This window comes from Corticium candelabrum, chromosome 9 (assembly GCF_963422355.1).
Source record: "Corticium candelabrum chromosome 9, ooCorCand1.1, whole genome shotgun sequence".
Taxonomy (NCBI): domain Eukaryota; kingdom Metazoa; phylum Porifera; class Homoscleromorpha; order Homosclerophorida; family Plakinidae; genus Corticium; species Corticium candelabrum.
Genome location: NC_085093.1, coordinates 5,355,149 through 5,425,252, shown reverse-complemented (window position 1 = coordinate 5,425,252; position 70,104 = coordinate 5,355,149). Strand labels below are relative to the sequence as shown.

Genomic DNA, 70,104 nt, shown 5'->3' with positions numbered 1-70,104 from the left:
GCCAAACGCTTCTTTGAGAGGTATTTTGAAGAGCCGCTGCTGGAGACAATTCTTCCAACAGTAAAGGAGCAGCCATAACATCTGTAAGCTAGAGAAAAGACATAAAATGCTTTTCAAACCATACTTGTCAACAGCACTTTACCACTTCAGTGTCGGGAACTCCTTTCAGTTGATAACGAAGGTTAGCAGCCATTCCGGGGCAATGACGAAAAATATTATTCAAGCACGACAGACGAGTCTTGACGTGCGCATATGCAGCATGAACTGACGGTATCGTCAGATTGCTTAAACAGATACTTGTCTCGTCAACGTCTAGCTCGTCAGACCTTATTTCATTCAATCCACTAATAATTGTTGATTCAACAAGCTGAAACGACAAAATGTCTATCGCTGATTACAACAACAAACTGGAGAGTCAAACACCTTCATTTCTTCTATCGAGGAGACGTTGTAAACCATGTGAATAAGGTCGTACAGATACCGGCGACCAAGCTCGTCAGCGCAATGAGTACTGACTTCACAAATTTTGCGTACTACTGCACCTAGATCGCTGCTATCAAAGAGACGCTGCACAGTTGTAACAATCTTCTCGCCTCGGTCAGCTGCAATATCCTTAGCCTTTTTCATCATGCCATCTAATTCTAGCTTGACGACGTACGAGAAAGGAAATTGAGTAGAGAAAAGATGATCGTTCAATCCCGATGACAGCACACGAACGCGTTGGCTTACAGCCTTTTCAACCGGAGACAAAAAGTCGTAGTCATGTCCACTAATCAGTGAACTGTTAAATATACCAAGCCAAAGATCGGTCAACCAACTCCTACTTCCTGCTGCCACTTCTTCCAGTAACTTCAGGTTGTGGTTACGATCGACAAAAGCAATTATTTTGGAAAGTACGGGCGTCACCGTATCGACAATGCGCAACCACAATGTGCGGCGAAAGGTTCCTCCCTTCTGGAGACCGCTGTGACTAAGGGCTTCGTTCCGCACCCACGCAGTCGCTGAGGTCGAGTCCTGGTGACTCTCCTGTTCTTCAAGAAGTCGAATAACTTGATGTTTCAGTTGTCTAAAAAATGGTTCACACGTTGGTACATCTAAACGACTGTCACCAGGCAATAACTGCATAAGAATGTGAATTCGCTTTGAAGTGTTGTCAATGGACTCGTCCATGTCGTCTAAAAGACTGACAGCTCCGTGTATACAAGACCTCAATACTGCCACGGCATTCAAAACGGGCGACGGTTCGGTCACGGTTTCATTCGGTTCAATGAGACTCACGTCTTCAGACACATCGGATCTCAAGTCAACGTCAAAATTGGATACCTGAAATTCTGCCGCGGTTCCTAATAAAGAGCTTATTTTCTTGTTTGCTAATGAGGTAATAGAGGGAGTGAAGACTTGATTTGCTGGACGTAATTCATCAATATGAACTTCGTCCCAAACGCCGCCTTGAAATCCCCTGAAGAAACCTCCCGTGACTCGCGGCAACTGAATGACTAAAACCAAATGTCGAAGGTAACTTAATTGACGTTCTGGCGGTTGTTCTAGCGCGAGTACAAGGGACGATTCACGCTCTTCCTGCACTAAGTATCGAGCACAAGCCACCAGTTCATTGTTCATATCACCAGCTTCACACTGCACCAATAGAACTCTGTTTTGTGGTGATTCATGGTTATAGAATTCTTTCAATCTTTTCACAAATTGCTGTTCGTTGTCAAACTGTTGTAATGCTATTGAGTCAACAAGAATCCCTAAAGCTTTGCGGAACTCTGTCAGTCCAACTGAGAGAAGACGAGAATGAGTTGTAACTTGCAGCAAGAGACTCTCTTCTGTATCGCTCTCCACCACCTTAGCTTTAAGGTAATCTAAAAGACTGGAATGGCGCTGTTGAGAAAAGTATAATTCCCACAGATGACTCGCTTCGCCAGAAAGTTGAGATACGTGCAAACGAGCGACAGCATCAGGATTTGCGCAGTTGAGAAGAGAATGTACAGCGAGATCAAAAACATACTCGGTTTCTTCTCTCGCGTTGCGAAACAAGCTCGATCTTTCCCACATCAATTTCCTCCTAAAAGCCTGTAGAACAACAGTGGCGGATGCATCGTCGTTGAAACCGACAAAAGCATCAGCTACTGAAAACTGTGTTTGCCCAGTGTCGATGGAACGCCAAACGTGTTGTTGTGCATCTACAGACGCAAATAATTTGGCCCATTCATTCACGCGATCGACGATGACTTGTTGTTCAGGCGACAACACAGATTCCATGGCGAGGAAGTGCTTCTCCATCCGGTTGATCAAAGGAATTGGAAACTTATCGTACACCTCAGTCTGTTCTGCTACCAATATTAATCTGAAATCTTTGTGAACTTGACATTTAACTCTGTGATTCCCAAGACCAAGATCAACAAACCTCTGACCACCGTGATACACGTAATATTGATTCAACGCATCATATAAACTCTCATACAACTTGTTCAAGTTGAGAAGAACAACCATCCGACCTGTCGCCATACACACTTTGATGCGATTGATCGTACGGCATACGTGCGTATATTCTTGATCTTTTGGAAAACTGCTACCGAAAATAATAACAGGGTCATCGTCGTTCAGAATCCGCTGACGAATGATGTTGAGAGCTGCATAATTTTTAGTCAACAGCAACAGATACCGACTTTCACAAAGATTGGTCACACTCTCTTTCTGAAGATTGGCCTGAATGAGACCGACGGCACTGTTATCCAATTGCTCTTCATTCTGAGACCTTCCATCGTCCGCAGCAACTGAGCAACAACGACGAAATACGGTGATTATTTCATTGTCACTTTGGCCGCCGAAATTCCTTCTCACTGCATGTTCTAGTTGATTCCAGGTGGGACACTGTTTGCTCGTCTGACACAGTGAAAACAACATTTTCACGAGACTATAGAAATCGCGAAGTCCAAAGAACTCGCGCTTTTGTGTTCTATAAATTTCTTTGTAAGCATTAGCTAGACCATCAAATAAGGAAGATAACAACGTTTGAACATAACGGTCAGAGTTGCATATACCTTGTGCACTCACAATCAGCTCATTGTCGTCAGGCACCTCTCTATTTACAAGTATACCTCTATTCATTTTGGCCGGATCTAATGCCCAGTTCGATAATCCAACGAAAGAAACTCGATTGGTTCGACAGGTTGCTTCTTCGACGTCATCCGCACCTGCGGTACCGTCATCCAAGAGTGGATGCAGTGCCTTGAGAGGAAGACGCGGTGAGTCCTCTGCCAATCCGACTTCGTCCAGAACAACGCACGACACAAACTTCTCAATGTCGCGTTCTTTCTGCGCTCGTTGACATTGCTGGAACACTCCAATTATACCGTCAGCAGTTGAAAGAGGACTACATTGATAAGACACCATATGACATTGTTTGAGAGCTTGAAACAGAGTAGAACTCGACAACTGTCCTTTCATAGAATTCTTGACAACATCCTTGGCAAGGGACTTTGAGCTTCCTGGTTTTCCAACCAGAAACAAAGGAATACGAAGATCGATGCAAACAATCATCATAAAGACATTCTCACTGAGAGCATGGTTCCTTGCTATTTGAGGAGGAAGTTCTAATTCGTCGAGAAATACTTGCTGACAGTTTGTGATTTCTCTCTCGATCTGTTCGGCTCCACCTTGGACATTGCACGGAGCTCTAAAACGTGAAGCAATATACTCAAGGAAAGGCCGTCGTTCTCGAAGTCTGGCTTGGTAACAAACTCCTAGGGCTAAGATAAATGAGAGTGTTAGATAATCAAGTTGTGGTAGCTGTCTGTTTGCTGGTAACTGCGCTTGATAATGGTCGTGTTTGTCTGACATGCGACGCTCCAGTTGATCACGCAATTTGTAGAACCAAACCATTACCATCATGGCTCTTTCTACGTCTCTAAGACTAACGAAACTGCACTCGTCATCTTGTTTTCTCATGTAACTTTGTGCAGCTGCCAGCACTTCCGTAATGACTTCTACTAAATTGTGCACATTTGGAATAGATTGTCTGATGGTCACATGACGACTGACAATCTGTTTGACGTAGAGCCTTTCTATTGCTGGATTCAGCTGTCCAAAGTCCCATACAAGTGCTTTCATGCTTTCTGGTAGGTCATGCACACGGTAGACTAAACGACGCAAAGGAATGTGTCCAAGCATGTCTTCCGTTTCGTCTGCACTCACGTGGTAACCGAGACCAGCAGACTCTAGACGCTCGATCATTTCTTTCGTGTGCTTTCTGTAAGGATTACAAGCAGCAATGACCTGAAGAGATGATCCCAGTCCTTCCACTTTCCTTCCATTCACACGTTTATCACACATCAACTCCTTAATCAGTCCCAGTGCATCTGTAGTATTGGCCTCGTCAAAGAATAGCACAGTTTGAATTCTAGATCCTGGATAATCTCTTCTATTGTCACGAGCAAGACTTTCGGCTTCTTTCACTTTCACAATTATGTCTCTTCTGGTTACCCCTCCGTGAACTTTCATTAATATCATGTTTCTTGCTTCTGTCAAATTGGACTGAAGAGAACACATGTAACGAATCAATCTCGTTTTGCCACAACCGGTCTCTCCCAGTATAATGACGGGAATGCCACAACGGAAGCGCATTTGTATAGCTAATATCTTCTTCACATTATCCATTGTCAGTTCATAAGTCTCATCCGGGTCATGCACATTTTCTACTCCCATGACAGCACACAGCGCCTCCAGTTTACGATCTTTTGACCAATTATCATAGTTTTCTTGCAGACGAAATTTTTGCGTGTAAAGAGCTGTACATAACTCCCTTGACATGATGGAGTCCAAAACTTGACCATTTCGCGGATCCATCAGTCGACCGTCTCGAGTAATCTGCACTTCTACAAACGTAACCGAGTGTCTGTCTTCGTTGAAAAACATGTAAGGATGAGAAGAATGCTCCCAACGTCGACGTAAAACCATCATTTGTGCCTCGTTTGAAGTGTATGCTTGAAGATCATCAAAAGACTGTGTTGCAAAATCTCTCGACATAAGAATCATAAATTTAATGACAAATTGCTTGAAACCAGGTAAATCGTCGCCACAAGCCTCGGGATTACAAAAGTCATTTTTCTCACAATCCCGAAGTTGACTGCTGAGAAAGTTAATAAAATATTTGAGTTGACTCCATGTTGGATTATCGAGTCCGCAATTAGACAATAATGTCTGCAAGCACGTTAAATGAGTTCCCTCTATGTTAGAGGGACGAAAAATAAAAGGATCAAGATTTTCATTTCTATTGTGTCGTTCGAGATATTGAAATGCTCTCTGAACATTAGAATTTCGAAATTCACCGTCGTTCATATCCGGGTCACCTACCTTTGGAGTTGCTCCAGTGGCTAAGAAACGCTTTGCTTCCTCGGGTGAGTTGCAACTAACAGATGGTAACCAATCACAGAAAGAAACCTTCGTCTGCAGCTTGGAACTTCTAACTCGACCATCGGTAGCTACGCGTCGCTTTTGCTCAATCATTGCAACAGTCGACGTTATCTCTACAACATACAAATCGTCTTCACTCCGTCTCCAAACGTGTCCTTCGGAGTCACAAATTTCTCCCAGTATCAGCAAGCTAAAAAGGAAAGTGTCCAATCCTTTGACTACAGAAGGCGAAACATCGACGTGAATGAGTCGCGCCAAAGGTGCGTCAGAGGAAGGAGACATCGGCAGCAAAATTTCCATTATTGCGTTTGTGTTCACTTCCTTATCATGCAACGGAATCACGACGTGAAGACGCTGGTTTGACGTGTTACCAAAACCAGTTCTCGCAAAGCGGTTTTGAGGAAGATCGCTCAACTTGTGTGCGATGTGATCTATGAAAAATGATTTACCATCACCCGCTCGACTTGACCTTACTACTCTTACAGAACTGTTTTGGTGATCTAAAGACGCTGCAGGAAAGAGTTGTCCGCCTAAGCCGAGATGGCTAGAAGGCATTCTATTGAACTTATTAGTAAGATAAGACTGAATTTCTGATAACGACGGGAGAGGAACATTGGCTCTCCTGTAAGAGTCAAGAGCATCGACCATGTATGATTTATCTTCATTTTCAGCTGAACAAATGACCACATACTTATAGGCAGCATGATTCAAAGTGTTGTGAAAATTCTGAGTCAGCCGATTAAACTCCTCCCAAGACTTCCTGCTGACTTCGTAACTCAGACTATCTGCCCTTGCGAGGCAAAATAGACGTCGATGATTGGGATCTAGCAACGCTTTCCTCCAAAACAAACATATTTCTTCTACACTAGTGGTAGGAGAGCATATAAGAACTTCCTGAGCTGAAGGAAGAACCAAACGAAAGTCGCGCATATATAAGCTCAAGATTCCTCGTAACAAATCAATCTGAGGAATAATGACAAGGTTAGGTTCTCCACTGCGAAATTGATCTGCAGGAAACGATCGCTCTGGCCAATCAGGAGAAGAAGAGGCCAAATACTCCAAGACTTTCCCAAGCATTTCCAAAGGCAAGTAAACAGATTTGTCCGTTTGCTGTCTATCATGTGAACCTAGTTGCTTTTGCGGCAAAGAAGAATAAGCATTTGCAGCAAAATTTCTGTCAAACATTTGAGGTGACATCTGCCCACTTAGATAGTCAACGCAAAAGGTAACCGCCCTATTTAAATCCCGACTGGTTGCATTGAGTGCAGCAGTGGCAGAATCCCGCGAAAACCCCATCTCTGTGATATGCCGGATGTCAGACTCACTGAGTGACTGGTCAGCAATGTCACCCAGGCCTCTAGAGTGTTGGCCCAGAAAATTCTGAGCTTTCTTTATGGCATTTTGTACTTCATAAATAGAGCACTTTGGAGTGACGGCACCGAGAAGTGCCAACATTTCTCCACGACGCATGTCGCAATCGCCACTAACATTCAATTCACCCAAATACTGGCGCAGAAGCAATAATTGAGGAGTAGTAAAATAATTAAGGCAATAATAACGAGAACGAAATGATTCCACTTCCTGCTGCCAGATATCGAGGTCTCTTGATAAATCGTCTAAGTCATGCTTCAAACCATCAAGTAAAGATTTCAATTCACCTTCCTGTACTTTGCTGGCCACTCCTTGTGTGTCCACAGCAGGCGAAATTTTTTTGCAACGATATTTGCGATTCCACGATAGGTAGCGGTCGTGACCAGCCTTTCGCATCTTGATAAAGATGTTGGCTATTGATATGACATGCTCTAAAACCTAACCAACACAACACTCATGCATATATCTAGAAAGAGACGAACGATGTGTACCGTCTTACATCAACAAAAGCATCCACATCGTCAGTTCGTGTCTTGTTATTACGTCCTGATATCAGCATCAGTTTGCTTTGCAAATCCAGCAGATCATTGAGACGAAACTCTTTTCCGGCGCCTGCTGTCTCGGTCCCCTCTGCTACAATCTGCAGCTTAACGCAATCTTCTGCTGTCAGACTGGAGTGAAATTGGTGACCTCTTGTGTCGATACAACCAACATGATACAAACCACGCGAATTGATCATGTCCAGCTGAGAGAAGGAAGACACTTCCACTGAGCTCAAAGAATCTCGTGTTATTTTAAACTCTTCTAAACACCTCTCACTGGATTTCTAAACATAAGAACATAAAAAATACACGAGTAACGCAAAACTAAACCTGCCGTTTTACCCATTTCTTTATTAAATCCTTGTCACGACTAAATGACGTCAGTACTCTAGTGCAACATACTTCAAAATCTCTAAATGTCATGTTCTCTTTCACATCAAAAAGAAACGGTGCGAATCCAGCACAAGCAGCATGTAAATGTGTCACTTTCACAGTTTCATAATCTCCTTCTTCAGCCGACTTGGTGCCTGCTAGTTCAACAAATGTCTCGAGCTCTTTCCATTCTACATCAACACAGCCCAAATAAGCATTGTATACACTCCTACTACAAGTCACAATGAAATGGCTTACTCTTGATATCCCGCCTCAGCCATAAAATTAAATTCGGAGCCTCGGTAAACGATTTTAAACAGGCAATTTTTTGATGGGTCAACGAAGCTAGAAATTCGCCGGCAGATATTAAGTCATCTGTAAGCATTCGTATCGGCTGCTTGCGAAAATCAGGCGAGTCCTGCAAATGAACAGAAACGCAGATGCATCTGTAAACGTTGTTACCTATTAGAAGAAAAAAGCTAACCTGCATGCAAATATAATCAATTTCTGGAAATCCTCGCAACATTTGTAACGCAGCCATCACTTGCTTCAAACTGTGAGCTGCTTCAATAGTATCTTTCAGTTTACTGTATTGTTCTATTTGTTTCCTACGTTGTTGCTTCCATTTGGCGTTTTCTTGCCGTCCGCAGAAATCACCCATACAACTGAGTTCTTGATCAAGATTAACCATTTCAGTTTCTGGGCTACGAAACAAGACTGAAACTCGCTCTAGTGGTAGACTTCCACTCACCACTTCCTCACAAATGCTTTGCCATAGATCGGCAATCGGTTTGCATACCATCTCTACAACCTCTGCTAGTGTAAGAGGTGGCTGGCTGTCGGTACGTAATCGAGCAACTTCACTTCTCTTTTCATTCCACAGCATTTCGAAGATACAGCTGTTGCGTCCTTTCCATATAAGATCAACGTATTGACGATAACTTGAAAGTACCGAGGAACAAGACATAACTGCAGACGGACTGGTGTCTTGCTGAGCAAGATTACGCATTTCAATGTCGGAAACATCCGTCCTAATAATATGAGTCAGTTGACTCAAGTCTTCAGAGGAGCTAACGAGCCTACAATGGCTTACAAAATTCTCAAGTAACTGCCTCTCTTTCTCGTACGAAACTAATTGTTTGATACGATCCGATAGATGCGTTTGTGCATCTGAGAAAATCTTGTGACTGCTTTGCTGAGCGTCCCGTAACTTGCAAAGATCATAAAAGCGAGCCGAATGCTCCTTTAAAAACTCAAGCTGGGACACTCTTACCCAACCGTCTTTCAAAGCAGTTACTAAGTCCACCAACAGTGATTCAGCCTTTGAGACGAGCTCACCGCTTTCACCCAGAAATGTTCTCAAGTTGCAATTTTCTCCTAAATCGTACAAATTTGTAATGCATTCATGAAAGGCCAAAAACACCTAGTAACATACCCGTGAGTCGAAGAAATGTGGTCCACAGTGACCAAGACAACAGATGCCGAATCCACTCTTTCCTGCCTGGTGGAGAAGAAGGATTTGATGCAGGGCAGCTTTTTAGCAAGATTAACTTCAACAAATTGGTGGAGTGGTCGCGGTGGTTTGACATAAACGTTTGCATTAGTTTACCGACTGCTTTCTCTTGACCTCCTTTATTCTATATTATAGCAATAACTGTCGAGTCAATCAGTCCCTAACACAATGGTAAACATCACCTTAAGCAATTGCTCTACTATGTTTTCTGATATTTCTTGAAACGCTTGATGAATGACAGTATGTAATCCAGAATCGAAAAACTGACAAGACGCTTCAACTAATATCGCTTCGTCGATCTATACATACAACGAAACTGTTTACTTTAAAGTGGCTAGGGCATGCTTGGAGGCCAAACCTGTTGAAATCGACGACTTATTTTCTGTTGTAGTAAACTGCACCATGTCTGCTGCAAAACATCAGATAGCGCGTCACACTGAAGAAGAGCATCCCACAGCTATCGTACAAAGACCAGGTACATACGAACAGAATCCTACTACAACTCATTGAGAAGAGGACCTTTAGTTCTTTTCCCAAAGAGCTCACAGCTCTTGGGCGATAATGATTTCGCTCCATCCAAGTAGAAACCACTTTACAAGTTTCGTCGAGCTGTTCCTCAGCAAACCAAAGTTCCGGCATGTCTTGATGACGAGTTCCTTTAAGTTTATCGCCATCAGCTTGTGAAATTTCTGCAGAAAGAGAGCATAGATCCAGGTGACGTACAAAACAGAATACTAAGTCTTTGCAGAGATTCATAAGATCAAAACGATTCACATCTCTCCATGTCGTTTCTATCACGCGAATGAGCTGAACAGAAGCTATGATTCCAGACTTGTTTTGCCTCTTGCAGTAAGACAAATCCGTGTTTCTATAAAAGACAATCAATTATGGTATAATGTACTTTGAGCCGTACCTACGTTGCCGGAAGTTCTGTTTCCAAAGCCTTGGCCAGAAGTGATTTAAGAAAAGTATTCAAACGATCAGCCTATTCAAAACCAGTAAACCAATATTAGGTAAAAGCGGAGGCGTCTTTATCTTATGCAGAACCGTATACATACATACCGTCATTCTATCCATGTAGACTCTGTTGGGCATTTCCTTTAACTTGGTTTCCAAAGCTTTGACAAACACAGAAGGATGAGCAGCATCGGAAAGGATAGCTTCAGGCAATTCATTCCACTTTAGACTATACAAGAACGCACAACCTGTGAGCTTGTCAGCAGCAAAAAGAGGCTTCAACTCTTTTACAAGTGTCAATGGTGACCTAAGTCAGTAGAAACAAACAGTACATTTCGCGAAAGATAAGAATCCAACCACAAATATACAGAACCTCAGAGGTGTTTCTCTGAGAAATGTGTTTACTTCCTTCTTGAGTCGTTCTAAGCCCCAGCATCGCAATGACGTTTCATCTGTCCCTTCAGGGTTATGAAACGGCTTTACGTCACCGTTTAAAAAGTGAAAAAGAGGCAAGGCCAATAGCCACTCGGAGAGCTTTGACCAAGATCTTGTACATGCCATTGCAATGACATACCCCACACTGTCGGCAGCTCGTCTATCAAAATCGATCAATCACTACCGCTGCCACAATCTCACAATAAATATAAATCTACTTTTTGTCCCCAATTACTTTCACCAACTCTTCATAGTCAGGACAGCATTGGGACTCTGCATCCGGATGTATCAACAGCGCTCTTAGCAAACCGGTATGCTCCTCTTTCTCCAAGTTTATGTGGTACTTGCTTACGAGAATGGAAATTGCTACAGCCGACGTAAGATTACCCATCACTTTTGCCGTTGAAGAATTCTTCATAAATAATTGCAGTTGAGGACTAATATGCTTCTTAATTGCCTGTCATGTACAATAAATAATAAAGTAAAGACCTTAATACACTATTGGCCTTAACAAACAGATGGTGACTTACTGCAGAAATTGTTTGGCCAGAAAGATCACGTGGACAGAAAGTGAACAAATTCTGCTCCGGTTGATTGTCCTCCCACATAGGAACATTTACTACTGACACCACTACTTGAAGAAACTCCGCTATGACTTCTTTAGCAGTCCCGTACTGATCCATTTCAGTAGATTGACCACAAAACCCTGACCACTTTGGCAGCATGGCCTCTAGCGCTAACAATCTATTGCGTTTGAAGTCAATAGTTCCTAATCCGAACCACCCTGGCGATGTCCTCATGACGTCATCGTACTTCCGATACATTCCTATACACAGCACAAGCATACAAATCAACCCCCACACAGTTGACATTCACGTTAATATCAGCTAGTATACGCCGCGTACAGACATATTAGTTTACAGTATTATAGTCCAATTGACCTGATGTTTGTCCTTTCAATTCGCTAGGAATTATTAGAACCCTGTTTATGACACCGCGATGCTGTCCATGTGCGACAAATTCGTATTCCGGCTTATCAGATGACTTTTTCTTCTTGTCATGTCGTGGAACAACGACGTACTTATAAGGTATAGGCTTTTTCGTGCTAGCAGCTGGTATGGTGCAACATCCTCTCATCCTTATGTGTTTGGTTTGTCCAACACACCTATAAATAAGCCGTTTTATACATAGTTGAATAAATATACACAGGTAATGCTTTCAATATGAATCAAACATGAAGTGCACTAACTCAACAGCCTGCATGTCTACACAATTCCATTGCCAATTTCCCAATTCAGGAGTTCCAAAGCGAATGTGAACTGATTTGTCGTGCTTGTTTGGATCAAACTTCCATTCGTCATGAATGACAACATGAAACTCCACTTTAACTCCAGGACAATCATGAAAACGTCCTGGAGGCGGAGTGCCAGATTTCTGTTCTTCTGTCCTCGGGACACCGCTTATCGGAGAACTTCAACAGAGAAACAATAAAACACCAATTTATAACCAAAATCCTGCAAAACTGCTACCAAGTAAATAATATACCTTTTGCTTCCAGATTCATGGCTAGCCTTGCTAGAAACCCCACTTGCAGTCTAATAATAACAAAACAGAAAATTCTATAAACGCTTGCACAAAATACTGCTATAGTTCTCAGCTACTCCGTTACATCCGTAACAACTTTACAAACAGTGCTAAACAGCGTTCGTTTACTAAGTATTATGCTTCACCGGGCATGCGCAACGAGAGCATGCAGCAGTCTGCGTGCACACGCGCGCCTGCGCATGTGTATGCGTGCGTGTTGTGTGTATGCGCGTGTGCGTGCGTGTTGCGTGTGTGTGTGTGTGTGTGTGTGTGTGTGTGTGTGTGTGTGTGTGTGTCTGTGTGTGTGTGTGTGTGTGTGTGCGCGCGCGCGCGCGCGCGCGCGTGTGGGTGTGCTTGCATGTGTATCACTTAACGACGGTATGTCAAAAGGTATTTGTATGCACCGAGTTACATAATCCTTAGTGAAACATTCATGTATATCCGGACTATGTCTTGTTTATACAGAAAACTATAAACGTCACTCTGCTTCAAAATTCTTGGGGACACAGTAGGTGTAAGACTGCAAGGTACGCATAAACATCAGTGACAGTGAAAAATCAAAACCCAACCTGTAGCGTGCGTTTACGTACAGCAATGTAGGAAAACAACCTCAAATACCCAAAACATTGAACAAAACTGAAGCACGTCATCCGGAAATAGCTCCCCCATCCTCAGGAACGTACGCTACGTGAAATCTCCGGTCCAACGCTGACAATCTACATAGAGCTTGGCCAGAACATCCAGGGCACCGCCCGTGACGCAGCTCTGGGACTGGACACCAAGGCCTAGACGTACCCGTCTTGCTGAGGATGTTGTTTTGGCAAGCCAGAAGGCTTATCCGTCCCCTCCCCCCTCAATGACCAGATACTCATTTATATTCTAGAGTCAAGAAGCAATTATGTGTGCGTTTCTTCCGCAAGAAAGTTAAGCCATAGCTCGCCATGATTACTGTGACGTGAACCAGACCAGAAGCATACAGACTTTATGCTCCTGCGTGAACTTATAACACTGATGTTGTCCCGGATGTCCTCACTCACAAAAGCCAACTCCCTGACACACAAGCACGCACGCACACACACAGACACACACAGACACATACACACACACACACACACACACACACACACACACACACACACACACACACACACACACACACACACATACACACACACTGACTTTAGCAGCATGGTCTTTGCTAATTGCGGTAGAATTACTACCACTCCGTGCTGATGACTGAGACACTCCGGTCTTATCACCTTGCTCATTAGAATCTTTGCCTAGGTAGTAGATACGTACACGATTGATTTAAGTCAGATGCACTAGTACTAGTAATGCTTATAACAACAATATTCTCACCAAGCCCACATGATGCAGATAGTGTGTCTCGGGCACCAGAGTGCTGAACCCTAGGTGATTGAGTTGGAGAGTGATCGTTTGCTTTGCCGTTTTGTGACACTGACAACAAAGTTTGAACTTTTGATTTCTTGTTCTGAGTGTTTGACTCAACTTCTGAATGCTCCTTTGCTGTATCAACGTGTGAAGACGGTGGTGTGCCCAGGGGTCGTTTTGATCCTTTCTTTAGAATCGATGGAGGAAACATGCCCTCCTTGTTATTAAGAAGGCCCTTCCATCGACTTTCGTTTGATTGATCCAAAAGTATTACAATTTCACCTTTTTTGATAGTCAGGTCACCATCACTAAAAGGGAAACATGAAACATGACACCAAATGAGCACACACCACCTTACCTTTCTCCATCATAATCATAGAGTGCTTGATAAGCTAGCATGCTAGGACCAAGATCATTAGTATCTGAATCTTCGTGAAATTCTAACAAACATTGCAAAACACAAATAATCTAGCCTTTCTACAAACAAGACAACAACTTACCATCCTTCAACTTTGCACTTTCTTGTAAAAACCTATTAATATTCCCTCGCCTTCTAATGCCTGCTTTCCATAGCTGTTGTCCATTGACAGCTGCAGCTGAAGAAAGGTCTGTGACTCCAACTTTAACAAGACCGCTATGGAAGTCATAAAAGCCAATGTGCTTCAGCCAACCAACCAAATCTCCATTGCTCCAGTGACAAACAGCACTGTCTATTGAACCTAAAGACACAACGTTTTCAGCTTCCCCAGTTGTAGTTTCAATAAAAGATAATTGTTGTGTATTACTAGCAGGTGGTTTATGTTGATCAGAACTTGCTTCCAACGATGATGGGTCTACTGTTTGAGATGGCTGGAGTTTGTGCTTACAGATTGTCAAGTCAGACCTGGCTGCCTCATCATCTGCACTAGCAGTGGCTGCCAATGGCTGTGAATCACTCCCTGAAGGTTTCTGTTTGCCATCAAACACCCACGATGGAAACCAACCTTCCTTCTGATTGACAGTACCTTTCCATCTATGCTTGTCTGACATGTCAGTTACTAAAACTTTGTCACCTCTCTCAATTGTCAATTCGGAATCACTACACAATAGATATTGACAGTCACGACATCACAAAAGCAAAATTTGTTTATAATATGTTCAATTATCTTTACTTTCTTTGACAATAGCGACGATCAGCTGTATACAGTTGACCCCTTGAATGTGATGCACCTGTGGAACCATACCAAGTGTCATGGCATAGACTAATGTCTAGAACTAATACAAAGCAATATGCTTACCTGATTTCAACATATCACTTACAGCCAGTAGTCTGCTTATTGTATTCTTATTGATTCCTGCTCTTTCTAGTTCTTCTGTGCTCACATGTGCAACGGCTTGCACATCTTGTATCCCTGCATCACAAAGCAATTTGCAGACATCAGACAGCTGAACATCTTCCAGCCACTGCTGCAAACTGGTCTGCTCCCTGTATAAACAACAAATTAAAAAAGATAAAACACTTCCTTATTCATCCTACCCTGTTACTGCAAGAAGACCAGCAAGGTCAACAAGATTTCCAGTTTTGTCGCTTGAAGCAGAGCTAACCTCTGGGGGTACATCAGCCTTTGCCTCTGCAAGCTTAAGCAACGTTGATCCCTCTGTAGCACGTGATGCAGTTGTCATTTGACCTTCATCGACGTTTACCTGTGCAGGATCCATTGATACCTCTGTAGCATGCGAGTCAGTTGTTGGTTGGTCTAGATTGTCCTTTCCCTCCGCAAGGTCGAGCACCTTCAGTTCATCTGTAGCATGTGATGAAGTGGTGGCTTGAGTTTTCACTTGACCTTGATCGACGTTTACCTGTACAAGCTCCATCCCTACCTCTGTAGCATATGAGTCAGCTGTTGGTTGATCTAGATTGTCCTTTCCCTCTGCAAGCTCAAGCACCTTCAGTTTATCTATAGCATGTGATGAAGTGGTGGATTGATCTCGATCGTCCTTTCCCTCTGCAACGTCACGCAATGTTGGTACCTCTGCAGCACCTGATGTAGTTGTTGTTGTTGGTTGATTGACAATAACTGGTTCCTTTGCAGTTGCCTTATCTGAAAGCGGCTGTGGACTGCTGGCTGAAGAATTTAGGATTTCATTAAAAATCCTACACGGAAAGAAACCTTCCTTTTCGTGTGCAACTCCTTTCCATCTGTCCTTGTCACTTTTATCCAACACCACTAAGTCCCCCTTCTTAATTGTTAGTTCACTGTCACTAAAGCGCCATTTACAAGACAGTCACTGTCACATTCAAACAGTTAGGTAGGTAAGTTTGACATACTCCGTCTCTTGGTAATCACAGTTGGCAGTAAAAGACGCCGTGGGCACATGCTGACTGCCATCAGTTTTTCCATTTACTTTTTCCACATCCATTGATAGTTTACCTTCAACACGTAAATAAATTACGTCAATAATGGCACATTTCTGTCACATATCGTCAATCTTACCAAATTTCAAGGAGCTGCAAGCTGTCAAAAGTCTCTCAACGATGTCACTCTGCTCGATGTTTGCCCTCTTCAGGTCCTCCTTCGTCAGGCGAGCAGCAACCTCGAGCGTATTGATTCCAGCGTCAGACAGCGGCTTGTAGCACTCTGACAACCCGCTTTCCTCTAGCCAAGTTTCCATGAGGTGCTTCAACCGGAAAATAACCCCGTATACAACGTGATCATTTAGGAAAGTTGGTAACTAGACTTTTCTATTGACTGGATACATGTTTCTTCCTTTAAACTAACAGAAAAACGTAGCTGTAAAATGTATATGTTACAGAGTAAACCCTACCTAACCTGCAGAAAGAATCACGTGAGGTGACCACGCCTCCAATTTTCCTGCTTCTCGCAATGCATAACTTACTAATAATCACTAATTATTTAGAGGCTATACTATTAGCTAAACTGATGAACACGAGCTTCGACGCGTATTTTAGGTCTTTCGCATTATAAGCTTGGGCTAAAAACATACGGGCAATACACGGGGTCTTAAGCAATGGCTGCGGCAAGTTATCCTAGGCCCCACACTGTTTCGGTCAGATGACTTGTCTACGACACAGGCAATGACTGGCTTGGTTCAGGCACCTTCGCAGAAGTCTATAGATGTCTCTTGAGAGATTCTGTTCAACTAGTTGCCGTAAAGATTCTCTCGACGCCTAGGAGACTGAAACCTAGGTAAATACACAAGAAGAGCTATAATAGCATTGTTTTACTGCGGTTGATGCAAATCTGCTTTAGTGATGAGAAGAGTTTTCTGTCAGAAGTTACCATCCTTCATCGACTGACTGATTGTAATGAAACATGTAGGAAATGGGGATTTGGAGAGCATGTTGCTGTCAGAAGAACGTGAGCATCCTGAAGTCAGAAAGTGGAGCTGTCGACTGAAGATGAGTTTGGAAATTGCAAAGGGAATGGACTTTTTGCACAGTCTCAACCCTTCAATTATACACAGAGACTTGAAAACAGCCAATGTTTCAGTTGATTGCAATTACTTCTGCAAGGTGAGCATCCATGGGTATCAATCATGGAATTATTGTCAGTACCAGGAACATAACACACAATGGAGTGATGTTGTAATGTTCTCAGAGGTCTTTGTTTATGTCTTTATCTGTCTGTCTGTCTGTTTGTGTCTCTTTGTAAGTATGATATGTGTTGACAGCTTCACATGTTACTATACATATGAAATTTCAGCTGCTAATATCTCAGATGAGTTCAAAACTGGCAGTTAGAGTCGAAGCTTGACAATGACATAATAGTATTTTACAATTGACATGTTCTATTTATCAAATTGATTAATAAATAAATAAATCCATTCATCAATTCATGTTTTGCCATTTAAAGTTTGCAATCAAAGCAATTGTATTAAAAAATATCACAAATTCTAAACTGATACCCACGATTGAACACAGAAAAGCACACTTTTCAGTATGCAAGCAGGTTGTGCAATTCCATTGTAGATGACTTCTACTTCATAGATGTCTTTGCTGACAGATTATAGACTTTGGATTGTCAACAATGAGAGGAATTTCAAGACGATCAGCAGTTCAATCGAGCAGTATCTCAACTGTGATGGGAACCGTTGCATTCACTGCCCCAGAAGTCTTTCTAGACAAAGTAGAGAAGAAACAAGAAACGAAGATTGATGTTTATTCGTAAGTTCTTCGTGTTCTACTCTGAAGTATAGTCATTGAATGCACTGTTCTACTCAGGTTTTCTATCATTCTGAGGCAACTGAAAGAAATGAAGCCTGTTTATGGTTGCTCTAGTTTGTACTACTTGTAAGTTTGAATGAGAGTGTCACTATGCTACTTTTATGTAGCTACAATGAGCAGTGCAGTGATTCATGCAAATGTCCTGGCTAACCAGAGACCTAAACTGAGTGACAACAACTGCAGTAAAGGCTTTCGACAATTAATTACTCGTTGCTGGAGTGATCAGCCAGACAGCAGGCTAGATTTTGGAGGTAAAACAATTACTAGACATATACTAGGTAAGCCGTGGGTTTATCTTGTTACAATTGTTTGATTTTCTAGAAATAATTACAATGTTTGAAGGGATCATAGGACAAACATCCATCTCGTGCAATCAGAGCAGCCGTGGTGGCATAGACAATTTAGCTACAGAAGTAGATACTGGCAATGCGATTGCTAGCATGTCTATTCAACAAGTCTCTGATACAAATGTATCATCATCAGCTTCAATGTTGCTTGACTCTTTTGATGAATCAAATTTGGGATCAACTGCTTCAAGTTCTGTTTCAACGCTTTCCGATGTGGTGCCACATTCAGGTTCTTCCAGGGCAGCATTATCAAATACCGTATTTGGATCGAGTCCCAGTCGTACCAGTACAACTCTGCCATTTACATCATCTGTGTCATCTGTGACTCAAAGTGAATTTGATATTCCAACAACTGCATCAGTCAACTTTTTACCCTCTTTACTTTCTCTTTCTTTACACGAAAGAAGTGGTCCCATTATGCCTCGTATGTTCTCTTATTATCATAACAGGACAGTTGAATTGCAACTGACTTCTATTGTTTAACTATAGGTGTGTCATATGGTATGGGTGGGTTTTTGGACCCTCTCCCAGTGAAAAATATTGTAGCAGTTGAAGAGTCTGCAGACAGAATAGGTGATACCCTTTTACATGGTCATCATGATTTAGATAATAGGTTATCTTTTGTTGAAACAGCACAACAGAAACCTGGACGGATTGCTGAGGAGGAGGTTAGTAGTTGTATCATATCTAAACTGTTGACATTGTTGCCATTTCTTTGCAGGCTCATCTTTTACCGAAAAGGTGGACACAGTTGCCCCAACTACCAAAGAGGCATGGCTTTCTTAATTGTATCGGCACAGTCAAAGGCAAGGTGGTAGTTAGTGGCTTTTATAACTTATACCTTTGTGATATCCTGTCAAGCGACAAAGCAACTGTTCCCAAATCAGGAGCTCGAATTCAAACAGTTTTTACAGCCAACGATTGCCTGTTTGCCACTTATTATCTCCAACGCAATAGTGGTACTGGCTGGAGCTTGAAAATTGTGCATATGATATTGATAATAACGTGTGGGGTGATTTCTGTTCCTTGGAAATTGGGTCACAACTGGAATGCTTCAGTGCTGTTTCGGATGGTGACAAAAATATATATCATTGGAGGTGAATATCAGTCTGGCACATTGGGCAATGTGTTGATCTATGATATGCGAAGAGGTCAGCAGTCTGTTAGTGCAAAGCTCAAGCAGGCAAGAAAATTGTGTAGAGGTCTTATTATCGATAACATGCTTTGTGTTGTCGGAGGATAGGCCGGCCAGTACATTAACTCTGTATAAGCCATGTCCCTTCCTGACCTTCATTTGCTTAGTCTGCCTGCAACATCACTGTATGGCTGCTCTTGTGCTGTGGCATCAGGAAAGCTCGTGGTTGGTGGAGGAAGAATGATGCCTCAATATAATGGACTGATAGGAAATAATGTATCGTGGTTGGACAGCTGGCCTGGTGTTTGGCAGCAGTTGCCATCGATGAGCGATCCTCATTTTCTGCATGGGATGTGCACTTTTGCAGATGAAATCATTCTAGCAGCCAGAGGGATGCGTGATGGCACACTGTCGGATCTGAACACTGTCAAGGCATTGAATATGGAACAGTAGTTTGTAAGCAACGCATAAGTTTGCTGTGTAAGAGGAAAGAAGACTCAGGAGGTCCCAGAGTTTGGCAATGAGTGTGTTTGCTATAACTGTATTACTACTCGCTTTTCAGCATATTGGTGCAATCAAGCAAACCTGTTATGCTGCAATATAATTGATATCAATTTTGGTAGACTGGATATTTTAGGTGTGGAATGTTATGCATTGTTTATTAATTTGTTGTGATGTTCATGTATTAAATTTGGTTCACTTGTACCGTATTGAGTGAAATGGAATCAGTTTAGCCAGAAGGCATTTGATCCAATACATGCCAAGATTTAGCCTCGTCCCCAGACCCATGTAAGCCTGGCAGTGTCCGGTTCCCATATGACAATTTCAGCCTCCCGTCAGTGACAGCCACAGCTGAAGGAAGATCTGTTACGCCAAGTTTACCAAGAGTACTATAAAAGTCGTAAAAGCCAATATGCTTCAGCCAACCAACCAAATCTCCACTTTCCCAGTGACAAACAGCACTGTCTATTGAACCTGAAGACACAACAGTTTCAGCTTCCCCGGTTGCAGTTTCAATAGAAGATGATTGTTGTGTATTAGCAGATGGTTCATGTTGATAATAACTTGCTTGCGAAAATGATGGGTCTGCTGTTTGAGAAGGATGGAGTTCGTGCTTAGAAATTGTCAAGTCAGACCTGGCTACCTCATCATCTGCACTAGCGGCGACTGCCAATTGTTGAGAATCACGTACTGAAGGTTTCTGTTTGCTATCAAACATCCAAGATGGCAACCACCCTTCATTCTGATCGACAGTACCTTTCCACTTATGGTTGTCTGACATGTCAGATACTAAAACTTTGTCACCTCTATCAATTGTTAATTTGGAATCACTAGACAATAGATAATATTGACAGTCGAACAGAACAGAAACCAAATGTGCAAGAAATGTTCAAGTGTCTTTACTCTTTTTGACAATAGCCACGTTCAGCTGGATATAATGGACCCCTTGAATGTGATACAAGTGTAGAACCTTAACAAATTTCATGACATAGACTAATGTCTACAAATAATACATAGCAATAACCTTACCCGATTTCAACATGTTGCTTGCAGTCAGTAGTCTGCTTATGTTATCCTTCTTCATCCCTGTTCTTTCTAGTTCGTCCCTGCTCACATGTGAAAGAGCTTCCATATCTTGTATCCCTGCATCACAAAGCAATTTGTAGAGATCAGACAGCTGAACCTCTTCCAGCCATTGCTGCAAACTGGTCTGCTCCCTGTATAAACAATAAATTAAAAAAGGTAAAACACTTATATTCCTTATTCATCCTACCCTGTTACTGCAACAAGATCAGCAAGGTCATGGAGATTTCCATGTTTGTCGCTTCACGCAGAGCTAACTTCTGTGGCTATATCGTCCTTTGCCTCTGCAAGCTTAAGCAACGTTGATCCCTCTGTAGCACGTGATGCAGTTGTCACTTGACCTTGATAGACGTTTCCCAGTGCAAGCTCAAGCACCACTGGTACCTGTTGCATTTGAGGCAGTTATTGCTTGATCTCGATTGTCCTTTCCCTCTGCAAGCTCAAGCACATTCAATTCCTCTGTAGCGTGTGATGAAGTGGTGGCTTGATCTCGATCGTCCTTTCCCTCTGCAACTTCACTCAATGTTGGTACCTCTGCAGCACCTGATGCAGTTGTTGTTGGTTGATTGACAATAACTGGTTCACATGTTTCCTTTCCAGTTGCCTCATCTGAAAGCGGCTGTGAACTACTGGTTGAAGAATTTAGGATTTCATTTCAAATGCTACACGGAGAGAAGCCTTCCTTTTCATGTGCAACTCCTTTCCATCTGTCCTTGTCACTTTTATCCAACAACACCACTAGCTCTCACTTCTTAATTGTTAGTTCACTGTCACTAAAAAGCCATTTACAAGACATTCACTGTCACATTCAGACAGTTAGGTAGGTGAGTTTGACATACTCCATCGCTTGGTAATCACAGTTGGCAGTAAAAGACGCCGTGGGTACTTGCTGACCGCCATCAGTTTTTTCATCTACTTTTTCCACATCCATTGATAGTTTACCTTCAACAAGTGAATATATTACGTCAATAATGCCACATTTCGGTCACATATCGTCAATCTTACCAAAATTCAACGAGCTGCAAGCTGTCAAAAGCCTCTCAACGATGTCACTCTGCTCGATGTTTGCCCTCTTCAGGTCCTCCTTCGTCTGGCGAGCAGCAATCTCGAGGGTATTGATTCCAGCGTCAGATAGCGGCTTGCACCGCTCTGACAATCCGCTTTGCTCTAGCCAACTTTCCATGAGGTGCTTCAACCGGAAAATAACCCCGTTTAACACGTGATCATTTCTGCTGCAGCTGCTTCCCACAGCAGCTGCTCCCGTTGCCAAGCTAACCTGCGGTCGAGGTAGCGCATACGCACAGCACAATCGGTCTATGAGAGGTTCTGCCGGTCAAAATCCTGTCTGCCGTAACTAGCTACCATTTTGCCTCGTGCAACGGCTTCCCGGACTGCATGTACCGTCACGTGTGCCTGCGGTGTCGACGCTCTCACAATCTGCCACAGTGCCCGAAACCATCTTCAAGCTCATCCGCTCCCAAAAGCCGGCGGAGATCTGGCTTTGACCAGGATGCAACCTCAATGGGGAGTGCCGCTCGGCAACATTAGGTCAGCCACGCCCCCAGCGCGGTAGCGGACTTTGTTTATGGTGGTAGCGTACTATCGCATGTGCGTTCTGTCATGTGGTGGCTTTTTTGGTCCGATCATTGCTACTGTTCTGTAGAAAATAGAAATGTGTCACATGTTTACGGCATCACTTAGTCCTAAAGTCCGAGTTGTGTCTAGCTGTTCTCTTGACACTACGGTAGTTACAATGTCGTATAAATCACTCTACGCTCACATGTATGCCACACTCGTCAGCGCAGGACTGCAACATGCGTGGCAGTCAGTACCCCTACTTGCCTGACTTCTTGGCCATCGACAGCTGTCGTCTTTCTCGGCGTGTACCGCGGCCAGACTCGGCGTCCTCCGTCTCACCACTAGAGGTGGTAGCATGGCGTCGGGAGCTCGCGTCTCACGCGGACCAGTCCTTTGCTAACTAGATACTGGATGGTCTAACAGACGGTTTCAGGATCGGCTTCGCCTACGGCTATGCCAAGTGCAAATCAGCAAAACGAAACATGCAATCGGCTACTGCAAACTTGTCGGTCGTCGACAGCTACCTCAGAGCTGAGATTGCAGCATCGCGTGTGTTCGGTCCAGTGGATCCTGGCGTGTCAACAGTTCAGGTAATCCCGATCGGTTTGGTACCTAAGAACCGCCAACCCGGTCGCTGGCGCCTTATCGTTGATCTCTCCTCACCTCGTCTGGCCAGCGTTAACGAAGGCATCGCTACGGGCGTATGCTATCTGTCCTATGTTCGTGTCGATAAGGCAGCGCGGCGTCTTTTGCAGTTGGGTCCTGGAGCGCTGATGGCTAAGCTCGACATAGAGAGTGCCTACGGTCAAATTCCGGTACACCCAGATGACCGCCACTTGTTGGGCGTGCGCTGGAAGGGCGTGGTCTACCTTGATCGTGCTTTCCCCTTCGGTCTTCTCTCGGCGCCCAAGATATTCTCGGTCGTGGCAGACGCTCTTCTCTGGATCATGTATCGCAGAGGAATCACTTCCGGTATTTACTACTTGGACGATTTCCTTTTTTTCGAAGCGGCGAACTCCAGCGAGTGCGCCGAGAAATTGGTTACAGCGCTTCGCACATGCAGCTGCCTCGGAGTTTCAGTAGCCGCAAAAAACTAGAGGGGCCGTCATCGTGCCTTGAGTTCCTGGGGCTGCAGCTAAATTCGGATGCAGGTACGATATGCCTGCCGCAAGCAAAGCTACAACGGACCTGTCCAATGGTTAGCGATTGGTCACAAAATATGCCTATGCCACAGTACCAGAACAGTCATACAACGATGTTGCAGGCAAATCTATACTGGAGGTCAGAAAAATAAATGGTTTCTATAGAGTTACTGGTCAGGCCACCTCCCTATCCTCTGACGACGTAGAGATGTTATCGATAATGACAGTGCCACGTATAGTATTATTTTCTTGCAATTGCCTGTATTTTTTAGCTTCGCACTACCAGACAGTCGACCACTTCGAATATCGTACTCAACACATTGATGGCCTATAATGCACTTGATACAGATTCACCTCTAACAATACATAATTTGTCACCTTATGAAACAGTCCTGAAAAATTGAAGACTCCAGTCTTGACTAAACTTTCAACTATGTTGGTTGAGTTGCAGTCGTCTCAGACATACACCGGTAGCTATACTTGCTTTGCATTGCCCGTATGTACAGTAACTAGCGTACCCAGGCCTTAGTGCGCGGCCAAAGGCTCGCGTAGCCAGACTTTTTTCCGCGCATACCTCAGAAAGAATCCCGTAAGTGGCACCTATAATTATTATAAGCCGCCATCATACTTCCGGTTCACGAAGATATCTGTACGTACTCTCGCACTTTGCCCTCGAAGCCATGTAGAGATACCGTCGTATCCATGCTCCAGACTTCATGTCGAGTGCACAAATCACAGGCCATGATTCAAAAGCTGCTGCTGATTTCAGACCATATTGATTCATTATTTTTTGCTCGCCGTCCCAGGCTGCTTTCAAGCTATAGTCGTAATCGTTTTGCAAACTATCTTTTTTGCAATCATCTAGACTAGATTATACTGACCACAAGCTATGGTGCAAGAACAGCCATACAACGACTTTGCAGACAGGCTTTAATTAATATCAAATCACGGCTAGAAAAGAAATTGCTTTTACACAGATACTGACCACGGCCCACCCTATCCTCTAGATCTGACAATACATCGGTACATGAAAATGCCACAGTATTTCGTTGCAATTGCCATGCAGCTTCAGCTTCGTAATATCAGATAGAAGACCCCATCGAATATCATATTCAACACATTGCCTAATGCACTGGACTATTCACTTCAAACAATACATACTTTGTCACCATCCGAAAGAGTACGCAAGCTTCAGTCGTGACCCTAGACTTGAGAGAATTAGGGCTAGTGTTGTTATTTAATCAATAAATTAAACTACGGTTCTGATATATAAAACGCAAATTCTATGGGCTGTTGTAAACAATCTCCTGGAGTCAGGCCAAGTTTTGGCAAGAGCACCAAGTGCGACGCCCACTGCTGTGTGAGAAACCAAGGTCCAGGAACGCAGTGGCTGATAGGCTGCTTCTGTCGCAGTCGGGGCCTTTCTCAGCCTCAGTAAATGATCAAGTAGTCATTTACCCTTGAGTTGAAAGAGACAGTTGCGTGTGAGTTGCTTTCCCAAAGACATTATGCCACAATTCACATTCACTATAGGACATCAAGTTGCAACGCTGATGGGTCCCGGATGTCACACTCATACAGAATGACTTTCCAACCAACTGACTAACTATACACAAATACATGAAAATGCACTACTTTAGCCCTAATTCAAACTGACCAAGACAAAACTTAATTGAAAACAACAATCACCCAGCAACAGTAACAATGTTAAACAGTTAATAAATGCAATACCAAAAATTCATTATCTCCCGACTAACGTGTTTTGAACAATGGCAAGCAATTCAAACGCAATGTGAGTAAAGCATATGACATTTTAACCGTTATCTTGTACTTAATAATTCCCTCTCGAGCTTGACTGGAATATTCCAGCAATGTATGATGTGTTGAAGTTGAACTTTAGTTGAGATGTGATCCAATCCTGAAGACGGGACCCATGCAGATCCGTCATTGCAAAACACAATCTATACGGCCTTCTTATTACATCAAGGTAACGCTCATAAAGCAGTTGTGACTAACTCATATTCCTCCATTGCTGGAGTCTCATCCCACTGCTGCAGCTCGAGCATTATAATTTCAACCAGCTCTGACAAAAAAGCCTCAATGTTTAGCTTTCTTAAAGCTTTGATTAATTCCTGACACATCGCATCGTTCATCTTCTGACGGAACTTCGATGAAACGTGATCAAATGGCTCCTGAAAACAGACCAACCGTTACGTCCGTAAATGTCAATTCACAAACTTGTAACAAAATCATTGTAAAAGAACATGGTGATAATTGCATAAACTTTGCAGTGTGAGTCTGTGTGTGTGTGTGTGTGTGTGCGTGTGTGTGTGTGTGTGTGTGTGTGTGTGTGTGTGCGTGTGTGCGTGTGTGTGTGTGTGTGTGTGTGCGTGTGTGTGTGTGTGTGTGCGTGTGTGTGTGTGTGTGTGTGTGTGCGCGCGCGCGCGCGCGTGTGTGTGTGTGTGTGTGTGTGTGTGTGTGTGTGTGTGTGTGTGTGTGCGAGCGCGCATGTGTGTGTGCATTTCGTAGCATTCTGACCTGTCTCGCCAAAGACAGCCGATTCCCTTTCTCCATCGTCAAGAAACGCTATAAAGACGTCACGTGCTTCAAACGGCAGAATTGCTGTGCCCTGCCGCTTACTAGGCTTGATTCGGCTGGCATCTTTAACGTGTCGTGAACAAACGTATTGAAAAGTTCTTCAGGTGACCAACTGAGCGACACTAAGAAATTAATGACGATATTGAGCACAGCCAGAACGTTGTGTATGTCCGTAAGATCATGAAGCACCAAACTAATCTGACGTTGGACAGAAACAGGAACTTCCTCCTAAACAACATTTATTATCTAAACGATTACTGATAACTGTGACAATAAATTCTTAAGTAATTACTGACCTGATTAATTCTCTGATTTAAGCGCACAAACAGTGCCGTGTTGTAAACTTCCTTGCGGTATGCAACACGATAATCCTGACGCATGCGTATACAATATACTGTTATCAAACATCAATCGAAAGATCAACCTTCATATCTATGTGTGGCCTTCCGACGACGAAGCGATCGACGATTTGCTTCTCTAGAGCGGGTAGGTTGTAGGAAATCTTAGTTCCTTTGACCAACAGCGAGAGAATAGTCGCAGTGAGCAAGAACGAGAGGCATTAGATCGCGTTCGACGTCATATGCAACGAGATGAGCTGATGTCACATCATCCGTCGACACTCGATTAGGTTCCCTAATTTTCGCAAAGAAAGTGGTAAACATAAAGCACAAAGATGACGAGAAGTTCGGTACCCTGTCTGTCTTGATATTCTACGGTACTTTGCAACAAATTCATTGTGAGTGCAGTTTACAAGATAATCAACCAAACTTGTAGCACACGTTCTCTCTTCCACTGTTCTTGGTAAGAGAAAGGCGATGGGTGTGTGTTTGTAGACGTGGACAAGCTCGTGCTCCTTTTTCTTTGGTCTAAGCCGGCCTGTTCAAGATCTCATGTGACGCAATCGAACATTTAATAGTATACATCCAAACTGACCATGAGTTAAAACAAATTGCCTGACAAGTAGCAACGCCTTATTGAAGTTTTCTATCAGATTCTCAAGTGTCCGTCTTTCTTCATCTGTGTACAGCGTGAATACAAGTACAGTACGGTGACATAACAGCAAAAACCAACTTACAGTTTTCAACAGAGTCAAGGAAGCTTCCCACCCTAATAGTCAGTGCTTCGTGCTGTGACATTTACCTGTCATACTTGTCCAGCATCATCTTTTGCAGTTTGATAATATCAGGAAGATATTGCAACGCTCCCAACTTTGGCTCCTGCGTAGCAAAAACTAATGTGCAATACGTCTTGACTATTGAACTAGACTATACACTAAATACCTGTCGGAGAAACTCTTTCAAAAGTTGACAATCGCTTTCTCCAGTTGAGCTTGTTTGCTGTTGTAAAGTGTGAGAAAGATGATCGATGTTCACTGTTACACGGTGTCGCCACAAACGAGAGGCCGATTTCGAACCAGCAGGATCTTCTAGTTCGTAAACAAGCCTAAGCAACTTGCTATTCCCTGCCGACCAAATAATAGTATTTTTTCTGAAGTCATGGTACAGGCATTAGTTTACCGTATTTATGATCGTTCATAATTAGTTGGATCCAGTACATCATGTGCTCTGCATCTCCTTTGATCGAACGCAGCAATATATCACTACACCATGTGACATGCTCTTTCAACAGTATGCTTGCCTGGAATGTCGGTAATATGTAGCTTCTATTAATACATTCTTCCCACGAATCACGCTCCTGTGCTGTCAACAAGCGACCATCTCCTGTAATACCAAACGCACAAAGCTATAAGACTGCCATCATCATCCGTCACTGCATGTACCCGTTACCGTCAGCAGCTTGTGGATTTTCAGCAATTCGACTCAGCAACTTATGGCAAACAGTGACGCCGTCTTCAACAGTTTGTCCAATTGATTTGGCAAACAGTGACGCCGTCTTCAACAGTTTGTCCAATTGATTTAGCAAACAGGCGAGTATCGAGTTCAAAATGAGACCAAAAGAACTCAGGAAGATCGCGCTGATTGACCGCTGCCTTAACAACATCATTAATGCCAACTAGGAGAGTCTAATCATTAGTTTTTTCATAAGCCTACTTCGTCGAAATCATGTTTATATTTCTACATATTTATCAAGAACATATTTACATACTTGAGCTTGACTGCAAGAAGCCCAGACCAGTACACCGTGAAAAAGGATGCGCACCAACGCACAAGCTGGTTTTGTCGCTTGATGCAGAACTAACCTCTTTGGTTATTGATTCCCTTGCCTTTGCAAGTTTAAGCAATGTTGATCCCTCCGTAGCACGTGATGCAGTTGTCACTTGACCTTGATCGACGTTTCCCAGTGCACAATCAAGCACCATTGGTACCTCTGTAGCATGTGATGCAGTTGTTGCATGATCTGGATTATCCTTTCCCTCTGCAAGGTCAAGCACCTTCAGTTCATCAGTAGCACGTGATGAAGTGGTGGCTTGCGTTTTCACTTGACCTTGATCGACGTTTATCTGTGCAAGCTCTATCGATACCTCTGTAGCATGTGAGTCAGTTGTTGGTTGATCTAGATTGTCCTTTCCCTCTGCAAAGTAAAGCACCGTCAGTTCATCTATAGCATGTGATGAAGTCGTGGTTTGATCTCGATCGTCTTTTCCCTCTGCAACTTCACGCAATGTTGGTACCCATGCAACACCTGATGCAGTTGTTGTTGTTGGTTGATTGACAATAACTTGTTCCTTTGCAGTTGCCTCATCTGAAAGCAGCTGTGGACTGATGACTGAAGAATTTAGGATTTCATTAAAAATCCTACACGGAAAGAAGCATTCCTTTTCAAGTACAACTCCTTTTCATATGTCCTTGTCACTTTTATCCAACAACACCACTAGGTCCCCCTTCTTAATTGTTAGTTCACTGTCACTAAAATGCCATTTACAAGACATTCACTGTCACATTCAAACAGTTAGGTAGGCAAGTTTGACATACTCCTTTGCTTGGTAATCACAGTTGGCAGTAAAAGACGTCGTGGGCACGTGCTGACTGCCATCAGTTTTTCCATCTACTTTTTCCACATCCATTGATAGTTTACCTTCAACACGTGAATATATTACGTCTTTAATGCCACATTTCTGTCACATATCGTCAATCTTACGAAATTTCAGCGAGATGCAAGTTTTCAAAAGCCTCTCAACGATGTCACTCTGCTCGATTTTTGCCATCTTCAGGTCCTCCTTCGTCAGGCAAGCAGCAATCTCGAGGATATTGATTCCAGCGTCAGATAGCGGCTTGTAGCACTCTGACAACCCGCTTTGCTCTAGCCAACTTTCCATGAGCTGCTTCAAACCGGAAGATAACCCAGTATAACACGTGATCATTGGAAATAGACTTTTCTATTGACTGGATACACGTTTCTCAATTTTAAGTTAACAAAAAACGTATCTGTAAAATGTACATGTTACAGAGTAAACCCTATCTAGATAATTGAGCCTGATTTTCCAGACGTTACAGAGAAAGAATCACGTGATTTGACAACGTCTCCAATTTCCTGCTTATTGCAATGCATAGTTTACTAGCAATCACTACTTATTTAGAGGATACGTTATTAGCTAAAATTGTTGCACACACGTATCCTTGAGTATTTAGATCTTTTCGCATACTGAGCTCTGGCTGACAAAGTTTCAAACATACGGGCAATCCACAGGGTCTTGAGCAATGGCTGCAGCAAGTGATCCTAGGCCGACGCTGTTTAAGTCAGATGACTTTGTCTACGACATGGAGAATGACTGGCTTGGTTCAGGTACCTTCGGAGAAGTCTATAGGTGTTGCTTGAGAGATTCTGGTCAACGAGTTGCCCTAAAGGTTCTCTCGACGCCTAGGAGGCTGAAACCTAAGTAAATACACAAAAAGAGCTATGATAGCATTGTTTGACCGCGGATAACGGAAATCTGCTTTATTGATGAGAAGAGTTTTCTGTCAGAAGTTACCATCCTTCATCGACTGACTGAATGTCCTCACGTTGTTCGATTACTGGGGTTTGGCACTGATCATGGCCATTATGATTGTAATGGAATATGTAGAAAATGGGGATTTGGAGAGCATATTGCTGTCAGAAGAACGTGAGCATCCTGAAATCAGAAAGTGGAGCTGTCGACTGAAGATGAGTTTGGAAATTGCAAAGGGAATGGACTTTTTGCACAGTCTCAACCCTTCAATTATACACAGAGATTTGAAAACAGCCAATGTTTTAGTTGATTGCACTTACCACTGCAAGGCGAGCATCCATGGGTATCAATCATGGAATTATAATCAGTACCAGGAACATACCACACAATGGGATAATGTTCTCAGAGGTCTTCGTTTATGTGTCTATCTGTCTATCTGTCTTTCTGTTTGTTTGTTTGTTTGTGTCATTTTGTCTCTAGACATCTTCACATGTTACTATATATGAAATTTCAGAATACGAAGATCCACGAGGCTGCCAAAATCTCAGACGAGTTCAAAATTGGCAGTTAGGCGAAGCTTTACACTGACATAATAATATTTTTACAATTGACATGTTTCATTTATCAAATTGATTAATTAATAAATAAATCCATTCATCAATTCACGTTTTGCCATTTGAAGTTTAAAATCAAAGCAATTGCATTAAAAGATTATTACAAATTTTAAACTGATACCCACGATTCAACCCAGAGAAGCACACTTTTTAGTTGGCATGATGGTTGTGCAATTCCATTGTAGATAGCTTCTACTTTATAGATGTCTTTGCTGACAGATTATACAGTTTGTATTGTCCACGATGAGAGGAATTTCAAGGCGATCAGCAGTTCAATCGAGCAGTAGTCCAACTGTGATGGGAACCGTCACAGAAGGAACAAGAAACAAGGAGAATCAGTCCAAAAGTTCATAACGGCTTTGAGGAGGTTGAGTGAACATTGTCAATTCTGTGGGGTTTCGCGAGGAAGCATTAAGACACCGCCTGTTGTGCGGACTACAAAATGAGGCGATCCAAAGGAAACTGCTAGCGGAAGAGAAACTGTCTCTAGACAAAGCATTCAAGATGGCTATCTCAATGGAGCTGGCAGCACAGCAAGCGGTGGATTTACAAAAAGCAGTAGAGACCAGACACAACACATCAATAGACAAAGAAACAAGCACCATGAGAGTGACACAGAGATCGCCAAAGAAGAGTCAGGGATGGAAGCAGGCCAAACAGAGAACACGGAAATCACGTACCCAATCAGGGGATAACACACCCAGGAGACCGTGTTGGAGGTGTGGCTAACCCAACCACAATCGGGTAGATTGCTATTTTTGGTCAAAAGGAGTGTTGGAAATGTCGAAAAAAATTACATACAGCGTGTCAATGCAAAGGGAGTGCGGCCAAGGCTCAGTATCTGAGTGATGAAGAGGATGGCAGTGGTAGTGAGGTAGTTTGTCACGAACAGTCGATTCGATCCAGTTATGAAACGATATGCAAGATACAGCCGTGGATGGTACCTGTTCAATTGGATGACAAGCAATTACAAATGGAGCTGGACACGGGCATCCAGTACGATTATTTCTCATCAGAAGTTCAAGGAACTATGAAACGAGAAGGATACGCCGATTTTGCGGGCGACGCCAATTGAGTTGCGAGCGTATGGGTGACACATTATACAAGTTCTAGGGGCCATCCAGGTCGGAATAAGCGTGAAAGCTGGACAGCCAGCACAGACACTACCCATACTGGTAGTGCAAGGAGATGGGCCAAACCTGTTGGGCCGAGACGTGTTGATGAAGTTACGATTGCATTGGAGAGAAATACATCGTGTTAATACTCGGCTGGAAGACTTGTTAGAACAGTACAAGGAGGTTTTCGCAGAGGGTCTCGGGACGTAACAGGGACAACCAGCAACTTTTCAGGTTGACCCATCAGTGAAACCACATTTTAGCAAAGCCAGTCCTGTCCCGTATGCACTGAGGCACCTCGTGGTGCAACAGCTTGATACAATGGAGAAGGAGCGCGTCATTAGTCCCGTCAAGTATGCTGAATGGGCCGCACCCATCGTACCCGTGTTGGAGTCCGACAAAGAGTCATTGAGAATTTGTGGTGACTACAAGAGGACTATCAACCAAGCCACCAATGTGAAGCAATACCCATTACCCTGGATTGAAGATCTGTTCACCGCTTTGGCGGGAGGAGGAACATATATAAAATTAGATTTGAGCCAGGCGTACACGCAGATTCCTCTAGACCCATCTGTCAAGAAATTTACTGTGATTAATACGCCAAGGGGATTGTATAGATACAAACCGGTTGCCATTCGGCATCTCGTCAGCGCCCGCGGTTTTTTAAAGGGTAATGGAAAGCTTATTGCAAGTACTACCGGCAGTCGCAGTCTCTCTAGATGATATTTTAATCACAGGAAGAGACGAAAAGGAACATTGTGATAATCTTCAGGAAGTTCTGAAGAGGCTGAAAGAAGCAGGCCTACGACTAAAGAGAGAAAAGTGCACGGTAGCAGCACCATCGGTTGTCTACTTAGGTCACAGAATTGAGGCGCAAGGACTACACCCCACTGGTGACAAACTGCAAGCGTTGAGACGAGCTCCTACAGCAACCAGTGTGACGGAGCTGAAGAGATTTTTTGGCCTTCTCAATTACTATGGCAAGTTTTTTCCACGGCTAGCCAGCATGCTAGCACCTCTTTACGAGCTGTTAAGAAAACTCCAACCTTGGGGGTGGACGAAACAACAGGACGGGGCATTCAATCGAGCAAAAACGGCACTTTCAACGTCAAGGGTCTTAGTACATTTTGACCCAAGGAAGCCGAGTGTAGTCATTTGTGACGCATCATCGTATGGAGTGGGTGCGGTATTAGCCCACAGAAAGCCAAGTGGAGAGGAAAGACCGATTGCATTCGTCTCTCACACACTAACCGAAGCGGAGAAGAACTACAATCAGATAGATAAGGAAGGTCTGGCGTTGATCTTCGCGGTAAAGAAGTTTCATAACTATGTTTTTGATCGACCGTTTACATTAGTGACCGATCATAAAGCATTTCTAAGCTTGTTTGATGAAAACAGATCGGTACCTGCTTTGGCATCTAGCAGGATGGGCCTTGACATTGGCGGCTTATCAATATACGATCAAATATAGAGCCGGGAAATATAACTTTTGTGCAGACGCCTTGAGTAGACTTTCAATGGAAGCCACAGACAACGATCAGATGGAGGAAGAGAAAATTCTAGCAATAGATTACTTGGCTACGACCCCGGTGACAGCCAAAGACAAAAGGCTCAAGGCAAGAAGAGACCCATGGATGAGCAGAGTGCTACGCTATACCCTGGAAGGGTGGCCGACAACAGTGGATAATGAATTACTACCATACTGGAGAAGACACGAGGAACTGTCCGTCAGAGAGGTTTGTGTGTTGTGGTGCGATCGAGTGATCATTCCGAGAGTTGAGCGTCCAGCAATCATTGCTGAACTGCATTTTGGGCACCCTGGCATGACCAAGATGAAGGCTGTTGCGAGAAGTTACCTGTGGTGGCCTGGAATGGACAAAAATCTGGAAGGAACTGTGCGAGCATGTGAAAGATGTCAACAACGCGTAAAGGCACCACCTCGGGCTCTGCTACACCCACAGTTATTGCCGAAACGACTGTGGTCTCGCATTCACGTAGATTATGCCGGATCATTCATGGGGAGAATGTTCCTTGTCACTGTGGATGCGTTTTCGAAGTGGTTGGATGTATATGCCACCCAGTCAGCTACCACAGAAGTGACGTCCGAGAAACGGAAGACCTCCTTTGCAATTCATGGGATTCCTGAAAGGTTGGTATCGGACAATGGCACGTGCTTTACGAGTAGCGAATTTCGTACGTTTTGCGAGAGTCAAGGAATAATCCATACAAAATCAACACCTTATCATCCGTCATCTAACCGACTAGCCGAACGGGCTGTACAAACCTTCAAGGATGGATCAAGGAAGCTGGAAACAAGAAGCTTGAACGAGACGCTGCAAACATTTTGTTGACATACCGCAACACCGCACACGCCACTACAGGCTCAACGCCAGCAGAGCTACTTTTGGGAAGGAGACCGCGATCAGACTCGACCTCATCAGACCGCATGATAATAGAACAGTTCGCAGAAAACAAGAGGTTCAAAAAGAAAATCACGATGCTAGATGCCAAAGCCGGGAAATGGAACGGGGGCAAAGGGTTTTCGTTAGGAACTTTGGAACGGGACCTCGCTGGATGCCAGGCCGTGTTGACGAAAACGACTGGACCAGTATCATACCAGTGCTAACTGGAAGATGGTCGGATCGTACGAAGGCATATAGATCATCTCAGACCGCGTCAGCGCAAGCCTGATCGAGTTATCAGGAAGGATCACACGAACACACCAAAGAAGGACAGCATAGAAGGAAGAGAGGACGAGGAATTCACGGAAGGGCAGGGGTTGACGAGGAACAACACTAGCGATGTTGTTGGTCAAGACCGAGCGATGTCGGTCTTGACCATGAAAACACTAATCCCAAAAGGCCCGAAGAAGAAGGAGCGACTGAGCAAAACCAACCTCTTCGATTGAGATCACCTGTGATTCAGGACAAATCAGGACCTATCGAGAGAGATGAAGTCGGACTGGGCGATAATTCGAGTCCAGCAAACGAGACATTGTTGCGGGGGTCCTCTCGTATCAGGAAGGCACCCAAGCGACTAGATCTTTGAAAGAATGATTAGATTAAGTTGAGTTGTAGGAAGTTGATCGTTAAACAAACAGTTGTGTTGTAGCTAGATGGGAGGGATGTCATAGCGTGTAGTTATAGACCAGGATACTTCGGAACCCGGGGTTTTGGCGCGAGCCGGCAACGTGTCTGAGTAGTATTGTGTATTGAGTAGAAGGCCAAATATACTACACCGGTAAAAGTCGCCCTGGACTTCTAGCGTGCGCTCCCTCTAGGGCATATGGTGTACACTTATTGTATACACGCACGTTATTGTGTACAGTTTAGATGTAATGTACTTAAGATGTCTTTACAGCCTACCACTTTCTAGCTGTAGTATTTGTTCTTTCTTGTGTGGTTCTGTGCACATGTATTACTGTTACTGTTTTGAGTGGATGCAGCTCCGGAACCAGGAATTTTTGAAAGAGGGGTTCACCGTTAGCAGTTATCTATAGCATTACTAATTTCCTTTTTTCTAATGAAATTATGAAATTATTGAACCACGCCTATTGGAAAAGAGGGGGTTGCAACCCTCTTAACTCCCCTATTGATACGGCCCTGGGATGGATGTACATGTAACCCTACATACATTATATACATACATTACGTCCAGATATTTCATACGCACCTACTTACACCACACTTCATCCATGTTCTGCCTTTACTAGTAAGTGGTATATGCCACACACACGCGCGCGCACACACACACACACACACACACACACACACACACACACACACACACACACACACACAACCACAGCCACCACCGCGAACTTTAGGGAAAACATTTTGATCTGACATGATGTCGTAGCAACACTGCATGAGTTTTGATTAGATATTTGTAATTTATTACAGTAAGCACATATTGGAATATACTTGTTCGTTCTCAGATATTGATCGACCAGTTGGACGTCATGACTGACAACAAGTTGTTAGGTCAGACATATGGGATCAGTAGAATTAGTTGAAACACAAGTTTCAGGGATTTATTAGTGTTGTTGACAAGAAGACTGAGGCTTCTTGATGACGTAATTGGTCCATTTACATTTAAAGTCCAACTATTAAGTATAAGCTGGAGTGGTAAAGTAAGAATTGTCATTAGTTGTCATTGTTGTCACCATCATTATCACCATGTTTATCACTGATTGTCATTGACCACCGCAACACCATGATCATTATCAACAATAAAAATAACAACACAACAACAACAAACAAATAATACCTGATGTTGGATATGTCTCCCATATGTCAAATCAAGTTACCTAATTAACATTAAACTATACGATAGTGCTACTATTTATTCATAATAATATACACGAAGTCGTAAACTCCAGGAAGCATGTCTGTTCAACCTTTGTTGCTAGTATGATAAGATGTTCAACGGCTTTTCTTATATTGCAGTCTGAAACCATGCAATTACAACGTTCTCTGTTAATGATTTCAGAGTTGGTTGTAAGCACGCTGAGACTTCATCTCTTCCCACATCTTAGGATTCAAGCGGTTGATTTTCAGTTCCTTGCCAACTTCGTCCCTTGTACCATGTATGCTTTGTAGTGTAACTGCATGATGTCCACCAGGTGTGATGGCATTATTGGTTTGCCAGTTTAGGTGTCAGTAAGCTTAGTTGAAGTGCCAGTAACCTATGTGGCTGCTGCTTTTCCTGTCAGAGACGATCAATTACTACAGCATGTTATCCGTATGTTTGTCTGTCTGTCAGTCAGTCATTCATTCAGTCTGTCTGTCTGTGTGCCTTCTTGATCGTGATGTAGAATTTCGACCATTTGATCTCTGTAGTCTAGACCTTTTTGAGACATTTGCATCGTACAGTTTTGTGGATCGACTAATGACATCTGACATTTACTAGTTCTGCAGGTACCCGTATGAGTTTAATGGGATCTGATGCGTGTGACTCAGGCTTCGTAATATCTCGTAAATGCAAAACTTTGACCACCGGTGACCGCGTTTTTAGTATGTCGTAGGCATCGTTGTTGGGGGCGAAGAGGTTTGGTGCTTCGTGTTGTTGATGGGTACCTCGGAGTAGAAACTGCAGCGACACACCCGGGAGCGAGAGGCCGTCTTTCAAAATGTCGACTCCATACTGATGATAAAGTTTCTTATCTTGATAACTGCTTCTAAAAAGAGTTCGACAGCGAGATCGTTGTAGTACCGCAGCCAGTCGGCAAAGATGGTCATCCCTCTCACTTGGAATGTGCGTTTGCACGATTGCCACTCTTTGAGGTTGAGTTGGTATTGCCCTTTTATCTTGGAATATCAAACGGGGTAGTCGGGTAACCGGGGGTAGTGCAGGTTGTTGGGGTTTTCGAACCATTCGCAGGGAAACCAACTCTTTTGCAGTCGGCAGCCGTAGGCTTTGACACATTTGTCGTAACTGTTGCATAGTCTCAGATAGTCTATGACATCCAGGAATTTGAGATGACACGTCAATAGCAACTTGGTTTGGATGGCCCTCTTTGGTTACCTTGACCTTCTGGCGGTGTTGGCGATCCTGCTAATGACGTGCTCTTTGATGAGGTTCAACTCGTATTTACCCGAATTGAATCCAGTACGGGTACTAGGTCGCAGCACTGTCGCATCCGTTTCTGTTGCTTGGTGAGGAAACACTCAAGAACGGCGGGGAGATATAGTCGATACGACATCTCGTACCTAATCTCCTCGTCTTTTGAGCCCGTCGACAAAGACCGCTACAAGTTCCTTGGGATTGGTGTTGCATAGATGATATGTGGATGGTTGCAGTGCGTCACCTATAAAGACAGAGATAATCCATTGGTCACTGGTTCTTGTTCGCTGGTCCACTCAAGTATGGTGGGACCTTCAGTTTTGTCGCGTGTAGCTATAGGTGTGCGAAACATTTTTCTTCGCCACTTTTCGCAAATCACTAAGCGATACGGTACGTTTCGAAGATCTTTCGCCTTCTTGGCTCCCAATGAGAGATCGGCTTCTTCGCGGATTTTTTGTAACTTGACGCGATGCTGCTGGAGAATGTCTACACGGCGCAAAGTGAGATACCGTCCAGTTTGACTGGAGCGTTGTATCCCTTGTGCCATCTCCAGTTCTGTGACTTCTAAGATGAATTCTACAAGCTCTGCTTTGCGCAGACGAGACAAACCTTGAGTTCAAAGTTCTTAGCCTCTAGCCTGTTGTCACAGGTCTCCGGTCGTCGTTAAAAAACCGGATTTGGAAGTTAGACCTCAGTTCGCATTGAATCAGTGAGTCATAGAACACACTATTCGGCAGCTACCTACAGGTACTAGAGATGAGATTTCTCTTACAGAGCGCAACATTCCAACACACACCAAACAATTCTGTAGCTATATACTAGAGATGTTATTTGTCTAATAGGGCGCAATTTTCCTCTATAGGACACGGTACACATTACTGTGGCTAATATACTAGAGATCACATTTGTCTAGTAAGGCGCATCGGCGAGGTGCCTTCACGTCTCGGGTACCGAGACAGAGCTGCACCCCTCGATGTGGACTCCCACGTGTACATTGTAGAGTACAAAGGGAGTTGGTATCATTTTTAAGGATCCTTACAATACTAAAAGGCTTGCTTTGGCAGGTGGTATCATTCCGCCTCCGGACATACTACTTCTGGGTACGGCACTGAGCTAGAATGCAAAGCAATTCTCGAACATTTGCAAAGAATAAGAGATCATGTTGTATATACATCCGGAAATTGCTTTGTGTTAGTTCAGTCATTGACCGGCATTTGGGACTAGCCAGTCATTCTTGAAATAGATTGCTATGATTGAACAGTAAGACTGGTTGAGCGCGTGCTAAGGACGCAGTTACTTGTGACATCTGGCGACGAGGATAGCGGCAGTATTCGGACAAATAGCGGAGTTCGACGAATCAAAGGAGGAATGGCCACGTTCTGCAGAAAGGTTAGAACAATGCTTCACAGCGATTGAGGTAGACAATGAGATATTCTATTAAGCGTGATTGGAGCTCGCACGTATCGAACTCTACGAAGTCTAGTGGCTCTGTTGAAGCCTAAAGAGAAGTCAGTTGACGAAATACTGCAAACGTTGACAGAACATTTCGACCCGAAGCCATCAGTTATATAGTACAGCGATTCAGGTTTAACAGTCGATCGCGCCAGGAAGGTGAGTCTGTCGCTAAATTCACGGGAGAACTGCAGTGACTCAGCGAACATTGCGAATTCGGGGCGGTGCTTAGTGATATGCTACGAGACAGACTAGTCGTAGGAATAGCAAATGACCGTATACAGCGAAGGCTGTTGGCAGAAAAAGAGCTGACATTCAAGCGGGCGTATGACTTAGCGATTGTACACGAAACAGCCGAAAAGAATACCACAGAGTTAGAGCAGAAGGAAGCAAGGAGTGCGCCTGGCAACCCAGAAGGAGAGTCCGTACACCAGTTACAGAAGAAGCCTGTACACCAGTTACAGAAGCAACGAATACCCAAAGCAGGTAACAGACCGACTGACAAGATATCCAGGTGTTGTTATCGCTGTGGTAAACAGGGATATAAACAGTTCGAGTGCTGGATCAGGGATGTCAAATGTTTTGGTTGCGGCAAAATTGGGCATGCGAATGTTGTTTGTCGCAGAGTGAGAAAAATGGCTCAGAAAGAGGACAGTGGTAGAGGTACATACAGAATTGGCTATGAGGAGGCGCAGTCAGATACAAATGAGAATGAGGAGGTTGAGTGGATTGGTGGAAATATTCACTGATTGCACAAAGGAAGGAGAAGTCTATGAAGACAACGTTGACTGTACAAGGACAGCCACTCGAGATGGAAATAGACACGGGACCGAGTGTCAGTATTGTGAGCAAAACAACATGGACGTTTGCCTGGAAGAACGTGAAGCACCATTGAAAGTTGCAAAGAAGACACTGAAGACATATACTGGGGATCCGGTACCTGTATGTGGAGAGTTGGAAGTGTGGGTAGACACTCCGGATGGACGCCGATTGTCTCTTCCGCTTGTGGTAGTGGCAGGCTCTGGCCCTAGTTTATTAGGAAGAGACTGGATTCGAGAAGTACAAATTGATTGGGGAAGTGTTCATCTGTTGTAGGCAAACCCTCACCAAGAGAAGGTGGAAGGGTTATTGTTACTGCATAGTGAAGTGTTCAGTGGGGGTAGGCAGATTGCAAGGTGTGAAAGTGAAATTGCCTATGACAGAAATGACGAGTCCCAAGTTTTACCGACCAAGACAAGTACCGTATGCTTTGAGAGTGAAGATAGAGGAAGAATTGTTCGACCTCAGAAAAGCCGGAATTATTCAGCCAATTCACTATTCGGAGTGGGCGGATCCCATAGTTCCGGTGTTGAAGAACAATGGAAAGGTCAGAATCTATGGAGACTATCGGTTGACATTGAATCAAGTGTCGATATGCGATACTTATCCCATTCCACGTATTGTTGCTCGAATATCAGGAGGACAGAAGTTTACAACTCTGGATTTGGTTAGAACATATCAACGGCTTGTACTCGATGGGAAATCACGTAAGTATGTAGTCATAAATACCCACCAAGGATTATTTCAGTACAATAGACTACCATTTTGGTGTTTCATCTTCTCCCGGTATCTTTCAAAGGACGATGGACACTCTGTTGCAAGCAATTCCAGGAGTAGTAGTCTACTTAGATGACATACTAATAACAGGAAAAAACCAACAAGAGCATTTGTCTAACATACATGTAGATAAAGTATTGACAAATTGGAAGAGGCTGGACTAAGGCTGAATAAAGACAAATTACGGTTCATGCAATCTGAGGTAGTGTATTTGGGATATGTCATTTACAGGACAGGGTTACATCCGGACAAGGGACGAATCCAGGCAATTACGGAGGCACCTAGACCAGAAAACGTTACAGAATTAAAAGCGTACCTAGGATTGCTATCGTATTATGGCACATTCTTACAGAATTTATCAACAGCTCCAGCTCCACTACATAGATTGTTACGAAAAAGAGCAAAGTGGAGCTGGTCATGTGAACAAGAACGAGGTTTATCGCCAATCAAAACATCTGTTAGTGTCAGTCAAAGTGTTAGCACATTTCGATCCACAGCAAGAGTCCGTCATAACTTGAGATGCTTCGTCGTACGGTTTAGGTCTGTATTGGCTCAGAAAGGAAACGACGTAAAAGAACACCCAGTAGCATTCGGATCGAGAACATTGACGAAAGCGGAGAGGAATTATGCACAGGTGGAAAGAGAAGCATTGGCAGTAATTTTGGTCAACAAAGGTTTCACCAATATCTGTTTGGGAGAGAGTTTGTGGTAGTCTCAGACCATAAACCACTGGTAGGATTGTTTGCGGAAAATACGTCTCTTCCGCCAATGGCATCAGCGAGAATTCATCGATGGGCCATGATCATATCAGGTTACAGTTATAAGTTGCGATACAAACCAGGCCGGTACATCGGTAATGCTGACGCCTGCAGTCAATTGCCCTTACAACTACCGTCGACAATGGAGGAAGTACAACCAGAGACAATTCAATTTTTACAGCAACTGGAATCGTCACCAGTATTGGCAAGAGATGTTAGAAGATGGACAGAACAAGACTCTATACTGTCTATGGTACAATATTATGTTCATCATGGTAGCCCAATAAACCACTAATCGAAGCGTTAACTCCTTACTGGCGAAGTGGTTGTACCACCAAGGGCAACAACGATTTTGGAAGAGTTACATGCTGGTCATCTTGGTGTAGCTTGGATGAAAGGTTAGCCAGAACGATAGTATGGTGGCGAGGACTGGATGGGGACATCGAACGCAAGGTCCAAGGTTGTTCTAGTTGTCAAGAACAAGTAATGCACCACCAAATGCTCCATTGCATCCCTGGTCTTAGCCTCAGCAGCCGTGGATGAGGGTGCACGTGGACTACGCTGGGCCTTTGCTAGGAAAAATGTTCCTTGTACTCATTGACGCACATTCGAAGTGGATGGAAGTAGAACATGTAGAATCAGCGACGACGAAAACTACGGTGGAGCAGTTAAGAAATATTTTCTCGACTCATGGAATTCCTGAGAAACTGGTATCAGACATTGGGTCAGTATTCACCAGTCAAGAATTTACCGATTCAGTAAAATCGAATGGAATAGACCACATTAAAACAGCACCGCATCATCCATCAAGTAACGGACTAGCGGAAAGAGCAGTACCAGTATTGAAGAAGGACTGCCCTAGCAAAACAAGGAACATTGACATATCGTTTGACACAAGTGTTGTTCAGCTACACGATTACACCGCATTCAACGACAGGAATATCACCTGCGGAATTATTAATGGGTCGCAAATTACGGTCACGTTTAGATTTGTTACACCCCAACTTGGAGCAAACAGTACACAAAGAGCAATGGCAACAGAAACAATTCTATAACGGTAACCGGAACAGTATGATAGACCTTTACAAAGGGGTGAGAGTCTACGTACACAATTACAACTAAGGTCGCCCTTGGGTAGCTGGTGTAGGTCAGTCCAAAACAGGTCCCCTATCATACACTATCAAAATGGAGGATGGAAGCGTAATGAAACGACATTTAGATCAGATTCGGAAAACCTTACAATCGGAAAGACATGAAGGAGGTGAACCAGAAGACCTACTGACGAAACCAATGCACCCAATGAATAAACCATGTTCAAGAACAATGGTACCGGTATCGCCGGAAAGACCCGATGAGTGGGTTGTCGCACCAGACTTACTAGAACAACAAGAAGATGGAGTTGACAAACAAATAGAACAGGACGCGATGGTATCATCGCCAGAGATTAACAGGACCCGAAGACTTAGAGACACACGTGGAACCAACTCCAGCATCAAAGCTACGTGCCAGAAAAGGAGTGACTCAAATCCGCCGTTCCAGCAGAAGGAGGAAGGCACATGACAGATTGAATTTTTAGTAGATTAGACTATTGTGTTGTACTATATACCTCTTAATTGTTAATATCAATCACATAGTCGGGGGGGGAGAAGGATGTAGTATATACATCCGGGAAAGTGCATTGTGTTAGTTCAGTCATTGACCGGCATTTGGGACTAGCCAGTCATTCTTGAAATAGATCGCCTTGAGTGAACAGTAAGACCGGTTGAGCGCGTGCTAGGGACGCAGTTACTTGTGACAGATCAGCATCGTCGCTCAAAAGTAGTCTTACTGATTTTGTCTCCCAACTCCCACTGCCGTGCTCCTACCAACGGATAACTTCACACTCAAAGTTATCCTGTGTGGGTATCATGTGTCCACATTTAAGGCTGGTTTACAGTAACTTGAGCAAGCCGAGCGTCAGGCTAGAGTATCGCCAAGGTAACGTCAACGTGCTACTATGAAAAACATGTTACCACGTTTCGTCGAGGCGCTACGTTCTGACCAGCGTCAAGACGTTCGAGTAGACCCAAGCTCTATTCAAGCGTCAAAGTAAACTGGAAATAATGCGGTTTAAAACTACCAATCGGCTGTCGCGCTTTCACTCACGACGTCAGTTGTCTAACATGGACGACGAAAATCTCAACAAGTAAAAGCAGGAAGTCTTGGTAAGAAGGCATACAGCAAGAGCAGCGGCACTTGCTTCACGTGCGCTAGGAATGGCCTTCGACACCACCCTTTTCGCAGCCGAGAAGACGTTGCTGGGTTGCGCTCAGACATGTTACTGTAAATCAATAGCTTCAGCGGCTGACTACGTTTACGTTATGCGTTCTGATGACGCTCGGCTTGCGTAAGTTACTGTAAACCAGCCTTTAGATGTCAAATTTTCTAGAGTTGCTCTTCAACTAATAATCTCAGCACTAAAACATAAAGTTGCGTGTTCTCTTTTATCGCTTGCAAGTCTCGACTCACGTTAAGAAAGAATGAAATCCCAAAAAACGAAATTGTCAGTGTTTCTCTCCAGCTAGCCACCCCCTACGCAAAAATCCTGGATCAGTCCCGGCTGTGCACTACGCAAATGCTATGGGCTGTGCTACGCAATCTCCTGGACCCAGGCCAAGTTTTCGCAAGAGCACTAACTGCGAAGCCAACTGTGGTGTATTGCTTAGCACCCGTCACTAGGTCCGTCTGGGGCCGTTGGCAGCCTCAGTCGATAACCAAGTAGTCATTTATTGCTGACTCGAGAAAGGCAGTTGTGTGAATTTCTTTCCTAAGAAAATTATGCCATAACTCGCCATCACTGTGACTTGCACCATTGGCAAGCACCGGATGTACACAATCTATATAAAATCAATTTCCAACCAACTGACTATCAACAGAGTAAGTCGAATACACGAGACAATTCAACCTACTATTAGTAGCCTTATATGCATATTGCCTTCCATGATTACTATCTTATTCAATTATGCCAATTATCGTTATGTTTGGGCCATTTAAATGAAAACATACATAAATGACTAAGAATGACTGGGATTACATCAGACCCAGTGACTGCATACACACAAAACGAAAAGCAGTAAATTGACTTCGCGATGCTAACTATTTCTCAATGCATGATAATGTACTCCTCTAGACATAATTCAAACTGGCCAAGACAAAACTTGATTGAAATGAACAATCAAACAGCAACAGTAACACAATGCTAAAACAGTTAATAAAGGTAATACCAAAAATTCATTATCTCCCGACTAACATGTCTTGAACAATGGCAAGCAATTCAAATGTAACGTCACCAAAGCATATGACATAGTAACTGTTATCTTGTACTTGACAATTCCCTCTCGAGCTTGACAGTAATATTCCAGCAATGTATGATGTGTTGAAGTTGAACTTGAGATGAGATGTGATCCAATCCCTGAAGACGGGACCTATGTAGATCCGTCATTGCAAGACACAACCTATACGGCCTCTTATTACATCAAGGTAACGCTCATAAAGCAGTTGTGACTAACTCATATTCCTCCATTGCTGGAGTCTCATCCCACTGCTGCAGCTCGAGCATTATAATCTCAACCAGCTCTGACAAAAAGGCCTCAATGTTTAGCTTTCTTAAAGCTTTGATTAATTCCTGACACATCCCATCGTTCATCTTCTGACGGAACTTCGATGAAACGTGATCAAATGGCTCCTGAAAACAGACCAACCGTTACGTCCGTAAACGTCGAGTTCACTGACGTGTAACAAATTCAACCGCAAAAGAACAAGGTGAGAACAGCATAGAGTTTGCAGTGTGTGTGTGTGTGTGTGTGCGCGCGCGCGTGTGTGGGTGTGTGTGTGCGTGCGTGCGTGCGTGTGTGTGTACACATGCATAACTTTCGTAGCATTCTGACCTGTCTCGCCAAAGACAGCCGCTTCCCTTTCTCCATCGTCAGTAAACGCCATAAAGACGTCACGTGCTTCAAACGGCAGAATTGCTGTGCCCTGCCGCTTACTAGACTTGATTCGGCTGGCATCTTTAACGTGTCGTGAACAAACGTATTGAGAAGTTCTTCAGGTGACCAACAGAGCGACACTAAGAAATTAATAACGATATTGACAACAGCCAGCACGTTGTGTATGTCCGTAAGATCATGGAGCTCCAAACTAATCTGACGTTGGACAGAAACAGGAACTTCCTCCTAAACAACATTTATTATCTAAACGATTTCTGATAACTGTGACAGTAAATCCTTACGTAATTACTGACCTGATTAATTCTCTGATTTAAGCGCACAAAAAGTGCCGTGTTGAAAATTTCCTTGCGGTATGCAACACGATAATCCTGACGCACGCGTATACAATATACTGTTATCAAACATCAATCGAAAGATCAACCTTCATATCTATGTGTGGCCTTCCGGCGACAAAGCGATCAACGATTTGCTTCTCTAGAGCGGGTAGGTTGTAGGAAATCTCAGTTCCTTGGCCAACGGCGAGAGAATAGTCGCAGTGAGCAAGAACGAGAGGCATTAGATCGCGTTCGACGTCATATGCAACGAGATGAGCTGATGTCACATCATCCGTCGACACTCGATTAGGTTCCCTAATTTTCGCAAATAGGTGATAAACATAAAGCACAAAGATGAGAAGAAGTTCGGTACCCTGTCTGTCTTGATATTCTACGGTAATTTGCAACAAATTCATTGTGAATGCAGTTTACAAGATAATCAACCAAGCTCGTAGCACACGTTCCTTCTTCCACTGTTCTTGGTAAGAGAAAGGCGATGGGTGTGTGTTTGTCGACGTGGACAAGCTCGTACTCCTTTTTCTTTGGTCTAAGCCGGCCTGCTCAAGATCTCATGTGACGCAATCGACAATTTCTTAGTATATATCCAAACTAACCATGAATTAAAACAAATTGCCTGACAAGTAGCCACGCCTTATTGAAGTTTTCTATCAGATTCTCAAATGTCCGTCTTTCTTCATCTGTGCACAGCGTCCATATAAGTACAGTACGGTGACATAACAAGAAACAAACTTACAGTCTTCAACAGAGTCAAGGAAGCTTCCAACCCGAATAGTCAGTGCTTCGTGCTGTGACATTTTCCTATCATACTTGTCCAGCATCATCTTCTGCAGTTTGATAATATCAGGAAGATACTGCAACGCTCTCAACTTTGGTTCCTGCGTAGAAAAACTAATGTGCAACATGTCCTGACTATTGAAATAGACTATACACTAAATACCTGTCGGAGAAAGTCTTTCAAAAGTTGACAATCGCTGTTTCCAATTGAGCTTGTTTGTTGTTGTAAAGTGTGAGAAAGATGATCGATGCTCACTGTTACACGGTGTCGCCACAAACGAGAAGCGGATTTTGAACCAGCAGGATCTTCTAGCTCGTAAACAAGCCTAAGCAACTTGCTATTCCCTGCGGACCCAATAATAGAATTTTTCTGTAGTCATGGTAAAGGCATTAGGTTACCGTATTTCTGATCGTTCATAATTTGTTGGATCCAGTACATCATGCGGCTCTGCATCTCCTTTGATCGAACGCAGCAATATATCACTACTCTATGTGACATGCTATTTCAATTGTATGCCTGCCTGGAATGTCGGTAATATGTAGTTTCTACTAATACATTCTTCCCACGAATCACGTTCCTGTGCTGTCAACAAGCGACCATCTCCAGTAATACCTAACGCACAAAGTTATTAAAGACGTCCATCATCATCCGTCACTGCATATACCCATTACCATCAGCAGCTTGTGGATTGTCAGCAATTCGACTAAGCAACTTATGGCAAACAGTGACGCCGTCTTCAACAGTTCGTCCAATTGCTTTAGCAAACAGGCGAGTATCGAGATCAAAATGAGACCAAAAGAAGTCAGGAAGATCGCGCTGATTGACCGGTGCTTTAACAACATGATTGAGCCCAACTAGGAGAGTCTAAACATTAGTTTTTTCATGAGCCTACTTCGTCGAATTTATTTTTATATTTCCATATATTTATCAAGAACATATTTACATACTTGATCTTGACTGCAAGAAGCCCAGACCAGTACACCGTGCAACAGTACGCGCACCAACGCACAAGCTGGAGGTGACAGACTTCGTTCTGGTGTAGGATCTTGAGATCTCCTGTTGGTTGGGCCAAGAACGTGACCTGTTTGCACTCTAGCATGACTTAAAGCAAAGAATATCAATCGTGGTCAACGAAAAGCGATTGGTTCTAATTACTCGGTGGCGTTTGGGTCTTGGGTATCCATTCCTATCGGTTCCCCACAATCAGTACACCGCAAAAGAACGACAGGTTGACCACACTAAATACAAGAGAATTCACAATTCGTACAATCAAACAAATACATTGATTGACCTACATCGGCAACAAGATAAGGATGCCCATTCTTGCACTCTTAATGAAACCAAAATCTGCATGCTAGTCAAGTTCCACAATAGAGTGATACACTGACTTACCATACCACAGTGTACCTTGTACCAATTGCCTGGCCTCTCCAAAATAATTATCCGGCATTGCAGGTAAATACGAATTCTAAATATCATAATAAAATCACCTAATACATACATGTATATATAAAACGAGGTTTACATACCGCTAAAGTGTTCGGTTCATTGAGCAGCAGACGAAGAGATCGAACAACTTTTGATTCGTCACCACATAGTACTGTGAGATACACGTGAAGTGCAAGACTGGCAAGACTTCGACTCTCCGCGCTCATCCCAGACGAAACTTGCAACTGTACCAATGGTCTGCCTTGACTATTGTTGACGAGTTCAGCTGCAAATGACCGTGCGTTTATTGGAAGGAACGAAATACGTTGGAAACAATCCTCAATCAACGTCAAAGTCTACCGAATCAATAAAACCATAAAATATCATACAAAGTCTAAACATTGCCTGCGAGTGTGCTATACTTGTGAAGAAATCTGTTGGTCAACTGGTAAAGCTCGACGGCAAGTAACTTCTCTGTAGATTGCCAGTAACAACGGGATAGAAGACTTTCGACCACTTCCGCCTTCCTTCTGTGGCACAACGAATTGCTGCATAATAACTTCAGTTATACGTAAAGGTATATACAGATTGCTCACCGACAATGCCTCCTCGATATGCTTCGTTTCCTTGGAAACTACAGTTTGCGCGACAGCATTGCGAAACCGTTTGTAAGGTTCGTCAAGGACAACACAGTAATCGAGTAAAACAGGATCGTCCTACGACAAAACAAAGGCTTAAAATGGCGAGACAGCAGAGGTAGTAGTAATAGACTGCAATTTTGCCATACGAAATCCTGTTGTAGCCGGTCCGTTAGCCACACCAAATCCAAATGGCAAATATCCCGTAACTTTCCTAGCACATCTTGCCCTCTTAGTAACATCAACTGTTTCACTAAATATAATGCGAGCTGCGGCTCGGGCAGACCACAGCAGATCGCTTTTACAGTATCGAGCAACTCTGTGACGGTCACAAAATCAAACTGACGTGAAACCAAATGCGACGAAATAACACTTCTTTCAATTAGTCCCAATCTACGTTTCTCATCAACGTCCAAAAGATCTCCCAGAACGTTAGCGGTGACGGTAAAACCAAACCTTGCACTAGCGACTCCTTGCAAGTAGCTCAACGAAGATAGTTCACACTGCAACTTGATTGCTGCTGACCTCAATTCAGACATAGCAGCTCGACATCGATCCTCGGACGTCGAACAAGCCAATTTATGATGCAAAGAATCCTACAGAGACATGACAGCTGATTAATTAAGTTACAAGTGACTAATCAGATGTGGTCCTGCCTACCTCAATACAATGCACAAAGACAACACCCAAATCTTCCAAGTCATCAATCCTATCACCTCTTACATACTGACGGGCATTTTCAAACACCATCTCAACGTATTCAAGAGTTAATGGTAAACTAATTAAAAAATGTTCGAACATGGTAACAAAGACAACAGCAAATAATCGCAATCTGTTTACCTGTACTTCAGTAACAGTTGCAAGATAAAAGACCTCACCACTGGACGTGGATCGATTGCATCTCGATCGAAAGGCGAAAATGGACGAGTGACGTTTTCCGGCATTGCCAGCCTCTTCTGCACGACCATTTCCATCAGCATATGCACAAGCTCGGGTTCGGGTGGATCAGTTGTCGTTTCACTGAATGTGTACACAGAGACCAGTTCCATAAAGAATCCGGTACTGCACTGTTTGAACTTCTTGTAATGACCGCTAGCTCGCCTACAGAGAATTCAATAAATGAACACAACTAGATATATCAAATGCACAACATAAACCCACGCAAGAGTTCTGTCTGGAACGGTCTGAAAATCCCCGGGAACTTCCTTGCTGCATAAAGGACACTTTAATCCTCTTTGAAGTTGTTCTTCAATGCACGCTTTGCAGAAAATATGCTTGCAAGGCAACTTGACGGGGTTTCTGCTCTCCCATTGATAAAAACAAATTGTGCATTCATCGCCGTTTGGTCTGTGTTGAATTAGATATGTGTTAACATATGAACAATAATTGACGATATAAATAAGACATTTACCCAAATAGATGAAACGCATAATCTTCAGATGATTGGTTCAAAAATCTCTGAACAACACGGATTGTGTCTGCCTTTGTGAAATCAACTTCGATGCTCTTCAAATTCTAAACGGTAAAACGACAAAATAGTTGTGGTTAAATAGATTTAGTAGGTCCTCCAGGTAACTCATGATCTAAACAGCACATTAGTTACTGTAACCTGATACAAGGTGGATGGTAACGCAACAACAAATGAATTGTTGTGTATTATTGACTCGGTGTGTTCTAGAAAGAGTCTAACAGCAGAATATACCGCCCATGTATTTCTAATAAAAACACCAGCCGATCATCTATTTTCCGACATTACAAACCAAAATTGTTACGGATGTACTCACTTGGCGTCGTCGTGCAGAGCGCTTCTTAAGTTACCAGTAAACGGCAAGGCCAGCCACGACTCTATAACAGGTTTAACTGATTGCACTCTCTTTAGCCAGGTACTTCTTTGTGAGGTATTTTGAAGAGCCGCTGCTGGAGACAATTCTTCCAACAGTAAAGGAGCAGCCATTACATCTGTAAGCTAGAGAAAGGACATCAAATGCTTTCCAACCATACCTGTCAACAGCACTTACTACTTCAGTGTTCGGTACTCCATCCAGTTGATAACGAAGATTAGCAGCCAAGCCCGGGCAATGACGAAAAATACTATTCAAGCACGACAGTCGAGTCTTGACGTGTGCAAATGCAGCATGAACCGACGGTATCGTCAGATTTCTAAAACCGGTACTTGTCTTCTCTACCTCGTCACCACCTAGGTCGTTAGACCTTATTTCATTCAATCCACTAATAATTGTTGATTCGACAAGCTAAAACCAAAATTTTTTTATCTTTGATTACAACAAGATGGGGAGTCAAACACCTTCATTTCTTCTATTGATGAGACGTTGTAAACCATGTGAATAAAGTCGTACAGATATCGACGAACAAGCTCGTCAGCAGAATTACTACTATCTTTACCGACTATCCGTACTACTGCACCAAGTTCGCTGCTATCAAAGAGACGCTGGACAGTTGTAACAATCTTCTCGCCTCGGTCAGCTGCTATGTCCTTAGCCTTTCTCATCATGCCATCTAATTCTAGCTTGATGACGTGCGAGAAGGGAAATTGAGCAGAGAAAAGATGCTCGTTCAATCCCGATGACAGCACGCGAACGCGTTGGCTTACTGCTTTTTGAAGCGGAGACAAAAATTTGTAGTCATGGCAACTGATCAGTGAACTGTTAAAGATATCTAGCCAAAGATCCGTCAACCAACTCCTACTTCCCGCTGCCACTTCTTCCAGCAACTTCAAGTTGTGGTTAGAATCGACAAAAGCAATTATTTTGGAAAGTACGGGCGTCACCGTATCAACAACGCGCAGCCACAATGCGCGTCGAAAGGTTCCTCCCTTCTGGAGACTGCTGTGACTAAGAGCTTCGTTCCGCACCCATTCAGTCGCTGAAGTCGAGTCCTGGTGACTCTCCTGTTCGTGAAGAAGTCTAATAACTTGATGTTTCAGCTGTTTATAAAATGGCTCACACGTTGGTACATCTAAACGACTGTCACCCGGCAGTAACTGCATGAGAATGTGAATTCGCTTAGAAGTGTTGTCAATAGACTCGTCCATGTCGTCTAAAAGACTGACGGCTCCGTGTATGCAAGCTCTCAATACAGACTCGGCATTCAAAACGGGCGTCGCCTCTTCAGTCAAGGTTTCATTCGATTCGCTGCAACCCAAGTTTTCAGACGTGTCGGATCTCAAGTCAACGTCAAGATTCGATGCTTGAAATTCCGAGGCGGTTCCTAATAGAGAACTTATTTTCTTGTTTACTAATGAGGTAATAGAGGGCGTGAGAACTTGATTTGCTGGACGTAATTCATCAATATGAACTTCGTCCCAGACGCCGCCCTGAAATCCCCTGAAGGAACCTCCTGTGACTCGCGGCAACTGAATGACTAAAACCAAATGTCGAAAGTAAGTAAATTCTCGTTCTGGCGATTGCTCTAGTGCGTGTGCAAGGGACGATTCACGCTCTTCCTGCACTAAGTATCGAGCACAAGCCACCAGTTCACTGTTCATATCACCCGCTTCACACTGCACCAATAGAACTCTGTCTTGTGGCGACCCGTGGCTATAAAATTCTTTCAATCTTTTCACAAATTGCTGTTCGTTGTCAAACTGCTGTAATGCTATTGAGTCAATATGAATACCTAGAGCTTTGCGGAATTCTGTCAGTCCAACTGAAAGAAGACGAGAGTGAGTTGTAACTTGCAGCAAGAGACTCTCTTCTAAACTATTCTCCACCAGCTTTGCTCTAAGGTAATCTAGAAGACTGGAATGGCGCTGTTGAGAAAAGTATAATTCCCACAAACGACTCGCTTCGCCAGAAAGTTGAGATACGTGCAAACGAGCTACAGCATCAGGAGTTGCGCAATTGAGAAGAGAATTCTCGGCGAGTTCAAAAACATCGTCAGTTTCTACTCTCGTATTGCAAAACAAGCTCGTTCTATCGCAGATCATTTTCCTTCTACAAGCCTGTAGCACCACAGTGGCGGCCGCATCGTCGTTGAAACCAACAAAAGCATCGGCTACTGAAAACTTTGTTTGCCCCGTGTCGTTGGAACGCCAAACGTGTTGTTGTGCATCTACAGACGCAAATTGCTTGGCCCACTCATTCACGCGATCGACGATCACTTGCTGTTCGGGCGACAACACAGACTCCATAGCAAGGAAGTGCTTCTCCATTCGGTTGATCAAAGGAATAGGGAACTTGTCGTAGACATCGGTCTGTTCTGCTACCAATATTAATCTGAAGTCCTTGTGAACTTGACATTTAACTCTGTGATTACCAAGACCAAGATCAACAAACCTCTGACCACCGTGATACACGTAATATTGATTCAAAGCATCATATAAGCTCTCATACAACTTGTTTAAGTTGAGAAGAACGACCATCCGACCTGTTGCCATACATACTTTGACGCGATTGATCGTACGACATACGTGCGTATATTCTTGATCTTTTGGAAAACTGCTACCGAAAATGATAACTGGGTCATCGTTGTTTAAAATCCGTTGACGAATGATGTTGAGAGCTGCATAATTTTTTGTCAACAGTAACAGATACCGACTTTCACCAAGACTGGTCACACTCTGTTTTTGCAGATTGGCCTGAATGAGACCGACGGCACTGTTATCCAATTGCTCTTCATTCTCAGACCTTCGATCGTCCTCAGCAACTGAGCAACAACGACGAAATACGGTGATTATTTCATCGTCACTTTGGCCTCCAAAATTCCTTCTCACTGCATGTTCCAGTTGATTCCAGGTGGGACACTGTTTGCTCGAGCGACAAAGTGAAAACAACATTTTGACGAGACTATAGAAATCTCGAAGTCCAAAGAACTCACGCTTTTGTGTTATATAAATTTCTTTATAAGCACTAGCTAAACCATCAAATAAGGACGACAACAAAGTTTGTATATGACAGTCTGAGCTGCATATACCTTGCGCACTCACAATCAGTTCATTGTCGTCAGGCACCTCTCTATTAACAAGTATACCTCTATTCATTTTGGCCGGGTCTAATGCCCAGTTTGATAATCCAACGAAAGCAACTCGATTGGATCGAGAGGCTTCTTCTCCGATGTCATCCGCACCTGCGGTACCGTCATCCAAGAGTGGATGCAACGCCTTGAGAGGAAGACGCGGTGAGTCCTCTGCCAGTCCAACTTCGTCCAGAACAACGCACGACACAAACTTATCATTGCCGCGTTCTTTCTGCGCTCGTTGACATTGTTGGAACACTCCAATTATACCTTCTGCTGTCGAGAGAGGACTACATTGATAAGACACCATATGACATTGCTTGAGAGCTTGAAACAGAGTAGAACTCGACAACTGTCCTTTCATAGAATTCTTGACAACATCCTTGGCAAGAGACTTTGAGCTTCCCGGTTTTCCAACAAGAAACAATGGAATACAAAGGTCGATGCAAACAATCATCATAAAGACATTCTCACTGAGAGCATGGTTCTTTGCTATTTGGGGAGGAAGTTCTAATTCGTCGAGAAATATTTGCTGACAGTTCGTGATTTCCCTCTCGATCTGCTCGGCTCCACCAGGAACATTGCATGGAGCTCTAAAACGTTGAGAAATATACTCAAGGAATGGTCGTCGTTCTCGAAGTCTGGCTTGGTAACAAACTCCTAGGGCCAAGATAAATGAACGCGTTAGATATTCAAGTTGTGGTAGCTGTCTGTTTGCTGCTAATTGTCCTTGATATTGGTCGTGTTTGGCTGACATGCGATGTTCCAGTTGATCATGCAATTCGTAGAACCAAACCATCACAATCATAGCTCTTTCTACGTCTCTAAGACTAACGAAACTGCACTCGTCATCTTGTTTCCTCATGTAACTTTGTGCAGCTGCCAGAACTTCAGTAACGACTTCTACTAAATTGTGGATATTCGGAATAGACTGTCTGATGGCCACATGACGACTGACAATCTGTTTGATGTAGAGCGTTTCTATTGCTGGATTCAGTTGTCCAAAATCCCATACAAGTGCTTTCATGCTTTCTGGCAAGTCGTGCACACGATATACTAAACGACGCAAAGGAATGTGTCCAATCTTGTCTTCCGTTTCGTCTGCACTCACGTGGTACCCAAGACCAGCCGACTCTAGACGCTCAATCATTTCTTTCGTGTGTTTTCTGTACGGATTGCAAGCGGCGATGACCTGAAGAGATGATCCTAGTCCTTCCACTTTCCTTCCATTCACACGTTTATCACACATCAACTCTTTAATCAGCCCCAGAGCTCCTGTAGTATTTGCCTCGTCAAAGAAAAGCACAGTTTGAATTCTAGATCCTTGATAATCTCTTCTATTCTTACGAGCAACACGTTCGGCTTCATGCACTTTCGCAATAATGTCTCTTCTGGTAACACCTCCGTGAACTTTCATTAATATCATGTTTCTTGCTCCCGTCAAGTTAGACTGTAGAGAACTCATGTAACGAATCAATCTTGTTTTGCCACAACCGGTCTCTCCCATTAAAATAACGGGAATGCCACAACGAAAGCGCATTTGTATAGCCAATATCTTCTTCACATTATCCATTGTCAGTTCGTAAGTCTCATCCGGGTCATACACATTTTCTACTCCCATGACAGCACATAGAACCCCCAGTTTACGAACTTTTGACCAATTATCGTAGTTCTCTTGCAGACGAAATCCTTGTGTGTAAAGAGCTGTACTTAGGTCGCTTGACATGATAGAGTCCAAAACTTGACCATTTCGCGGATCCATTAGTCGACCGTCTCGAGTAATCTGAACTTCTACAAATGTAACCGAATGTCTGTCTTCGTTGAAAAACATGTAAGGATGAGAAGAATGCTCCCAACATCGACGTAAGACCATCAATTCAATTTGACTAGCAATAGATTCAGGAGGATCATCAAAGGACTGCGTTGCAAAGTCTCTCGACATAAGAATCATAAATTTGATAACAAATTGCTTGAAACCTGGTAAATCGTTGCCATAAGCCTCAGGATTGCAAAAATCGTTTTTCTCGCAATCACGCAGTTGACTGCTGAGAAAGTTAATGAAGTATTTAAGTTGACTCCAAGTTGGATTATCGAGTCCACAATTAGACAACAAGGTCTGCAAGCACGTTAGATGAGTTCCCTCTATGTTAGAAGCACGAAAAGTAAACGGATCAAGATTTTCATTTCTATTGTATCGTTCCAGATATTGAAATGCTCTCTGAACATTAGAATTTCGGAATTCTCCGTCGTCCATATCCGGGTCACCTACGTTTGGAGTTGCTCCACTAGCTAAATAACACTTTGCTTCCTGGGGTGAGTTGCAGCTAACAGATGGTAACCAATCACAAAAACGAACATTTGCCTGCCGTTTAGAACTTCTAACTCGACGTGCCATAGTGGCTGATGCAACTCCACGTTGACTTTGCTCAAAAACTGCTACAGTCGACGTTATCTCTACAACATACAAATCGTCTAGACTCCGTCTCCAAACGTGCCCTTCGGAGTCAGAGATTTCTCCCAGTATCAGCAAGCTAAAAAGGAAAATGTCCAATCCTTTGACTACAGAAGGAGAAACGTCGACGTGAATGAGTCGCGCCAAAGGTGCTTCAGAGGAAGGAGACATCGGCAGCAAAATCTCTAATATATCGTTTGTGTTGACTTCCTTATCATGTAACGGAATTACGACATGAAGAGCCTGATTTGACGTGTTACCAAAACCAGTTCTTGCAAAGCGGTTTTGAGGAAGATTGCTCAACTTGTGTGCGATGTGATTTATAAAGAACGACTTACCATCACCTGCTCGACTTGACCTTACTACTCTTACAGAACTGTTTTGGTGATCTAATGACGCTGCAGGAAAGAGTTGTCCGCCCAACCCTTGACAGCTAGAAGGTATTCTGCAGAACTTGTTTTTAAGATAAGACTGAATTTCTGCTAACGACGGAAGAGGAACACTGGCTCTTCTGTAAGAGTCAAGAACATCGACCATGTACGATTTATCTTCATTTTCAGCTGAGCAAATGACAACAAACTTATAGGCAACATACCGCACACTACTGTGCAAATTCTGCGTCAACCGATGGAACTCCTCCCAAGACTTCCTACTGACTTCGTAGTTCAGACTATCTGCCCTTGCAAGGCAAAAAAGGCGTCGATGATTGGGATCTAGCAACGCTCTCCGCCAAAACAAACAAATTTCTTCTACACTAGTGGTAGGAGTGCATACAAGAACTTCCTGAGCTGAAGGAAGAACAAAACGAAAGTCGCGCATATACAAGCTCAAGATCCCTGGTAACAAATCATTCTGAGGAATAATGATGAGGTTAGGTTCTCCACTGCGAAATTGATCTGCAGGAAACGATCGCTCTGGCCAATTGGGAAAAGAAGAGGCCAAATACTCCAATACTTTCCCAAGCATTTCTAATGACAAGTAAACTGATTTGTCCGTTTGCTCTCTATCATCTGAACCTTCTTGCCTAAGTTGCAAAGAAGAATACGAATGCAAAACAAAATTTCTTTCTGGCAATTGAGCTGAATTGTGATCGCTTAGATAATCAACGCAATAGGTGACCGCGCTATTTAAATCTCGATTGCTTGCATTGAGTGCAGCAATAGCAGACTCACGAGAAAACCCCATCTCTGTAATATGCTCGATGTCAGACTCACTCAGCAATTGATTAGCAATGTCACCCAAGCCTCTAGACAGCACGCCAAAAAATTTCTGAGCTTCTCTTATAGCATCTTTCACTGCATAAATGGAGCAGTTCGTATTGACAGCACCGAGAAGTGCTAACATCTCTCCACGACGGTCGTCGTTATCGCAACCAACATTTAACTCACCCAAATACTGACGCAGAAGCAATAATTGAGGAGTAGTAAAATAATTGAGGCAATAATAACGAGAGCGAAATAATTCTACTTCACGCTGCCAGATAGCAAGATGCTTTGATAAATTGTCCAAGTCATGCTCCAAATCAGTAAGTAAAGACTTCAATTCACCTTCCTGTACTTTGCTGACCACTCCTTCTGCGTCCACGCAGCTGGACGAAATCTTTTTGCAACGATATTTACGATTCCAGGATAGGTAGCGGTCGTGACCAGCCTTTCGCATTTTGATAAAGATTTTGGCAATTGATATAACATGTTCTAAAACCTAAGCAACACTACAGTTATGTATTTAGAAGCAGAAAAAATGTGTAGATACACTCTTACATCAACAAATGCATCCACATCGTCAGTTCGTGTCTTGTTATTACGTCCTGATATCAGCATCAGTTTGCTTTGTAAATCCAAGAGATCATTAAGACGATACTCTTTTCCGGCGCCTGCTGTCTCCACACCCTCCGCTACTATCTGCAGCTTAACGCAATCCTCTACTGTCAGACTAGAGTGAAACTGTCTGCCCTTTGTGTTGATACAACCAACATGATACAAACCACGCGAATTGATCATGTCCAGTTGAGAGAATGAAGACACTTCTACTGAGCTCAAAGAATCTCTTGTTATTTTAAACTCTTCCAAACACCTCTCGCTAGATTCCTAAACATATATAAGAACACAGACATGCAAATAAGCGAGTAATGCAAAGCTACTCCTGGCACATTACCCATTTCTGTATTAAATCCTTGTCACGACTGAATGACGTCAGAACTCTAGAGCAACATAATTTAAATGCTTTAAATGTAGTGTCAACCTTTACTTCAAAAAGAAACGGAGCAAATCCAGCACAAGCAGCATGTAAATGTGTCACTTTCACAGTTTCATAATCTCCTTCTTCTGCCGATTTAGTGCTTGCTAGTTCAACAAAAGTTTCGAGCTCTTTCCATTCTACATCAGAACAAAGCAAGTAAGCTTGCATACTTCTATTACGAATCATTATACAGTCGAGTCGCTTACTCTTGATATCCCGTGTGAGCCACTGAACTAATTTTGGAGCCTCAGTGAACGATTTCAAACAGGCGATATCCTCACTGGCCAAAGAATCTAGAAAATGACTGGCAGATATTAGGTCATCTGTCAGCATTCGTATCGGCTGCTTGCGAAATTCAGGCGAGTTCTGCAAATGAACAAACAAGCCGATGCCTCTACAAAAGCTTACTACAAGCAATACAGCTAACCTGAGTGCAAATATAATCAATCTCTTTGAACCCTTGCGGCATATATAATGCAGCCATCACTTTCTTCAAAGTTTGTCCTGCTTCAATAGTATTTTCTAATTTACTGTATTGTTCTATTTGCTTCCTACGCTGTTGCTTCCATTTGGCGTTCTCTTGTCGTCGACAGAAATCACCCATACAATTCAGTTCTTGCTCAAGATTAACAGTTTCAGTTTCTGGGCTACCAAACAGAATCGACACTCGCTCTAGTGGTATAGTTCCATTTACAACTTCATCGCAAATGCTTTGCCATTGATCGGCAATCGGTTTGCATATCATCCCTACAATCTCCGCCAGAGTAAGAGGTGGCTGCTTGTCTCTACGTGATCGAGCAACTTGCCTTCCCATTTCATTCCAGAGCATTTTAAAAATACAACTTTTGCGTGCTTTCCACGTAAGCTCGACATACTGGTGGTAACTTGAAGGTACCGAAAAACAAGACACAACCACAGACTGACTAGTGTCTTGCGGTGCAAGGTTACGTATTTCAATGTTGGAAACATCGGATCTAATGTTATGGACCAGTTGACTCAAGTCTTCAGAAGAGGTAAAGAGCCTACAAGCGCTTACAAAATTCTCCAGCAAACGCTTTTCCTTCTCGTAAGAATCTAGTTGTTTCATACGCTCAGCCAGATACCTTCGGGCATCAGAAAAGATCTTGTGACCGTTTTGGTGAGCGTCCCGTGACTGGCACAAATCGAAAAGTCGAGCAGAACGGTCGTTTAGAAAAAGAAGGTCACACACCTTTACCAAACCGTCTTTCAAAGTAGTCACTAAATCAACCAACAGTGATTCAGCTTTTGAGACAAGCTCACCGCTTTCTCCCAGAAAAGTTCTTGAGTTGCAATTTTCGCCTAAATGGTGTAAAGATTGTTATACATTTTAGAAGCAAAATGCAGCGAGTAACATACCCGTTAGACGAAAAAACGTAGTCCACAGTCGCCAAGACAGCAGACATTGAATCCACTCTTTCCTCCCTGTTGGAACCAAAGGATTTGATTTAGGACAGCTTTTCATCAAAATCAACTTCAACATGTTGGTAGAATGGTCGCGGTGGTTTGCTTTTGATATAAACGTTGACATTAGACTACCGACGGCTCTCTCTTGATTTCCTTCTCTCTATATTATAACAACATCTGACCCTTATGCATTCAGACTCTAGCAAAATAGCAAGCATCACCTTTAACAATCGGTCTACGGTCCTTTCTGATATTTCTTGAAAAGCTCGATCAATGACTGGATTCAATCCAGAACCGAAAAATTGACAAGACGCTTCAACTAACACTTCTTCGTTTATCTACAAGTAGAGAAAATACTTATATCAAATTCCTTGGCAAAGCCTAAACACCAAACCTGTTGAAAACGATGACTTAATTTCCCTAGTACCAAACTACACCATGTCTGCTGCAAAACTTCAGATAGCGCATCACACTGAAGAAATGCATCCCACATCTATTGTCGACAGATGAGTTAGATACGAACACTAGTCTAATAATGTTGACTACGCAACCTTTAGTTCGCTTCCCAGAAGATCCATATCTTTTGGGTTACCATGATGATCGTTCATCCACGTAGACACGACTTTGAATGTTTCGTTTATCTGTTCCTGAGAAAACAAATCATGATGTTCTGTGCTTCTTTGATCACAAGCTCCCTTAGTTTCATCGGAATCGAATGGTGCAATTTTGGCAGCGTCAGAATATGATGTCATCTGACGAATGAAACAGAACACTAAGTCTTTGCAAAGCTGCAATAGTTCAAAACGGTGCATGTCTCTCCATGTCGTTGCCATCGCACAAATGAGGTGAACAGAAGCTCTTACACCTGTTCTGTTTTGGGTCTTCCGGAAAGATAAATCTGTGTTTCTACAAAGAGAATATCAATTATTGTGTGACGTGCTATCTGCCCTACGTACGTTTCCAGAAGTTCTGTTTCAGAAGCCACGGCAAGAATAGATGTAAGAAACGTTTTCAAAACATCGGCCTATATATACAAACGAGTAAAGACTGAGCCGGATGAGAACACGGCCGTGTTCATTTTCTCATTACCATACCGTCATTCTATTCAGAAAATAGCGTCCTTTGCTCTGTTGCTGTAACGTTCTTTCCAGGGCTTTGACAAACACCGAAGGATGGGCAGCATTAGTCAGAATAGCAAGAGGCAATTCATCCTGCTTTAGACAATACAAGAACGCACGACCTGTTAGTTTGTCAGCAGCAAAGAGAGGCTTCAAATCGTTTACAAAAGTCAATGGTGACCTAAGTCAGTTAAACAGAGCTCTTACATTTAGCGAAAGGTTACGAAGTTAAGCACAAATTACATAAAACCTATGAACACCAACCTTAACGGTGTTTGTTTGAGAAATGTGTCTATTTCGTTCTTGAGCTCTTCCAAGCCCCACCATCGTAAAGACATTTCGTCTGCTCCTGCAGGAATTTGAAACGGCATAATGTCACTGTTAAGAAAATGCAGAAGAGGCAGGGCGTATAGCCACTCAGCGAGCTTTGACCCGGTTCTTGTACACGCCATTGCAATGACATGTCTCACACTGTCCGCAGCTGCTCTATTAAAATGAATGAAAGCATTACTACAGCTGCCACAATCTCACAATAAACAAGAACCTACCTTGCATCGCCCATCCCTTTCAGCAACTCTTCGTAGTCAGGGCAGCTTTGTGATTCTGCATCCGGATGGACCAAAAGCGCTTTCAACAAAGCCGTATGCTCGTCTCTGTCCAAGATTAACTTATACTTGCTCACAATGAAGGAAATTGCTACAGCAGATGTAAGACTAGCCATCGCAATTCCAGTTGAAGACTCTTTTATAAAAAGTTGCAGTTGAGGACTAATATGCTTCTTAATTACCTATAATTTACAGCAATCAAGCCCACACATTGAATATTTTGCCTCAAAAAGGAAAGCACCAACCTCAGCAATAACTGGGTCCGTAAGGTTTTGAGGACGGTAGCGGAACCAATTCTGCACCGGTTGAGTGTCTTCCCATACGGGAACAAGCTTAATGGACGCAACTACTTCAAAGAACTCTGCTACCGCTTCCCTAGCGGTCAGACCTTGATACATTTCAGTAGACTGACCACAGAACCCAGACCATCTTGGTAACATAGCCTCCAGCGCTAGCAACCTACTGCGTTTAAAGTCAATACGCCCGTACCACCGTGGCTCCTTTTTTATGACATCGTCGTACTTCCGATACTTTCCTACACACCACAGGCATATAAATCACCCAACGTACAGTTGCCATTGACGTTAGCATTCACACTTTGTACAAACATAGTACTAGTTGCACACTATTATAGTCCACTCAACCTGCTGTTTGTCCTTTCAATGCTTCAGGAATTATAAGTATCCGGTTTACGTGACCACGGTGTTGCGCATATGCGACAAATTCGTAGTCACTCTTAACCGATATCTGTTTTTTCTTTTCATGCCTTGAAACAACGATGTACTTATAAGGGATCGGTTTCAGCGTGTGGGCAGCTGGTATAGTGCAACGTCCTCTCATCCTTATGTGGCTGGTTTCTCCAACATGCCTAAAAGAATACAGTTCGACAGATAAACCATATAATGTTATAAATATGTATCAAACATAGCGCACTAACTCGAGAGCCTCCATTTCTACACAATTCCATTTCCAATTTCCCAAACTAAGAGTTCCAAAGCGAATGTAAACTGATTGATCCGGTTTGTTTGGATCAAACTTCCAATCCTCGTGCAGCACAACATGAAACTCGACGTAAACCCCAGCACAGCCCTGGAAAAGTCCTGCAGGCGGACTGGCAGAATTCAGATCTTCTGTCCCAGAAACATCGTTTGTATGGGAATTAGAACTTCAAAATACAAATAAATATTAAAACAGCAGTAAATAAAAATCATTCAAAATTACCGACATAGTAAACAATACCTCTTTGTTCCAGATTCATAACTAGTCTTGCTGTCAGAGACCTCGCTTGCAGTCTAATAACAACAAAACAGCAAATCCTACAACCTTTTGCACTAGTCTCGCGTGGCCAGACCCCTTTCCGCCGCATCATCCTTCCGGGCGAAATGGAGTCTGGTGAACAGCCTTTGATGTCGCTGTGTGCCGCGTAGCCAGAAATCGCTTATCTAAAGACTGGATTTGGTGTCTTAAACGCTTCACTAAAGGCCAGACTGGTATGCAACCAATGCAATCCTATCTCATTAGCTTCTCTTGTTTTGTAGAGAACAACTGGAACACTACTGCTAGAGTCGTTGCTGTTTGTGAAATCTGCATGTCTACAGCAACAATTAATTAAACGCGGCTGCGGTAACGTTGACTTCGACAGGCTATAAGCTTCCATCTCCTACGCAATCTGTCATGATCTACGTCGCACATAGCGTTTGTGCGCTTGAGTCACAACGGAGACTGAATGCGAACGTACTGGACGTAAAGCAATACACAAAACACGTGAGATGATTACCCAAACACAGAAAGACGACTCATCTTGTTTCGATGACGTCAGCTCTAAGCCCTTCAATTCCAGTACTTTACCAGATCATATCGCTCACTCTGGACTGTCCGTGGTCGCTTTAGACGTCAAAACAGCAAACAGCATCGAGTACGTTCGTATCCATTCAGTGCGTTCGCATTCAGTCGCCGTTGTGACACAAGCGCACCACGCTAGACGTACGACGTCGAGCCTGCCGACGTCAACGTTCCCGCGGCCCCCTCTAATTGCTGCTGTAGACTTCACAAACAGCAACGACTCTAGCTGTAGTGTTCCAGTTGTTCTCTACGAAACAAGAGAAGCTAATGAGATAGGATTGCACTGCTTGTATACCAGTCTGGTCTTTAGTGAAGCGTGTAAGACACCAAATCCGGTCTTTAGATAGCCGATTTCTGGCTATGCGGCACACAGCGACATCAAACGCTGTTCACCAGACCCTATTTCGCCCGGAAGGAAGACGCGGCCGAAAAGGGTCTGGCTACGCGAGACTACTCTTGCACCACGCAACATGCTCTCAACTACTCTTTGAATTTGTAACAATGTAAATACCAGCCGGGACACACAGCTTTTCGGTTATTATGCCTCCTCGGTATGCTCAAAGGAGCACTACGATGGCCGCGTGCTTGCTTGTGGCGTGTCTACGTGCTTGCGTGCGTTCGTGTACAATTTTTTCATAACACGCATTTAACCCAAAATTACCGTATCCCATCTTTACAATTACGGGAAAGTTTGGTATCAAGAAGTCAATAGGAGAGGAAGTAATCCTTAAGGTCTGTCCACACCAGACAAGAATGGATCGCGATAGCGAGCGTCCACACCGCACTTTGAAAACGATACCTCCGCCTCATTTCGATATAACGTAACTGATGACCGATGTGTACGTGTGACTTCATTGTATGTGGAAAGCGCTGATACAACGACGTAGGTGAGCGAGAACAAAGGCGAGTGAGGAGTGCTAGATGTTCCGACTACACGCGTAGCGTACGTGAAGGTAACGCCGATTATTTCTAATTGGATTCAACCGATAGCGATTGGATCGCGATCGAAACCACCTCGCGATGTGAATTGGACGGATGGCGATCCGATCGCGATCGAGTTGCAACTGTGGACAGCGTTGCGGTTGGATCGCGATCCAGTTGCCAGTGTGCACAGGCCTTATGGCGCATGAGGTGGCTTCGTCACATCCGTCGCATGGCTGATAGCAAAAAGCCAAAGTGTATCTTTTTGGTCGACTTCCTAAAATAAGAACTTCCCAAGGTGTGAAACTGCGTTGAAAAGACAAGAGTAACTAAAGACATGCATATGCTCAATATTCAGGGAAATTGGTACGACTTAACTCAAGACAAGGCAGTCCGTCAGGCAAGGCTTGGTTTTGCGGGGGCGAGGCTACAATTTACTTTTTTATATCCGGGAGCTTTCTGCCTTTCTAGGCGTGGTTGCGTTTGAAAATCTACTGGAAAGAAGGACACTAGGACGAAGATCACTGTCTGTAGAAGATGTGCACGTAAAGGACAACATATTGGCTAAGCCTTATCCAGTAAAACTGACGGTAGACTGGCGTATTTGCGACTAATCACGTGGTAGCGTCTCGCTAGTTTTTGAGCACACTGCCGTCTCTTGCCGTTTTTTCACCAACAACCTAGTAAATTGTAAAGAGGGTATGTGATCGCGTTTTACTGCATTCTAAAATCTGGTGTGCATCTACAAAAACGGGAGGTTTATGACCCCAAACTTGACGCACTCAGTGCAGTAATGGGAGTAAGAATCGTCAAGTAGAAACCACGGGTCTGCGTCTCAGCAGTCTTACAAGGTGGGATATCGCTACTCTGTTGAGATTCCTTTGAGCTGAGTGCTGTTCTCAACGAGTTACGGTATTCCTTTACTTCTTTGTAATATGAGTTCTTACTGTTCTCTTGTTCCGTTCTTCTGCAACTTTATCAAATTAATTTTCGAGTTTGCTGATAGTTGTAAGCGTTTTGATAATATAAGGAGTCATAACTAGCCAAGGGGATTGATGTTGAAGAGATGTAGAGGCTGAAAATTTTTAATATATCTACTCTGCATATGCATCTACTATGGGGAAGAGAAAAAGTGGAGAAACTGTTCATCCTGGAAGAGATTGCCAGTCTTGTGCTAAATGTGGCACCACTGCAGAGATCCAGAAAATTGAAAGAGTTGAAACAGTAGGTAGTGGCTGCTCTTGAAATCAAATCAACTCAAAGTCTAGCTTGTTTCACAAATATGAACAATAATCACTCATAGTATTAATTATTATCAAAATATCACTATCACACGACCATAAATTCATCAGAGAGACTCTTACTAGAGGAATAGTAAGTGTACCACAAGTATATGCAAATGAGATCAATTTTCCAATAATAATAAAGGCATGTAACTGCAGTTTACTATTAATAGATAGTTATTAAATTAATTGATTAGTTGACTAATTGTTGCACAGTCAATATATACTGTACTAGACACGTTCAGTAGTCTAATTCATTGCTGTGATACAGGCATGCGTTGTGTATTACATAAGACAATTCTTTTCAAGACAGACCAACACTTTATTAGCCAGAAGCTAAACAGTAGAATACGCTAGCAAGTAGTTTGACAAGTTGTACAGTGTACAGTAGCCTTACATTTACAGTCACTGCCGATTCTGGCATTAGCATCAGCAATAATGCAAGGTTATTACAACAAGTGGCATTCCTAGATATGAGCACACGGCCGTCTCAAAGAATCTAGTTTTCTGACAACACGGTACAATGATTGCACGGTAGACAAGCTTCTAGTGAGAAAAGCGGCTAGTGGTGCGTGGACTCAACAGTATTGCAGTGAATAGTTGAGTTGCCACTTCCGGCTTAGCATGACGTTCACCATGCAACTTTCCTCTCCCCAAACAAGATCTCAAATCGCGCTGTTGACTTCACAGGTGTTCGAACAACGAGCCTGTGTGTCATACTATGTAACACATGTCTTCTGGGACCGCCAGAAGAGTCTTAATCTTATGTATTGCAAAATAATGCGTATTTCAGCGTGGCGGAGCAAGTGGAGCTATATGGAGGGGGGGGGGGCGGACCAGCGCGCTAGAAAATAAAAGCGAGGTCCTACGGGACGTTGGCTGACGGACTGAAGGTACAACGTTTGTTCAAAAAGCATGCTGAGTAGAATGCTAGTCTACAGGAAGTAAGAGACAAACGAGAAAGCGAAAGAAATTCACTGATTTACAACAGAAAAAGTTGTTTGTTTAAACTGTAAAATACGTTTCAGAAGACCACGAGATCTCTCTCGAATGACACAAATGTGACAGTGTGAGGTCTTCACGCATTTCTGCTAAATCTCATGGCTATTAATGAAACAGCATCATCGAGACTGACGGCTGATTTTCAATGTGTGTGTGTGTGTGTGTGTGTGTGTGTGTGTGTGTGTGTGTGTGTGTGTGTGTGTGTGTATGTGTGTGTGTGTGTGTGTGTGTGTGTGTGTGTGTGTGTGTGTGTGTGTGTGTGTGTGTGTGTGTGTGTGTGTGTGTGTGTGTGTGTGTACATGTGGCAAGAGACTCACGGGCAATTGCCTTTCTCAACTCAAGAGTATAAATGAGTACCTAGTCATCCGCTGGGGGTAGAGAAGACCTCTAGCTTGGCAAAATAACAACCTGAAGCAGATGGGTACGTGTGGATGTTGGCGTCCCGTACCAGAGCAAAACCATAGCTGGTGCAACCGGATGCTGAAGCCAAGCTCCAAATCGATCATAAGCGCTGCACAGAAAACTCCATGTAGCGCACGGAGATCCTGAAGAACGGGAGGAGGAGCTCTTCAGAACTGTGGACCTCAGGGATGTCACCAAGTAAAGAGCTTAACCAGGGTTGGCGGAAGCGGACTAAGATTAGTCCTGCCTAACGCGCGCTAAAGAGAGTGGTTAATCACGTGATCATAATCCATTTTGCTCTACAGAAATTAGTATCGCTATGAATATTAACGATGGTTCTAAAAAAAAGACGTGCAGATTCTTGGGTGAGCAGGATTTCCTTCAACCCTATGATAACCATCTGCACACATGTCGGCGAACCATAATTGATTAGTTGATGAGCAGTTCAACTAGAAGGCAAGAGAAAGGTACAAAAATGCACCTGCAATAAAGGGAGCGTGACCGTCAAAGTAATGCCCGCTCTTATATTGAAGCCTAGTCGAAGCGGATGGCGATGCCATACAAGCGAAATACAACGCATGCTCTGGTCATTACGCAATTATTATCCTCAACTTCCGGGAACTAATCCTCCGGGAACTACAATCTCCGCGAACACAACTAGGACGAAGAAATAAATTATTAACTAGTTATAAATGCAAAGAATTGTTGGGGAACGAGCCTCAGTGAGAACAGACAGACACGAGAAACAGTGATATTTGTCCTGGCAGAGAACATGCACGCATAGGTATAGCGATAACGTAAATTTCTTTTTGTAGTGTGGAGTTTCAGTCTGTTTGCATTCTCGTAGTAGTCCCATGGCGCGCAGCCATCAGTTGTAAACATCTTTCTCTCTTGTGTCAACTAAGAACAATGTATGTAGAATTTGAAGTAGACACAAACCGATTCCTACACCTCCGCAACGCAGAACACAAACCACTTAGTTGTGTGTATGCTCATACCGTTAGTACTCTAAGATATTTACATGTAAATTTGTCCGCTTCAAATCAAGCGACGAGTATTTCATTCACAGCCGGACGTGAACACTCGAGTTTGGACATCAGGAAAAACATTGAGAACCTAAGAGTAGGCCCGAGTCGGCTCTAGCAGAGCAGACGTAACTTTGTCAATGTCTGTCTAACAACTGGAGCTGGGTAGTTTCGCAAAACGACTAATTAGCTTTGGCTATAGCGGCGGCATGTCGCATTAAGTAACTACGGCAGAAGAAGTGTGGTAAATAACCCCGTTAGTTCCGCGGGCAAGAACCCTCTATAAACGGCAATTAGTTAGCATAGGACTAGTTCGTAAGTAAGCTCCGGCTACGCTGGGTGTAAGCATGCAGTCTGGTCAGTCATGAACAGTAGTTCACGCATGCCTTTTCTATTATACTAGTCCACGCTGTAGTGCTAAACGTAGTCATGTAAAACGTTTTCATCGATGGATGTTGCAGAACAGACGCTCGGAGCGCTATCAGCAGCACACGCCATTCATGGCGTTCTACTAATGCAACCGTCGACTGTGCCGTCGTTAGGACCAAGACTATCATCGTCTGTAGCTGTCAGCTTCGATTCGGCGGTACTGACAGTATTGGCGCCAAGCGCCTGCGCGAAAGCCTGCATTGTGGGAGACGGAACCACGGCGATACTTGCTCGTCTGAGTCGATTAATCCAAGCGCAGGGATACGTGGACTTTGCGGAGCTCGTTGTACATAACTTGGAACTATTGAGGCGCATGCAAGCCACAGCGGAACCAGCCAGTGGTCGTCAGGTGCGCCAGATCAGGACACTGCCAACGCGTGTGAATTGTTTTGCTACTTACGCCGGGATTCTGCTAGAAGCACTCTGCCCGGGCAAAGGAAGTGAAGGTGTACCTGCGGCTGGTAGCGCACGAAGCTCAGTGCCACATCGAGACAGGTTGGCTATTTTATGACGTGCGCTTTCGGCAGCTGGCGGCATCCAACAGCAGTCTTTCTTGAAGCCAGCTGCACGCGCCTCTCTTTGCTGAGACAATCTTGCCAATGGACCAAGCGCCGACGGCGAGATGCGCTTACTGTCTTGAAGCAAATCATGCTCTTCGTTCTTGCGTGTTACAGCCGAGCGACGCTCCACTGCAAAACCTGCGCGAAGCTGGACCAGGCTCGAGAACGCTGTCGAGAAGCGGATCTAAATATTTACGTGACAGGCCATGAGATGGACCAAAGCCAATCTCCCGTTAACTACAATCTGGTCACTTGCGCCGGCTATTCCGACTGTACGTTTCGGCATATCTATTTGCGCTGCCGAGGCAACCACACGATGCGCGAGTGCCCAGAGCAACGCACAGCTACACTGACAACCTTTGGAAAGCCAGAAGCGTCCAGTAGAGGGCAAGACCACGGAAGGTAATAAACTAACATTAGGTTTGCGCTTAGTATATACGCGCTTATTGCTGAGCAGGATTGCTTACTTGCAGCATATTGTTGTGACATGTGTGTTCTGTTTGTGTTGGACCATTTAATAGCCTCATCCATACGTAAGCCTCATGGCCACTTGGCAACTATAAGTGTGTAATTCGTATAATAAGCGATCTTCGCACTGACCAGCGAGACTGTTTGCCAAGCTCCTCTTTCGAAACTTACCGTCAATAGCGAAATACGAAAGAGAAGGGCAACGTACAAGGATCGCGATACCGTTATACCGAACATTATCTGCCAGCCTTGGACAGCTGCCGTCCGACGTCATGTGGACACGGTTCGGACGTCAACATTGGTGGTAGACGCGCGACGTCGAGCGTTGGCGAGCCACCCAGATACAACTTTCGCTAGCTACATCGTAAGTAGATTGTCTTGGAATTCTCAATCGGCTACGGCCACAACAAAGCAAAAGCAAGAACATTCCGCAGAAAAAAGAAATCGGCAAAAGCAAACGCGGCGTTCATCATCAGTTATTTGCAAGACGAGTGCGGGGCATCTCGTATCGCGTGTCCTGACGAGCGTAGAACAGCAGAGGCTCACGTCAGCCTTACGGGGGTAATTCCAAACGGTTATCAACCAGGTCATTGGCGCTTTACTGTAGATTTGTAATCCCCTCGCGCAACGAGCGTCAACGATGGCATTGCACTTAGAACTTGCGCTCCCTCTCATACGTTAGTATAGATGTTGCGGCACAGAAATATGCAATTTGGGAAAAAGGGCTACGATGGCAAAGCTTGATATACAGAGCTCTTATCAGCAAGTCCCCGTCCACCCAGACGATCATCATCTCTTGGGACTAGCGTGGAAAGGCAAGCTCTATCTCGACCTAGTTTTACCTTTTGCGTCGGCTGATCAATCTAGCAGGTACCGTCACGCAATGGCATTACTGGGTGCGTATTAAGAGCGAAGCGGGGCGGGTCTTCGGTGGTGAAACGCATTTGTCGAAAGCTGGAACGGAAAAAACATTCTCAACTCTTTGGTACGGCCCCCAATGATCAGCTTACCTT

General features: G+C 43.6%; 7 protein-coding genes and 1 long non-coding RNA gene across 8 annotated transcripts in view; 4 read left to right on the top strand and 4 right to left on the bottom strand.

Moving 5' to 3' along the window:
• The window catches only part of LOC134184697 (E3 ubiquitin-protein ligase rnf213-alpha-like), a 14,373-nt gene extending 6,003 nt beyond the window's left edge, over window positions 1–8,370 (bottom strand). Inside the window, exons 1-7 of the mRNA XM_062652442.1 lie at window positions 8,188–8,370; window positions 7,962–8,121; window positions 7,674–7,894; window positions 7,289–7,615; window positions 424–7,227; window positions 143–367; window positions 1–88 (exon numbers count right to left, since the gene is read on the bottom strand). The exon at window positions 1–88 is cut by the window's left edge and continues 94 nt beyond it. Of these exons, the coding sequence (XP_062508426.1) occupies window positions 1–88; window positions 143–367; window positions 424–7,227; window positions 7,289–7,615; window positions 7,674–7,894; window positions 7,962–8,121; window positions 8,188–8,364 (8,002 nt within the window). The 5' untranslated portion in view covers window positions 8,365–8,370. The remainder of the gene's footprint in view (window positions 89–142; window positions 368–423; window positions 7,228–7,288; window positions 7,616–7,673; window positions 7,895–7,961; window positions 8,122–8,187) is intronic.
• Window positions 8,371–16,891: 8,521 nt separating this feature from the next.
• Window positions 16,892–20,104, top strand: LOC134184696 (serine/threonine-protein kinase Tao-like). The gene is made up of 8 exons (XM_062652441.1): window positions 16,892–17,098; window positions 17,589–17,749; window positions 17,807–17,853; window positions 17,917–18,060; window positions 18,131–18,232; window positions 18,293–18,580; window positions 18,646–18,824; window positions 18,878–20,104. The coding sequence occupies exons 1-8, from the start codon at window positions 16,892–16,894 to the stop codon at window positions 19,397–19,399; spliced, it is 1,650 nt and encodes a 549-aa protein (XP_062508425.1). The 3' UTR covers window positions 19,400–20,104.
• A 5,210-nt stretch (window positions 20,105–25,314) lies between these two features.
• On the bottom strand, window positions 25,315–25,784 carry LOC134185058 (uncharacterized). The gene is made up of 2 exons (XR_009970735.1): window positions 25,612–25,784; window positions 25,315–25,556 (listed from the first exon to the last, which is right to left on the bottom strand). It is a non-coding gene; the product is annotated as an uncharacterized LOC134185058 (long non-coding RNA).
• A 377-nt stretch (window positions 25,785–26,161) lies between these two features.
• LOC134185048 (uncharacterized) lies at window positions 26,162–27,064 on the bottom strand. Its single transcript, XM_062652831.1, has 4 exons — window positions 26,886–27,064; window positions 26,618–26,826; window positions 26,490–26,564; window positions 26,162–26,421 (listed from the first exon to the last, which is right to left on the bottom strand). Exons 2-4 carry the CDS (start codon window positions 26,621–26,623, stop codon window positions 26,182–26,184), a joined length of 321 nt encoding a protein of 106 aa, XP_062508815.1. The 5' UTR covers window positions 26,624–26,826; window positions 26,886–27,064; the 3' UTR covers window positions 26,162–26,181.
• A 2,788-nt stretch (window positions 27,065–29,852) lies between these two features.
• LOC134184695 (receptor-interacting serine/threonine-protein kinase 2-like) lies at window positions 29,853–31,050 on the top strand. Its single transcript, XM_062652440.1, has 3 exons — window positions 29,853–29,937; window positions 30,218–30,411; window positions 30,916–31,050. The coding sequence occupies exons 1-3, from the start codon at window positions 29,853–29,855 to the stop codon at window positions 31,048–31,050; spliced, it is 414 nt and encodes a 137-aa protein (XP_062508424.1).
• A 2,302-nt stretch (window positions 31,051–33,352) lies between these two features.
• On the top strand, window positions 33,353–34,162 carry LOC134184694 (uncharacterized protein K02A2.6-like). The gene has a single exon (XM_062652439.1). It carries the CDS (start codon window positions 33,353–33,355, stop codon window positions 34,160–34,162), a length of 810 nt encoding a protein of 269 aa, XP_062508423.1.
• Window positions 34,163–39,686: 5,524 nt separating this feature from the next.
• Window positions 39,687–42,237, top strand: LOC134184693 (uncharacterized). Its single transcript, XM_062652438.1, has 6 exons — window positions 39,687–39,919; window positions 39,996–40,358; window positions 40,656–41,098; window positions 41,161–41,396; window positions 41,462–41,665; window positions 41,707–42,237. The coding sequence occupies exons 1-6, from the start codon at window positions 39,687–39,689 to the stop codon at window positions 42,235–42,237; spliced, it is 2,010 nt and encodes a 669-aa protein (XP_062508422.1).
• Window positions 42,238–44,340: 2,103 nt separating this feature from the next.
• On the bottom strand, window positions 44,341–60,188 carry LOC134184692 (E3 ubiquitin-protein ligase rnf213-alpha-like). The gene is made up of 36 exons (XM_062652436.1): window positions 59,988–60,188; window positions 59,831–59,929; window positions 59,658–59,774; window positions 59,389–59,596; window positions 58,439–59,331; window positions 58,218–58,377; window positions 57,928–58,148; window positions 57,534–57,860; window positions 50,653–57,474; window positions 50,366–50,599; window positions 50,132–50,313; window positions 49,957–50,032; window positions 49,759–49,862; window positions 49,509–49,694; window positions 49,188–49,448; window positions 49,008–49,125; window positions 48,497–48,943; window positions 48,306–48,425; window positions 48,132–48,239; window positions 47,811–48,065; window positions 47,674–47,749; window positions 47,577–47,611; window positions 47,437–47,519; window positions 47,229–47,382; window positions 46,953–47,145; window positions 46,802–46,893; window positions 46,680–46,737; window positions 46,444–46,625; window positions 46,240–46,381; window positions 46,100–46,183; window positions 45,859–46,042; window positions 45,593–45,800; window positions 45,465–45,539; window positions 45,109–45,396; window positions 44,731–44,906; window positions 44,341–44,676 (listed from the first exon to the last, which is right to left on the bottom strand). Exons 1-36 carry the CDS (start codon window positions 60,186–60,188, stop codon window positions 44,535–44,537), a joined length of 13,311 nt encoding a protein of 4,436 aa, XP_062508420.1. The 3' UTR covers window positions 44,341–44,534.
• Window positions 60,189–70,104: the final 9,916 nt, after the last annotated feature.

Coding starts and splice junctions, on each gene's coding strand:
- LOC134184695 (XM_062652440.1), top strand. CDS start 29,853: ATGGCTGCAGCAAGTGATCCTAGGCCGACGCTGTTTAAGTCAGATGAC. Junction 29,938..30,217: donor GAATGACTGGCTTGGTTCAG/GTACCTTCGGAG, acceptor TGGAATATGTAG/AAAATGGGGATTTGGAGAGC. Junction 30,412..30,915: donor ATTGCACTTACCACTGCAAG/GCGAGCATCCAT, acceptor CTTTGCTGACAG/ATTATACAGTTTGTATTGTC.
- LOC134184696 (XM_062652441.1), top strand. CDS start 16,892: ATGAAACATGTAGGAAATGGGGATTTGGAGAGCATGTTGCTGTCAGAA. Junction 18,061..18,130: donor CAGCAGGCTAGATTTTGGAG/GTAAAACAATTA, acceptor TTGATTTTCTAG/AAATAATTACAATGTTTGAA. Junction 18,581..18,645: donor AAGTGGTCCCATTATGCCTC/GTATGTTCTCTT, acceptor GTTTAACTATAG/GTGTGTCATATGGTATGGGT.
- LOC134184694 (XM_062652439.1), top strand. CDS start 33,353: ATGGAGGAAGAGAAAATTCTAGCAATAGATTACTTGGCTACGACCCCG.
- LOC134185048 (XM_062652831.1), bottom strand. Junction 26,422..26,489: donor TAAATCAGAGAATTAATCAG/GTCAGTAATTAC, acceptor AATGTTGTTTAG/GAGGAAGTTCCTGTTTCTGT.
- LOC134184693 (XM_062652438.1), top strand. CDS start 39,687: ATGGACGTTTGCCTGGAAGAACGTGAAGCACCATTGAAAGTTGCAAAG. Junction 40,359..40,655: donor CTCGATGGGAAATCACGTAA/GTATGTAGTCAT, acceptor TGTCATTTACAG/GACAGGGTTACATCCGGACA. Junction 41,099..41,160: donor AGTAATTTTGGTCAACAAAG/GTTTCACCAATA, acceptor AACCACTGGTAG/GATTGTTTGCGGAAAATACG.
- LOC134184692 (XM_062652436.1), bottom strand. CDS start 60,188: ATGACATCATATTCTGACGCTGCCAAAATTGCACCATTCGATTCCGAT. Junction 57,475..57,533: donor ATGTGGATGCATTTGTTGAT/GTAAGAGTGTAT, acceptor AGTGTTGCTTAG/GTTTTAGAACATGTTATATC. Junction 47,750..47,810: donor ATGAACCGAACACTTTAGCG/GTATGTAAACCT, acceptor TATGATATTTAG/AATTCGTATTTACCTGCAAT.